Source organism: Gymnodraco acuticeps, unplaced genomic scaffold, assembly GCF_902827175.1.
Source record: "Gymnodraco acuticeps unplaced genomic scaffold, fGymAcu1.1, whole genome shotgun sequence".
In the NCBI taxonomy this organism is placed as follows: domain Eukaryota; kingdom Metazoa; phylum Chordata; class Actinopteri; order Perciformes; family Bathydraconidae; genus Gymnodraco; species Gymnodraco acuticeps.
The window spans coordinates 249,819-321,907 of NW_022991762.1; the positions used below are offsets into that span (position 1 = coordinate 249,819).

General features: G+C 43.2%; 1 long non-coding RNA gene and 3 gene segments (V, D, J or C); 3 read left to right on the forward strand and 1 right to left on the reverse strand.

Annotated features, from left to right (window-relative positions):
- The first annotated feature begins 9,434 nt into the window (after positions 1–9,434).
- LOC117535080 lies at positions 9,435–11,899 on the forward strand. The gene is made up of 3 exons (XR_004567366.1): positions 9,435–9,544; positions 9,673–10,596; positions 11,726–11,899. It is a non-coding gene; the product is annotated as an uncharacterized LOC117535080 (long non-coding RNA).
- A 12,863-nt stretch (positions 11,900–24,762) lies between these two features.
- On the forward strand, positions 24,763–27,221 carry LOC117535052. The segment is given in 3 exon segments: positions 24,763–24,768; positions 25,021–25,192; positions 26,666–27,221. Coding segments are annotated over 3 exon segments (501 nt in total).
- A 33,477-nt stretch (positions 27,222–60,698) lies between these two features.
- LOC117535073 lies at positions 60,699–61,590 on the reverse strand. The segment is given in 2 exon segments: positions 60,699–61,182; positions 61,275–61,590. Coding segments are annotated over 2 exon segments (393 nt in total).
- Positions 61,591–61,627: 37 nt separating this feature from the next.
- Positions 61,628–63,741, forward strand: LOC117535053. The segment is given in 3 exon segments: positions 61,628–61,639; positions 61,856–62,027; positions 63,151–63,741. Coding segments are annotated over 3 exon segments (507 nt in total).
- Positions 63,742–72,089: the final 8,348 nt, after the last annotated feature.

Sequence of the window (72,089 nt, forward strand, 5' to 3'; positions counted from 1 at the left end):
CGGCATCCGTGAAGAACCTCATTGAGTCAGAGGAACGCACGAGGCCATCGTAAAAGAAAGTAACTCCGTTCCAGTGGGCGAGCAGGAGGGACCAGAACCGAAGGTCTGAGCGGCAGCCTTCATCTAAGAAAACGCAGTCATGGAGGTTGTCGACCGCTGATGCTGCGTCCAGGAGGCGGGAGATGAACGAGCGCCCCTGGGGGATGACGTGCATGGCGAAGTTGAGGTGTCCGAGAAGGGAGAGCAACTGTTGTTTTGTGATAACTTGTTGCTCGCAGTATGACTTGGTGATGTCCCGGATGCGCTGCAATTTGTCGGAGGGGAGAGACGCCTTCATGTCTATGGAGTCGAGGATGATGCCTAAGAACTCTAAGCGTGTGACGGGACCTAACGTTTTCTCTTTGGAGAGAGGGACACCTCACTCCTGAAGCAGTGTTTAAGCTTGGCCAGTGAGATCCCTGAGCTGTCCTGTGGCGGGTTTATGGGGAGGAAGTCGTCCGGTAGGTGAAGGACGGAGGGGATTCTGACGATGTTCAGCAGGATCCAATAGAGCGCTTCCGAGAAGGAATTGAAGATGCGGGGGCTGCTTCTGCACCCGAAGGTCAGGCGAACGCGAAGATAGAGTTTGGACTCCCACTTAATACCGAACAAGTTCCACTGAGACGGATGAATGGGGATGATTTGAAGGCATCGGTAATGTCCGCTTTGGAGAGCCGAGCTCCGTGCCCTGTGAACTTGATCATCTTTATTGCATTATCCGCTGAGGCATGGTGAAGGGAGAACTGATCTGGAGGGATGATGCTATTGACGCTGCAGAACGGGCCGGAGCAGGGAGCGGACAGATCGAAAATCAGCCTTTTATTTACGTGTGGCTATTCCGATGGGATTTGAACGGAACACTGAGAAGGGGGAGGAGCTAAAAGGACCGATTATATATCCTTTGAGAAGTTCTTTGTCGATGAGCTGGGAAACTATGTTGGGTTCTTTAGCGGCTGACTGTAAGTTTCTTGCTACGAAAGTCACTGTGGGAGATGGGAGGACTCCTACCCTGAAGCCTTGGGAGAGCCCTGACGGGAGATAGTCAACGAACACGGAATCTGTAGATAGCGCAGCTGCTAGCTGAGGGATGTTAATGGGAGTGGAGGGGTGATATTCCAGAATGTTTTTATTTATTTATTTATTTTTGATGTTTCTGGCGCAGAGCCACTGTGACGGCCCGTCCACACGGTGGCGTGCGTTACAGCTTCCAAACGCTTCTGCCCATTCACTTTGAATGGGGTGACGTCACTTTTAGCAGAACTGTATTTTGGGAAGCGACGTGGAGCGTTTGCTGGCGTTGCTCGCTTCAAAAAGTTGAGCAATGTTCAACTTTTGGCGCCTCGGCAGAAGCGTCAGCCAATGAAATCCCGTTTATGCAAATCTGCCAGTACAAGCGCTAGCCAATCAGACCACGTGTATGCTGGGAGAGACTACGCAGGTAATTCCTCATATTCCAAAAATGTGAGGGAAAATTCATTATAGCGGTAGTGAATCACCCGGTGCTGTATGATCAGTCTCTGTTCATCTACCGGGATACGAACCAGAGGAGCGAGGCATGGAGGGAGGTGGCAGAGACAGTGGGTGAAAACTTTTTTTTTTTCCAGTTTACTTCGTTTTAACATTGCTATTGCTTTGTGTGTCGGGGGCAAGAGATTCATGTGATTGGTTGTTGCTGCTGTGCGGACCAGTAGCGTAGGCAGAAATGTACTTTAGGGTGGGCCTGTAAAAATATAGGGTGGGCCAGATTTTTCTTCTGCACATCAGAAACTAACCACAATCCCGCCGGTACCGGTGGCAGATTACTTTTAGAATACTTCCTTTTCTTTTTTTTCTTTCCTCTTCTTTTTATCTTTTCTTTTTCTTCTTTCTCTTTAGAATACTTTATTTTCCATAACAGATGGGTATGTTTTGGTGAACAGGAGACACATATTTTACTGTTTTAATGGCTTATGAAGAGCACAAACACAACATTTTAGTGTCATAAAAAGAAAAACTCACCCAGACTGCATTCTTTGTACGGTCTTAAAACCTTTCCTTGGAATATGTTATGCATTGTAAGGTGTCCTTGGGTGCTTTGAAAGGCGCCCCTAAATAGAATGCATTATCATTATTATTTATTATCTGAAACGATGTAATCACTTTTAAAAATGTTCCCAGTTACTTGCCCCATGCATTCGGCAGCAGCAGGCCATTCAGTTATATTTGATCCCGTTATAAATGTCATCATTTCGACAATAAATAAATGCTACATAAACGTTATCTTCCACGTTTTATCTAAACGTCTCCGTTTCTACCTTTCAATATGTTTTGAAAGAGAACTCTCTCTCTCTCATCTGCGTGCGGGGCGGGGCCTCACGGACACGCTGCATCTCTCGCTCACAGATACGCTGCAGCGCTGTGCAGTGTGCAGTGCACACGGTTCTGCCGGTAATGAATATTACATATTGTGAGGAAACTTTCCACCAATAATTCCAATAAGTATTCACTTCAGGTTTACGAAAGTAACTGCACTCAGATTACTCGTTTTTCAAATGTAACACCAGCTGAATATACTGATTTTTTTTCTGATTACGTAACACCGTACATGTATTCCGTTACAACCAGGGTCGGCGTCATGGGGGGTCATTCGCGGGCCATGCCCCCCCAAATGAGTCACTGTGCCCCCCCAACGCAGGGTGGGCAAGCCTTGCCACTTTGCCGATTTTTTCTTTTTTTTATCATATAGGCTAAGTGAAAACGTTTCCACTAAAGGTTTTTTGTGTGAAATACATCAGAAATAAATAATACAAATATAAAACACAGCTCACTGCTGCTCTCTGATTGGTGTGTTGCTTGACCAATGACCCCCGACCTTTTTTTTGTTATCATTACGTGGCTGAGTGTTTAGATGAAAGCCCAGTGGCGATCTGTTAATCTGTTACACTGATTATACAGTAAAGCCATCAAAAATAATATGATATACAGTACAGTACAAGTACATGGGTCTCTGTGTTTCATTCAAGCTCTGTGTGTGTGTGGCACGAGCGCATTTTGTGAGTGCGCGAGCGGTAACGTGGAATGTTGTGGTTAGCATCTGGTTAGCTAGCTATGCTAACGGATATAAAGGGCTGTTTCTACACCAAGGTGGAGGAGAGTCCTCTCCTGTCAGACTGAGAGGATCTTATAACGTCAGCTCAGTGAGGTAAGGACTCTCTCAGTGTTTAGATAGTTCACTTTAGTGTAAGTTATCTCAGTGGGTCTCAAACGGTTTGGTCACCATTTATGTAAGTATTTTCGAGGAATACCTTTATATGATCATTATAGTTATTAAAGAGAGAATCAATGAAAAACGGGTATGAAATACTATAGGACAGTAACACAAGAATACAGTTTAAAAGGGGAATGATTAGTGAAATATCCATAAAGAAAAAGTAAATCTGTGTACAGTTCTGTTTCATATGGATGCTGAGAGATGTAGACTATCCATAGATCTCTTCATTTTGCTCTCAAAGTGCACCAGATTGATGCATTTAACTTCAATATTTTAAAAATAATCTTCCCGGGGGAGCATGCCCCCAGACCCTCCTAGAGGAGGTTAGGTCCACCCCCACCTAAAACATGTTCACATGGATAGGATACTAAATACATTTGCACACTTTTTATATGATGGCCTATGTCCATATCAAATCAAATCAAGTTTTATTTATATAGTACATTTTTCAACGATTTTTGGTCGAGCCAAAGTGCTGTATATACAGTATAATACAAAAATAACCTACAGTAAAGACACTTTACAGCAAATACAACAGCACAGTTTGTGCAGAATATCAGTATGAGAAAACCACACCCTCTGTCCTTATATGTTTCTGTTTTGGTGGTCGTGCCACAACCGTGCATGTATGCACAAGTCATAGGTGCACTATACAATAGCACTACACCCCTGCAATCTGTGTGAAAGACAATAGACTTTACAGCATGTTTTTTTAAATTGAAGTTGCGTTGGTGTTTGTGTGTTGGTTGTTGACGGCAGTGTGTGCCCCCCCTTGGTAAATGATTGCCCCCCCATTCGAGTTGTTCTAGAGCCGACCCTGGTTACAACCCAACCCTGTGTAAGGGTGAGTGCAAAATGTTTCTTTAAAACTAGTACCTGAGTGCAACGGAAGTTGAAGCTCCTGTGGCGGAGTCTTCCAGAGCCTGGAGGCGAGCATCGATAGCTATAATGGAGCTAGCCAGGGATTGCAGGGAGCCGGCCGCGCTACTCTCCATAACGGCCCCTACACACGGCGGCGTGCGTTACTGCTTGGCGGTGGGCGTGTCTGAAGCTTGGGGATTTTTTACGAACAACGCGACCAACAACCAATCACATGAATGTCCCGCCCCGGACATACAAAGCAAAGCATTCATGCTACATCCATGCTGGCTAAATATACTGTCTATGCTTGCTAGCTGTCCATTCAAACGAAGTACACTGGATATAAACTCCCCAAACAGGCGAAAACCGACCAGTTTCACCCACTGTCTCTGCCACCTCCCCCCATGCCTGGCTCCTCCGGTTTGTATCCCTGTATGTAAAGAGGGACTGGTCATATAGTACCGCCACGATCATTTTCTCCTCCATTTTTTGACATATGGGAAATAACTGCGGTCTAGCTCTCCCAACATACACGCGGTTTGATTGGCTAGCGCTTGTAATGTCAGATTTGCATACGCAGGATTTGATTGGCTGACGCCTCCGTCGAAGCGGCAAAAGTAGAACATTGCTCTACTTTTGCAGCGAGCACCGCGAGAGAAGCTACGCTTTGCTCCCACAATGCAGTTCGGCGAATCGTGACGTCACCCCATTCAAAGTGAATGGGCAGAAGCGTTGAAGCGGCAACGCACGCTGCCGTGTGTAGGCTCCGTAAGGGGTTGTGACACTCCCTGCCTGGCGAGCCTGAGAAGGGGTGGATTTTTGGAGGGGGACGGGATCCTGGAGGGCTCGACTTCCTGCCCTTTTTTACCTCCGCGGCTGCGGCCTCGTCCTCGCCCTGCTCTCTGGGGAGCTGACTAGAGCTGCTGCCCCGGACTGGGGAGCTACGCTGGAGACCTGGTCCGAGAGCTCTCGCAGCTGAGAGAGAGTGAGGCCTGGGGCTGTGGGAAAGCCCTGCTGCAGGAGCCGGGCGATGAGGAAGTCTGCCTCTGTTGATAAGCCGCTATGGGGTGCCGAACCGGGATCGGAGACTTCCAGAGAAGGTTTGTGTTCCGAATTGTCCGAGTTGGACATCTTGAGCTAGTTGTTTCTTACGGTTTTTCTCACGAGAAGGAGTATTGTAGTACTATCATTGCGTGTGATCATCTGCAATGACAACTGACAGGGAGGAAGAGCAGGCATTTAAGGAATTTAGCATGTGCAGCGATTGGCTGCTGAGGGGTGACGCCCTCGTATTTAATGAGGGAGGAAGGGAGCCATAGAGTGACGTGTAATGGCGCATTTCCACTGCAGCGGGTAGCCCCGTTTAAGCGTCCTTAACTGTCCTCAAGTGGCCAGGCCAGTTTTTGGTGGCCTTTCCATATAGCCTAGTACCGGCTAGTGGGTACTTTTTCCCTCTTTTTCCGGCCCCATAAAATCGTGGTTCTATCAGACCAGGGCCAGGGCTGAACTAGTGACGTCAACACTCTCGACTGCTGATTGGTCAGAGAGAATCGTCACAAGATCGCGCGCGAGATCATCCCTAGCGTCGCATATATATCTAGAAGCAAGCTTGCAGCATTTTTATAAACAGCATTTTTGTAAACGGAGGAGCTACAAAAATGGCAACGTCAAAGAAAAGCACACCGTGGTCGACCGAGGAGGTGACGACGTTCCTACATCTCATTGGGGACGATAAAATCCAGCGGGAGTTCGACGGAACAACGCGAAATGTGAAGCCGATCGCCCCGCCTACACTGCGTTGCTACCCCAGGTCCTAAACTGTAATGGATATGCGCCACGGCCTCGGACGGCCAGCGAGGCAGCCCGAGGCCTGAGCGAGGATGCTTAGGGACGCTTAAATGGGGCTACCCCGTTGCAGTGGAAATGCGCCATAAGTGACTCGTGTTAGGTCTTCCTTATTGAACTTGCGCTAAAGCTTTCATTTTGTATTACTCCATTGAAGTGCAAAGTACATTTCACAGTGTCTTGGACATGTTGTTACGGTCCCAACCTCTACTCCGCGGTAGTGGCTCGTACTGAGACCCGCAACATGAAAGAATACACGCAATAACCGGTACTTGAAAACAAGCATTTATTGATAATCAGCCGTTTGCTCACACAAGCGAAACGGGAAACAAAAAGAGGTCTGGAGGACTGGCCAAAAGGAACAAACAGAAGGAGGGAACCCGAGCCAGCCACACGCCGTAGGACCCAGAGCTTCCCCCCCCTAACCAGAAATCAATTATAAACCCTATGGGGAACAAAATAAAGCCACGAAAACTGGACTACCAGGTCCTCCAGAAACACATCTGCAAAAATATGGCCTCCAGCTCAAAATGGCAAAGAGGTATTCTAAGGAGAGTGTCTCCCGGCGTTAGGATAGGCGAGACATCCTTCTCCTCCAGCTTCTCTTTATATATACACGGCTGAGTGGAATTTGGAACACCTGGGCAGAGGCGGAGCCAGGGGCAGACCAGGTGCACCTGCGCAGCAGGGAGACAGAAAATAAAACAAGGAGGGGAAGAAATGTCTACACAGACATCCACTCGAAGTCAACAATTTTCTGAAGAATGTGCTGACATGGGGGTTTAAATTGCCATGCCTCTTTTTGGCTTTCGAGCCCGTCTTGGGATTAACGCCCAGGAAGCACCTGGAAACAATAAGCCAAGACAACAATTTCAATTTTACATAGATTTATATGTTGCATAGTTTATTTTAAGGCACATGCAGCGCCTGCCCCTTTCAATTTAAGTAAAACCTGCACCAAATAAATACATTAGTATTTAAAGCCAAGCAAGAGCGGTAAAAGCAAGAAAATCACTTAATTTGTTGTGTTATCACAGAGGATGGTCTGAATACAGTATTGTACTGTGAAATAATACAGTAACATGTTGTGAAATCCTGGTAATCATTTATCCTGTACATTCACAGTAATTAACTGTGCCTGTATTGATTTCACTGTGAAATTCAAAATTACAGTATTATATTGTGAACAACACAGGTATAGACTGTAAAGTGGGAAAACAGTAATTTATTGTAAAATATTACAGCTAAATATTGTGAAATCCTGGTAATATTTTAGAGTGTGCAATTAAAAATATTTTGTAGTAAAGGAGGCATATTTTTGAACTTTTAACGTTTAAACTTCTAACGCTGAATTTCTAAATGTAACTTTAACTATCTGCTGTTTTTTTAAGTCCATAAAGTGAATTCAGCAAAAGACAAAAAAAAGCCTTCACTGGATTGCATGTTCTTAATAAATTATTTTTCTATACTGTCTTGTTTTCACATTTACTAAAATTCATATCCTTACATTGGCTCCCAACTCGTTTTAGAATTTATTTTAAGGTTCATTTTTCATTTCATTTAATCGTTTATTTGAACCCGGACAGTGGACCCCTGTGTTAAAGTGCATTTAGCGGTGATTACACGTCTGTTTGTTGCTCAACCATTCTTTGAGTTGACCTTTAAAACTATTGAGAGTGGGACCATCCCGTATCTGAGTTGGGAGGCTATTCCACAACGAGCTGCCTTTAATGGAGCGGACATTTTGTCCAAAAGTTGTCCGTCTACGATGGACTTCACAGTCTCCTCTGGTTATTAAGATAAGATAAGAGAGAACTTCATTGATCCCAGTTTGGGAAATGTTTGTGTTGCAGCAGCATACAAAGACATGGCATTGTACAATACACATTTAAAGAAATAAACAAGAAAGTAGAACATATACATTTTTAATTAACAAATGAACAATAACAAGATATAAAGCAAGGTATTATATATAAGTATGTGACAGATGGAATATTACATATTAAACTGAATATATAAATGTGAAATGTGTGAGGAATATACTGCTTTTGAATGTTAGTAGGCATTTTGTTATGGAAAATGTTGTGCATAATCAGTACTGTTTTAAGCTTTACTAAGTCAACACATTTTAAGATAAGGGGACATTTGAAGTATATATTTCAAGCTTGTTATTCAAATAAGTTATTGGGCTTTTTTTATCAACTAAGATTTGTTAGAAAATGTTTTCAACTTAAATGTATTTGAAAAGTGGGTTTATTACCACATGAATACTACTATGTAATATGTTAACATATATATTTAAGAATTATAATATAAAACAAGTTCAAGTTTCAGGTGTGGGCCATATTCCATTATACTTTTAAATTGGCCAATTAAAAAAGTACAAGACACCCCTGATCTATGCATTTCATTGTATTGCCTGGTTAATAAATGTGCAACACAGTACTAGTCACATAGTGTCACACTGTAGGTCAGGGGTACTCAAACTTTTTTGTTAAAGGTCCATGTGTGAATTTTATACAAGGTCAATGGTCCGGATCAATGCCAGTCAAGGCATGAAGCACACCGAGTGGAGACATGTGGGGAAAAGCTAAAGAGCGTTTGTTGTTTTAATTCGGGGAAGCAGAGATCACAATAAGGTTTGTGTATAATGCTGCTTTTACATATAATGTGTTTTGTGTTTTACATATAATGTGTTTTGGACTGGGTTTAACCTCATTAATCCATTAACATATGTGTTAGGGAAATAATTATCGTAGACGCCAAGATGTGACATACAGGACAAACCTTGACGTCTGTTTACCTCCTTTAAGGACACAGGCTGCTTCAGACAATAATGTTATTGTTCCCATTCTGTGACCGGTCAATACTGGGTCACAGATGGTCTGTATTGTGGGTACACTGGGACACTTCCTTCTCTGTTGTCTGAGGACTCCAGGGCATGACCTATGCAAGGCCATAAGTGGCGGAAGCTGGTAACTTAGTGTGCCCAAACTATCTAAAGCTATCTTATCAAAACATGTTGATGACTCTCTGTGGAACCAGTTAAATGGGCTAGCAAGAGATAGGCTCTCCAGAATTGACGTGGCAACCCACCCGTGCAGTCTCACCGGGACTGCTGTGGACTTGTGATGTGAATCCTCCGGCCGTAACTCCAAATAAACCACCAGTGTTTGACATCAAAGCTACTGCTCCTACCGTGTCTCCTTCCTGAGTCGGTGACTCCCACTGCATAGCTACACAGAAGTTTCCTCTACAATATGTATATTTAAGAATAAGAAGTGAATAGTGCTGGGTGGGTTCCAGTCAGCTCTGAGTTCAGTGGGCTGTGTCAGTCTCTTCCTCTTCAGCAGCTGCAGGTGGTTCCTGCTGTAACAGCTCAGAGTCTCTTTAGTCTGACTGAGGGAGGTTTTTGTACGACTTCAAATCACTGTGTGAACACTGGGCCAGAGTGAATACTTTTACAGTAGTAAACTGCTGCATCTTCAGCCTTCAGTCCAGTGATGGTCATAGAGAAGTCAGAGCCGCTTCCACTGCCACTAAACCGAGGTTCTGTTCCTGATTCAAGTGTGCTCGCATATCTTATCAGGAGCTTTGGAGGCTGTCCAGATTTCTGTTGATACCAGAACATATAATTATTACCACTACAAGTTCCAACATCTCTGCTGGTTTTACAGGTGAGAGTGACGGTGGATCCTGGAGCAGACGTCTCGACTGCAGGCTGAGTCACAGTCACAGTCTGACCGCTGCATCCTGCACACAGAAACAGATCATTGATTTCTCAGCAGAAATAAAGGAGAGGAAAGGCAGCACATGATGTTTGAAATGTTGCTGAGTGAATGAACCTGTGAAACAGCAGCAGGCCAGCGTCCAGATGAGGATGGTGATGAGAGTCATGGTGCTTTCTGCTGACTGACACATGTGAGTCCTGCAGTGTTGAACTCACAGGAATATAAACCTTCTCAGTTCACTGGAGGATCAGCTGACCATGCAAAGCCTCCTCTCTATGGAAATGATGTCTCTGCTCTCAGCACACTGAAGGCAACGTGGGACACGAAACCAGGAGGAACACTGTCTGGATTTACACCGTCTATCATCTGAATGGAAGAACATATTTATATCAGGAGTGGAGATGAGGATTTGAGTTTGTGTCCACTGTGGTTGGTATGATATGTCTGTTTGTCTGACATTAACATACATACAGAGATTCACTGTAGATAAATAACATGTTTCAGTTCTGTTTCAAATACATTTGTTAATAACTATTATTGAAAAGCCTCGTGTTCATTTAACCGTGTAGAAACTAATATAAAACTGACAAAGTTAGTTGTGTAGAAGACTGTAATGGTTTCTCTGCCAGGTGTAGAAAAGTGATGAGAAATGACATAAATCATCTTAATTCTTCCAGAGATGTAATCCATATCTTTAGAAAAGCTTTGTTGATTTAAAAACTGTATATGTGTCTCTGTTATCAGTGAGATCAGGGAGCTTTCTCAGTGATACATGCTTGCTGACAGTGCAGGAGGTTTTTGTACGGCCACTCAATGAGTTTGTATCACTGTGGTACACTTTTGGTGGAGGAACCAAACTCATCGTTGACTGTAAGTACCAGAGATTTGTATTTTATACAACTATTAGCAAATATATAACTTTCATTAATTATTAAATGAGACTCAAGTTAAAAAAAACTTAGATTCCATTTTTATATTTTTGTATTAAGCTCCTCTTGTAATCTGAAAGGAACCTTTGCAGACTTCTATATCAATTGTTCGTTTCGTACAAATACATTTTTTAAAGCAAATAACTTGTTTATTGTCTATATTATATTTTATTATCATAACAACTTTATACTAAATGTTTTTATTTATTAAAATGTGTTAACGCGTGACGTCTCCGCCACATTCAGTTTTACATTTGTAGTTCACAATATTTTATTTATTTACATTATTTATCTATTGTCTTTTAAAATATCAACTATTTAGTTGAATTCAAGTTAAATACGGATTCATTTAAACTTGTGATTGTATCAGTTAATGCAGCTTGTCGTCGTGTTCACGGTTCATTGATTTGACATGCAGTGAAAAGGAAGTGAAAGAGACAGATGATAAATGTTTGAACTGTTTTCACTTGAGACGTTCAGCTCTGTCAGTTTAAAGAACATCATCACACATGTGAAGATATTCAATCATTATTATCAATGAATCTTTAGCTTGCACACTTTACACAAAGTCAGTCATTCACACTTGAATCATGTGGGTCTGATCCTGAGTGATTTATGAGAGTAACAGCAGCACAACTTATTCTGTTATATTTGATGAAATATAAGGATTCAAGGCTTCAAGGCTTTTCTTGTCATGTGTACATAGCTACAGTGCAGATACTTCAATGAGCATCTTAGGTCACAGGCTCCTCCAACAGAGCAGCACAATAGCACAGATACAATAGAGCAAGGAGAGTCTAGATACAAGTAATTGGAATATGATATATTAGATAAATAATGTGTAAGTTGCAAACAGATGAATGTTATGGATGTTCTTTTAAAAGACGTACAACACTCAAATGTAAATAAAAAAAGGCAGTGATACCAATGTTTCCACAGAGGTGACTGGTATCGTAAAGTACTGACACAAGGATTTGACAGCAGCAAAATGACAACATCAAAAAAGGACCTTATAATCAAGTTTTCACTCTAATGTCTCCCTTTTCCTCCCCCCTCCCTCCCTGCTCCAGTGGGTGTGCAGCAGCCCACCCTGAGCGTCCTCCCCCCCTCCAGAGAGGAGCTGCAGCAGGGCAGTGCCACCGTGGTGTGTCTGGCCAGCGGGGGCTTCCCCTCCGCCTGGAAGCTGGGCTGGAAGCTGGGGGGCAGCAGCAGCTCCTCAGGGGGGTCCCACAGCCCGGAGGTCCTGGGGAGCGACGGCCGCTACAGCTGGAGCAGCACCCTGAGCCTCTCTGCAGAGAGCTGGAGGGGGGCGGGCTCAGTGAGCTGTGAGGCCAGTCTGAGTGGACAGAGCCCTGTCACTCAAAGCCTGGACCCTGCCCGCTGCTCGGAGTAGAGCATCACTTCCTGTCTGGAGAGGAAGCCGCTGCTTTGCTAGAGATCTTCATGAAGACACACATCTCCTCTGCTCACATGTTGCTGCTGTCTCTGCTCAGTTGTTAGTGTTGCTCTCTAATCCTCACTTCCTGCATATTCTCCTGTTTGTTCATCAGCTCACAATTCAACTGGATTTCATTTGTTTCACTCCAACAGAAACTCATCATTCATCTCAAATGTGGCGTGAGCTTTAAACCATCATTAAATAAAAATGTTGATTAAAATGAGACTGTGTCTTTGTACTTCTTTAATTCATATGTTCATTGTGAGAAAGATGTATTAATACCTTCAGTATGAAACCTCGTATTATATTAATATCCTTTATGATTGTGGGACAATTTCTTTTATTTCTTTTTATTCTTTTATTCTACTAAATTCATACAAAAAAAGAATTATAATTCATACTCACAAAGATGAACAACATTAGTAGAAGCGGGAGGGCTGAAGCTTATGGGAAGTAGCCCTCCTGTGAATCATCCTAATATAACATTGGCATTATTGCGTCAAAAACGTATAGAAATGAAGGAGTACAAATAAATAAAGAAAACTAAAGAAAACTGGAGAAAAAAATATATAAAAGTTAGGGCAAGAAAATAATAAATGCATATATATATAAGAAAAACGATAGGGTCATTTTCTGCACATGTCAATAGCAGTTTCAACTTCCATTTTTGAAAATGAAAATACTATATATAAATATATACATATGTACACATGTACTTGGCAAATAAATAATGATAATAATAATATATGCATATAAACATTATGAACACTTATTTTCAAGTGACTTTTTTTACATTCATACTGTATGTTCACACTTACACAAAATATACAGATGTTCAAGTGTATAAGTACACAAATACACATGCACTCATATACACCAATACAAATATTGCAAGGTAATTTCCAGGGCTGAAATAATAATTCAACCCCATAACGATGAAAAGAAATAAGGACAAAATAGATGTAAAGTAATGTAGACCATATTAAATAAATACACAAACTGAAGGTATTAGTTCTAAAGAAATAATAATAATAAAAAGGATTCCGGGAATAGAATATTTGTATTTAGTTTTGAATTGTTGATGACAAGTGATACTTGAAAGGTCTGGGTGAAGTCCATTGCACGTTCTAACTCCGTTTATGGATCAGCTGTGATTTGATGGTTGTTCTGCAGGGCTTGCTACACAACCAGTCAGGATGCCTAGCTGGGTATTTCCTGACTGTGGTTTGGAACTGCTTTTGAATGTTAGGAGGCATTTTGTTATGGAAAATGTTGTGCATAATCAGTACTGTTTTAAGCTTTACTATGTCAACACATTTTAATAGATTGAGTCTTTTAAATACTCCATCTATTCAAATACACAGTGGAGTGTAAACAACAACATTGTGTTTACAGTACTTCAAATGATTTAAATTGTGTTGCGTATGTTTGGACTGCGGTAATATCATTAATTGTTTTGTACAGATTCATAAAGTTACTGTTAAATATATGTTGATATCAGTGGCTATAGTTCAACATCAATCTAACTTTCCCAGCTCACTCAAAAAGAGACTGAATTTAATGACAATAATATAGTTTAAACAGGGTGTTGAAGAGTGTCTGTGAGTGTGGTTCAGCTTTATTTGGATTCATGGTGGTTCTGCTTGATGACTCTTGTGTTCACTGGACCAGTTCTCCTCCTCTCAGTCTCTTCACCTCTGCAGCTGCAGCAGGACGCTTTGCTTCAGACTGAAGGAGGTTTTTGTACGGCTCTAAATCACTGTGTGAACGTGCCACCACCATGAGCACCAAGACAATAGTAATCTCCTGCATCAACATCCTTAACGTTACTGATGGTTAAAGTGTACTGAGCACCAGATCTAGTACCACTGAATCTAGGCTCAGTTCCAGAGAACAGAGTTGATGCTTTGTATATAAGAAGTTTAGGAGCCTGTCCAGGTTTCTGAAGATACCAACTGAGATCATCTTCAATATCTGAGCTCCCTGTAGCGCTGATGGTCACAGTCCCTCCAGCACTCACAGACTTGGATGAGTCAGTCTGAGTCAGGAAATTGTTGGCAGAAGACTCTGAAATGAGAAGTGAAATGTTAGATAACCAACAACATGGAGCAGCAGTTTAAATGATAATAGAAAGAGTTAAAGACAAAGCACATTGGATGCAAACATGAAAAGCAAAGACACACATTGAACCACACATACATTACTCCTATAATTTCAGATGATACATTTTCAAAGTCTCTCACCCTGACACAGAAAGCCCAACATGACAAGCAGAGTTACTGACAACATGATCTCCAGTTCTCAGGATGAGTGCAGGAACACGGTTCAGACTCTACGTGACTCAAGACCTTAAAACTGTGAGGAGCAGTGAAGCATTACAATCATGCAAATGACATGTCACACGTCACACAGACACCTGTCCTTGAGGAACCAAAATGCAGTTGAGGTGAGTTTTAGTTACGGTTTAACATCTCTTGAACATCATTTGGTCATTCAGAGTCACTCTGAAATGTGAGGGTAATGCTCTTCTAGGTACGTTCTTTTCTTTGCAAACATCTTTCCTTGTTTCCACTTCTTTCTGAAGTATCTCATGAACAGTTTAACAGTTCCCCCGCTGGCAAATCGATCTACATTGAACTCAATATCCACTGAGTGTTTGATTCTCTAGGATGTCCCTTCTTGTTATCAAATCCACTGAAAAGAGACACAGCATGCCATGCAACAGAGAGACATCTAATATCTAACAGGTCTGTCAAGACTGGATGATGTTACCTCAATGAGGGGCCACATAGAGAAACACATACAAAGGGCTGGGCCACTCACTAGAGGTGAGGTATTTTGCCTCATAAATTAAGTTATAAGTTAAATCAATCAAATGTAAATCATGCTTGTTACCTGAATATGATTTAAGTAAAAAAGCGCACAGCTCTCCATAGGGTTTCATTTATTTTGTTGTAAAAAGTGTTGGCAGCTCATCCCTTAAAACAGGAGCCTCAGATTGCTTAAGATAAGGGGAAATATGAAGTATATATTTCAAGCTTGTTATGCAAATAAGTTATTGGGCTTTTTTTCATCAAGTAAGATTTGTTAGAAAATGTTTTCAACTTAAATGTATTTGAAAAGTGGGTTTATTGCCACATGAATACTACTATGTAATATATGTCAACATATATATTTAAGAAGTATATTATAAGACAAGCTGAAGTTTCAGGTGTGGGCCATATTCCATTATACTTTTAGAATTCGATGAGGGTCAATTAAAAATGTACAAGACACCCCTGATCTATGCATTGTATTGTATTGCCTGGTTAATAAATGTGCAACACAGTACTAGTCACATAGTGTCACACTGTAGATCCTGTTTTACATTAATCTCTCATCAGAGATGGCCTTTTTTTCTTAGTGACTATGTATATAATTGAACATCTGTATTAGGAAAGGGGAACATTTGAGTTTCACTTCCCCTCTGACTGGGGCTCATGTAGTTTCTGTGCGTCTGTGCCGGTGGTGCGTATCAGAACCTCAGGTCAGGTCACAGCTCAGCACTCTGTACGCTGTTTCATACGAGGGAGGTTCTTGTATGACTCTATGAGGCCGACATTAGCTCCCATACAGCAGTCACTTCATGCATCTTCAGCTCTTGGTGGTGGGAGTGACTTTCATTTCAAATCCACTACAGCTCAGAGACAGAGAAATAAAACATAGCTACTGAATGCAAACTATTTTATATGAAGAACAGTTTGAACATTAAACTAAAATAACCCTATCTCTGTAAAGGCTGGTTAATGCACTCTCTGTAGACTCAAATCAGTATCTCACCCTGGATGTAGACTACCAGTACCAGCAGTAAAAACAGCAATAACCTTATTTAAAAAAACTGGATAATTGTGCATCAAGGCCAACAAATCTTCTCTGAGAGTTGTCTGTGTTACATCTGCATGAAAAAACAACAATGCTGCCCTCTTGTGTCGACATAGGAGTATGTAGAGACATTAGAATCTTTCACATCATGCACAGAATCTGAGATACAGTGACATAAAAGTCCCTTCTTTATCGGAGCAAAGTTCTCTTGTGGGTCTTTATCGCTTTGCAGTCGCCCTGTATAACAATCTAGAGTCTGTCTGGGTCTCTTTGTAGTTGTTTTGCCTCTTTATGAAGTAATTTAGCACTTCTTTGTGGCGTCATGCCTCTTTCTCATCATTTTGCATTTCTTTGTGGACTTGTTGCGTCTATTTTCTCCTCTCTCTTTGGTCACTTAGTCTCTAAGTTGCATTGTGCATCTCTTTCCATGGCTTTATAAAAAATGTTTTGATTTATTTAACCAGATGAAAACATTGAGACAAATCTCATTTACAATGCTGACCTGGCCAAGAAGGCAGCAACGTTACACGTTCTTACACATAACACAGACATATAAAATACAGAAAACACAACTCAGTAAACAAAAGACGAAAAGCAGTCACTACATTGTGCGCATTTGGGACAGTAAGAAAGGTGCACTACTTATTACTGCAAGAGCAGCTGGTGGTAAGGACCTCATACAACTTCAATTTAAAACAGGCTATAGGGACAAGAGCCATCAGTTTGAGGCTTGATTGAAGGTCATTCCAAGACCAAGGACCATAATAAAAAAGACTCCTTTTTCCAGCCTCAGTCCACACGGCAGGAACCTGGAACCGTATCCAGGCACTGGTTCTGAGGTTGTAAGAGTCACAAACTGGAGCAAATCTGGCACATATATACAGTGGAAGCTTACCTAAAATAGAATTATACATTAATAAAAACCAATGCTGCATCCTACACTGTAAAATATGACCATGATTTCACAATATTTAGCTGTAATATTTTACAATAAATTACTGTTTTACCACTTTACAGTCTATACCTGTAATGTTCACAATATAATACTGTAATTTTGAATTTCACAGTGAAATCAATACAGGCACAGTTAATTACTGTGAATGTACAGGATAAATGATTACCAGGATTTCACAACATGTTACTGTATTATTTCACAGTACAATACTGTATTCAGACCATCCTCTGTGATAACACAACAAATTAAGTGATTTTCTTGCTTTTATCGCTCTTGCTTGGCTTTAAATACTAATTTATTTTTTGGTGCAGGTTTTACTTAAATTAAAAGGGGCACCGCTGCATGTGCCTTAAAATAAACGATGCAACATATAAATCTATGTAAATTGAAATTGTTGTCTTGGCTTATTGTTTCCAGGTGCTTCCTGGGCATTAACCCTGAGACGGGCTCGAAAGCCAAAAAGAGGCATGGCAATTTAAACCCCCATGTCAGCACATTCTTCAGAAAATAGTTGACTTCGAGTGGATGTCTGTGTAGACACGTGCTCCCCTCCTTGTTTTATTTTCTGTCTCCCTGCTGCCCAGGTGCACCAGGTCTGCCCCTGGCTCCGCCTCTGCCCAGGTGCACCTGGTCTGCCCCTGGCTCCGCCTCTGCCCAGGTGTTCCAAATTCCACTCAGCCGTGTATATATAAAGAGAAGCTGGAGGAGAAGGATGTCTCGCCTATCCTAACGCCGGGAGACACTCTCCAGAATACCTCTTTGCCATTTTGAGCTGTATGCCATATTTTTGCAGATGTGTTTATGTTTAGCCTGGAGGACCTGGTAGTCCAGTTTTCGCGGCGTTATTTTGTTTCCCATAGGGTTTATATTTGATTTCTGGTTAGGGGGGGGAGCTCTGGGTCCTACGGTCCGTGGTGTGGCTGGCCCGGGTTCCCTCCTTCTGTTTGTTCCTTTTGGCCAGTCCTCCAGACCTCTTTTTGTTTCCCGTTTCGCTTGTGTGAGCAAACGGCTGATAATCAATAAATGCTCGTTACCAAGTACCGGTTATTGCGTGTATTCTTTCATGTTGCGGGTCTGAGCACGAGCCACTACCGCGGAGTAGAGGTTGGGGCCGTAACAACATGTCCAAGACACTGTGAAATGTACTTTGCACTTCAAAGGAGTAATAAAAAGTTGAAATGGGCATTTTCTTCGTTTTTCTTTGTTGATTGAGCTCCCAAGGAGCAGCTCCCGAAGGTTGGAGACCTGCTCCTCTCCATTGACGGCTGCTCCATCTCTCCGTCCACTGAAGTCCGCAACCTGGGAGTCATCCTGGACACCATCCTCTCCTTCCAGGCGCACATCAAATCTGTCACCATATCGGCTTTCTACCACCTCAGAAATATTTCCAGACTCCGGCCTTCACTCTCTGACTCTGTGGCAGAAACGTTAATACACACTTTCATCACCTCCCGCCTCGACTACTGCAATGGAGTCCTGTCCGGGGTTCCCAGCAGAGCCCTGGAGAGGCTCCAATACGTCCAGAACTCTGCCGCCAGGCTTCTCACCCGCACCAAGCCCTGGCAACAAATCACCCTCATCCACCTTCAACATCACCCCCACCCTCATCCACCTTCAACATCACCCCCACCCTCATCCATCTTCAACATCACCCCCACCCTAATCCATCTTCAACATCACCCCCACCCTAATCCATCTTCAAAATCACCCCCACCCTAATCCATCTTCAACATCACCTCCACCCTAATCCACCTTCAACATCACCCCCACCCTAATCCATCTTCAACATCACCCCACCCTAATCCACCTTCAACATCACCCTCACCCTCATCCACCTTCAACATCACCATCACCCTCATCCATCTTCAACATCACCCCCACCCTCATCCATCTTCAACATCACCCCCACCCTCATCCATCTTCAACATCACCCCCACCCTCATCCTCAACATCACCCCCACCCTCATCCACCTTCAACATCACCCCCACCCTAATCTACCTTCAACATCACCCCCACCCTCATCCACCTTCAACATCACCCCCACCCTAATCCACCTTCAACATCACCCCCACCCTCATCCATCTTCAACATCACCCCCACCGTCATCCATCTTCAACATCACCCCCACCCTCATCCTCAACATCACCCCACCCTCATCCACCTTCAACATCACCACCCCACCCTCATCCACCTTCAACATCACCCCCACCCTCATCCACCTTCAACATCACCCCCACCCTCATCCACCTTCAACTTCACCCCCACCCTAATCCACCTTCAGCATCACCCCCACCCTAATCCACCTTCAACATCACCCCCACCCTCATCCACCTTCAACTTCACCGCCACCCTCATCCACCTTCAACTTCACCCCCACCCTAATCCACCTTCAGCATCACCCCCACCCTCATCCACCTTCAACATCCACCCCCACCCTCATCCACCTTCAACTTCACCCCCACCCTAATCCACCTTCAGCAATCACCACCCCCCACCCTCATCCAACCTTCAACATGCACCCCCACCCTCATCCACCTTCAACATCAACCCCACCCCTCATCCACCTTCAACATCACCCCCACCCTCATCCACCTTCAACATCACCCCCCCCCCCCTCATCCACCTTCAACTTCACAAGGACTTCACCCCCACCCTAATCCACCTTCAACATCACCCCCACCCTAATCCACCTTCAACATCACCCCCACCTCATCCACCTTCAACTTCACCCCCACCCTCATCCACCTTCAACTTCACCCCCACCCTAATCCACCTTCAACATCACCCCCACCCTCATCCACCTTCAACATCACCCCCACCCTCATCCACCTTCAACTTCACCCCCACCCTCATCCACCTTCAACTTCACCCCCACCCTAATCCACCTTCAACATCACCCCCACCCTAATCCACCTTCAACATCACCCACCCCACCCTCATCCACCTTCAACTTCACCCCCACCCTCATCCACCTTCAACTTCACCCCCACCCTCATCCACCTTCAACATCAACCCCCACCCCTCATCCACCTTCAACATCACCCCACCCTCATCCACCTTCAACATCACCCCCACCCTCATCCACCTTCAACTCACCCCCACCCTCATCCACCTTCAACATCACCCCCACCCTCATCCACCTTCAACATCACCCCCACCCTAATCCACCAAGTCCCGGATTCAATACAAAACACTCCTCCTGACTTACAAGTCTCTCATGCAGTGTGTTTATGTTTTAATCCTACAGAACACATGGTGAAAGGATAAGATGTGTTTTGTCAGTATAGTACTATTTTATAAACATTCTCTGTTGTTTAAGTGTCTGATACTTGATAACCACGAATACAAAATACGTAAAAATTACAAGTAATGATATCACATATATGATATAGTCAGACACTGTGTTATTTCAAATCAGGCCTAATGAATAATTAGTTCAAACTGGCTTTACTCACTTGAATTGCTCCTTAGAATGTAATTTTCTCTGTGGTTTTTTCTATGCAACACATTTTTGTATTGTAATGCCACTCGTATTTTATTTATTTGTGTATTGTAAGTCATGTTTTGAAAGGTGCCCTCAAATAAAATATATTATTGTTATTGTATCTGTGACTCTCTCACATTTTTTTTATTTTTTTTTTTTAGACAAGGTTAATCCTGGTGTCAATAGGGAAGATCTGCACGGTTCTCTACAGCCCATGTTCAGCAGAACAGGTGGTGCAGCTGCCTGGTTTGGCACCCCCACTATAACTTTGACCAGGGTGGTCGTACTCCCACCAAAAATCACACTGGTGTTTGCTGTCCCCCTCTAGTGTGTGCACACAAAAGCATTTTACTCTGGGCTCAGCAGGTGAGAAACTAAAGAGGGGCTTCCACATGTGGCAGACCAGGTGTTGGTGCTGCCGGATTTGGCACCCCCACTATAACTTTGTCCAAGATAGTTGCACTGTCACCAAAATCACACCGGTGTTGGTTCTTTCAATCTTATCTGAGAAGGTTTTCCATCTCCGGCAGAGCAGGTTTTCTAAGTAGTTCTGAGTAAAGGTGAAATAACGACTTTACATTTAGTTATTTTCGTGTTGTGTAAATAATGATGCCTTTCCATGATGCTTTGGAAAGGCAAAGCATAATAAATAAATATATATGTACATTTCAACTTTATTTTTTATTTTTACGATTGCAGGGAACAATGATCAGTTCATGCATAATTAATGATTATTCAAAAATGCCAATGCCAGCAATGTTGAACACTAATATTAAGAACAATACAAATGTATTATTGGTGTTAGTATTGTAAGTAGCTTTTACAAACCTATTGTAATCAATGGAGAAGATACCACAATGTGGACAATTTGGGTTAGGGTCTTCAGGGTCTTTATTTTGTGTTCATCTATTCTAGGGGAATAAACAATATCTGCGATGTTGAAAGACTTTAAATCACTTGAACTTATAAAAGCAGGGATTTCTCATTGCAAGGAAAAAAGGGTAATTGTATTCAGATAGTACAACAGAAACAGAGAGAGGACTTGCAAATACAAGGTGTTATTATCCTCAGGATAGAAAATCTGCTCTGCCGGAGATCAAAAACCTTCTCAGATAAGATGGAAAGAACAAACACCGGTGTGATTTTGGTGACAGTACAACTATCTTGGACAAAGTTATAGTGGGGGGGCCAAACCAGGCAGCTGCACCACCCTCTAAACCAACCGTTTCCAGACGCTCAGAGCCTTTATCGTTATGATTATTTCATGCTTGCCATTTTCCAGAGTAAGGGATCGACAGGACTTTTTCAAGCTATTGAATGAGCGCCTAATCGGAGAGCAGATCGTCCTTCATGCAATTCAAAATATTTTGTAGTAAAGGAGGCATATCTTTGGACTTTTAACATTTAAACTTCTAACGCTGAATTTTTAAATGTAACTTTAACTATCTGCTGGTACACATAGAGTTTTTTGTTTTTTTAAGTCCATAAAGTGAATTCAGCAAAAGACAAAAAAAAGACTTCAGTGGATTGCATGTTCTTAATAAATTATTTTTCTATATTGTGTTGTTTTCACATTTACTAAAATTCATATCCTTACATTGGCTCCCAACTCGTTTTAGAATTTATTTTAAGGTTCATTTTTCATTTCATTTCATCGTTTATTTGAACCGGGACAGTGCACATTGATGAACACTTTAAAACAAAAATAATGCTTACAAGTGTAAATGAGCCGGATTTTAGCTTTGAGCTCATTTCCATCCGTAGTCCCGTCACATACAACATATAAGAACATGACATTTATATACATAGCAAAAATAAATACATGATATGCAGGAAGAGCATGAGCAGAATACAAGCATTTACAGTACAATTGGCAGTACAATGTAGCAGCTATGATATATTAAGTGCAAGATAAGATAAAAGAGCTACCTAAAGTGCAAGAGGAGGTACCCCTGTGTTAAAGTGCATTTAGCGGTGATTACACGTCTGTTTGTTGCTCAACCATTCTTTGAGTTGACCTTTAAAACTATTGAGAGTGGGACCATCCCGTATCTGAGTTGGGAGGCTATTCCACAACGAGCTGCCTTTAATGGAGAGGACATTTTGTCCAAAAGTTGTCCGTCTACGATGGACTTCACAGTCTCCTCTGGTTATTAAGATAAGATAAGAGAGAACTTCATTGATCCCAGTTTGGGAAATGTTTGTGTTGCAGCAGCATACAAAGACATGGCATTGTACAATACACATTTAAAGAAATAAACAAGAAAGTAGAACATATACATTTAGAATTAACAAATTAACAATAACAAGATATAAAGCAAGGTATTATATATAAGTATGTGACAGATGGAATATTAGATATTAAACTGAATATATAAATGTGAAATGTGTGAGGAATGAAAACTGATTGCTGATTTTCAGAGTTCAAATTGTGTCAGACGTCTCTTGGATGCTCCCATTGCAGAATAACATGATTGAGTTCATTTTCACAATAAAAACAGCTACTATGAAACAGTCAGCTGTGGGTTGACTGAAGGGAAACACACAGTCCAGGTGGGATTTGAACCCGGTCTTAAGTCAATCTGTTTTAGGACGAAATAAATGCTTAATTTCTCTGCAGGTTAAAGAAGATACACTTTCTGCATCTTCAGTGTCACCTTTTTAGTCTCTGGTTCATTTGGTCTGGCGGGGAAGGACAAAGATTGAGTATGAAGAAACAGGGTTTGAACCCCGCCTGAGGGAACAACAAAGGAGTTTGTGTGGCTTCATTTGTCGCCTCATAAAAAACATTACAATTTCAAAAATGATTCGATATGATGTCACGTTGATTTCCTCTTGGGTATTTAATGATAGCTACAAACTAACAGAGGGAGGTCATTTGTGTTCAGTGTGTTATATTCATGAGAGGAGAATAAGGACAGAGAGGTCAGAGATGGTCCTGCTTTAAAGTCCTCCTCCTGGCGACATGTGGACAAATGTTTCTGGGTTATTTTTGGCTGCCATAAAAGAGAAATTGTCTTGAAATGTACAAAAAACATTTGGGATCGGTCAATTGGTAGCAAGGATGCTAGAACAGTCAGTAGCTCGTCTGAACACTATCGCTTGAGAGTTAAAAGCTCATTTGTTTTCGGCTCAGTAATGAGAGCAACACTGTGATTGGTTTTGGGGTAGGAGGTTTCAAAATAAAGAAATAAGATAAAAAAAACATGATTTTCTGAAATAGGAATTGCAACACTGATGGAGACAGAGATCATATCAGTCTGATCTGAGGTCAGGGAGATAATGGAGCCCCAACAGCTGAGAAAAACTAAAGCTGCCTTGCTCCTAAATGTAAATAGTTACAATAATACTTTGGAGTGAGAAGCAGAGATCATAATATGGTTTGTGTGAAATGCTGTTTTTACATCAAATGTGTTTTTTTGAACTGGGTTTAATCTCAATGAGTAGTAAGATTATGTATATTTAAGAATAAGAAGTGAATAGTGCGGGGTGGGTTCCTGTCAGCTCTGAGTTCAGTGGGCTGTGTCAGTCTCTTCCTCTTCAGCAGCTGCAGGTGGTTCCTGCTGTAACAGCTCAGAGTCTCTGCAGTCTGACTGAGGGAGGTTTTTGTACGACGACAAATCACTGTGTGAACACGTTACCACTGTGGTAACTCTGACAGTAATAAACTGCTGCATCTTCAGCCTTCAGTCCAGTGATGGTCATAGAGAAGTCAGAGCCGCTTCCACTGCCACTAAACCGAGGTTCTGTTCCTGATAATAGTGTGCTCACATATCTTATCAGGAGCTTTGGAGGCTGTCCAGATTTCTGTTGATACCAGGACATAGCCTGATCACCATCGCTATCTAAGTAAACATCTCTGTTGGTTTTACAGGTGAGAGTGACGGTGGATCCTGGAGCAGACGTCTCGACTGCAGGCTGAGTCACAGTCACAGTCTGACCGCTGCATCCTGCACACAGAAACAGATCATTGATTTCTCAGCAGAAAGAAAGGAGAGGAAAGGCAGCACATGATGTTTGAAATGTTGCTGAGTGAATGAACCTGTGAAACAGCAGCAGGCCAGCGTCCAGATGAGGATGGTGATGAGAGTCATGGTGCTTTCTGCTGACTGACACATGTGAGTCCTGCAGTGTTGAACTCACAGGACTATAAACCTTCTCAGTTCACTGGAGGATCAGCTGACCATGCAAAGCCTCCTCTCTATGGAAATGATGTCTCTGCTCTCAGCACACTGAAGGCAACGTGGGACACGAAACCAGGAGGAACACTGTCTGGATTTACACCGTCTATCATCTGAATGGAAGAACATATTTATATCAGGAGTGGAGATGAGGATTTGAGTTTGTGTCCACTGTGGTTGGTATGATATGTCTGTTTGTCTGACATTAACATACATACAGAGATTCACTGTAGATAAATAACATGTTTCAGTTCTGATTCAAATAAATTTGTTAATAACTATTATTGAAAAGCCTCGTGTTCATTTAACCGTGTAGAAACTAATATAAAACTGACAAAGTTAGTTGTGTAGAAGACTGTAATGGTTTCTCTGCCAGGTGTAGAAAAGTGATGAGAAATGACATAAATCATCTTAATTCTTCCAGAGATGTAATCCATATCTTTAGAAAAGCTTTGTTGATTTAAAAACTGTATATGTGTCTCTGTTATCAGTGAGATCAGGGAGCTTTCTCAGTGATACATGCTTGCTGACAGTGCAGGAGGTTTTTGTACGGCCACTCAATGAGTTTGTATCACTGTGGTGGACTTTTGGTGGAGGAACCAAACTCATCGTTCACTGTAAGTACCAGAGATTTGTATTTTATAACACAGAAAACATTACATTTACTTTTACATCAGAATTTGATAAATCAAGACATTATTTTGGATAATTTACATTATGTTGATATTTTTTAAATCTATAAAGCTTGTCTGAAGAATTGAATAACATTAAGGAAAGTTAGTTTTATTGTAATATTAAAGAAGATGTTACGGTGAATTATATGTACGTTTTACTTTTCTTTTCTAATAAGATATAAAAACATTTTTAGCTCACAATTGACCAAAGAACAGCTGCTCTGTCATAACATCTAATTGTGATTTACTTTTTAATTGTTATACATTTTAACATTCAACAAGTGTTTCATATAAAATCTGCTGAGGATCCGTTAAAACACATTAAAGTGTGTTTTTGTACGTTCAGAGTCGCTGCAGGGTGCGTTCACAGTCCGTTAGTTTAAAAGAGTTCAAAGGAAGTGAAACAAACAGATGACAAAGTCTTCAACTGTATGAGATGTTACTTTTTGTTTTTCTGAACAGTAAATGATTTCAGAGATTAGTTATTCATTCTGAAACATTGTAAAGCAGAGATAAAGCTTTTCATATAATGATTATTACATGAACACCTTCATTACGTTGCTTACTTTCATGTAACTCTTCAGGAGTTTTGATGAGTGCCAAAGAAGAAGATTCATTATTTTAAATGCCAGAATGATATAAAGTATCACCGTTTGATTTTATGAATGAACCCCTCGTGTTCTCCCATGCCTCAGCTCCTCTTGTGATCACAGCTCATGCTCACAGCTGACCCCCACTTTCTCTGTCCTGTACCTTCAATGTATAATTCTTGTTCTGATGAGAGCTACAGAATAACACTCTGACTCCAAACGTCAAGTTTAACATTTTATTTTATTTATTAAACCCTCATTTCCTTCCTCATTCTGTTTGTTCTGGCACTATTTGAATGTTTTTAAAATATGTTTTATTGTTTTATGTCCTACATATTTGTACGTTGCATTGTTGGAGGAGCCTTGGGCTTTTCATTGCCTTATCTACATCGCCTATGTGCAATATGTGCAATATGTACAATATGTGCAATATGTGCAATATATATATATATATGCCGTTAATACCTGTGCAATATATACCTGGCTGCTAAATCCTCAGAACTGTTACAGGAGGTATATTTTGTAAATTGTGTAACTTTTTATTTCATTTTTTATTATATTATAACTTTTTTTTACTTGAATACTTCTGTATGCATGCTTCTACGTAACATGAAGCTGTCTCTGGCTCTTTTCTGCTGTAACAGCGTGAATGTCCCCTCTGAGGGACTACTAAAGGTATTCTGACTCTGGTTCTGATTCACTGCAGCTACTGTGCATATGACAGTAAAGCCTCTGAATGTTTGAATGTGTCCTGTATGGACTCTGTCTCACAGCGTCTGTCCCTCAGTGGAAGTTCATCTGCTCCTTGTGTCTCTCTCCCCTGCAGCGGGCTCCATGCTCAGGCCCTCCGTCTCTCTGCTGGCCCCCTCCTCCTCTGAGCAGCTCTCTGGGGGCTCGCTCACGCTGGCCTGCCTGCTGACCGGCTACTCTCCTCAGGGAGCCGTGGTGAGCTGGGAGGTGGACGGCACACAGGTGACAGAGGGGGTCCTGAGCAGCTCGGAGGAGGAGAAGAGCGGACGCTACAGCAGCAGCAGCAGCCTGAGCCTGAGCCAGGAGAGCTGGATGTCAGGAGAGCTGTACTCCTGCAAGGTCCTCCATCATGCCCACAGCCAGACCCAGTCCCTCCACAGGAGCCAGTGTGGGGGCTAGAGGGGCCGCTGGAGCCCAGGAGAACACATGCTGCTCTGATCATCAGGAGCTTTAATGTTTGTAGAGGAAAGTGAAGCTTTGTGTGGCCGAGAACAACACTGCTGTAAAGTGTTGGACAGCAGCAACTTAGAGAGTGATGTGTGAAGCTCAGCAGAGATGAGAGTGTGCTTAGTAACTGTCTTGTTGATGATTCAGGATGTTCCTAATAAAGCTTTCTCTGATAAATAACATGATGAAGTGTTTGGTGTTTTATTTAAAGTAGTAAGACATTAAAAGGTTTTATAACATTCTGCACTTCTATCAGCAGAACAAGATAAAGCTTTGGATATTTATTTTTTAATTGGCAATGAAATTGACCTGGTGGTGAAGGAAAGTTACTACACTGTTTTATCGTGATTAAGAATTTGATCCTAATGTGAACTTGATTTTTAGTGAGGCAGAAAGTTTATGGCTCATAAATAAGATCAGCCTTTAATCTGAGCTGAGAGTAGATTTTTAAGAATTGATATTTCAACATAGTGTGAATATGGAGTTAGTGTTTGGTGAAGTTCCTGTCAGCTCAATGTTCAGGGTGACAATAATATAGTTTAAACAGGGTGTTGAAGAGTGTCTGAGAGTGTGTTTCAGCTTTATTTGGATTCATGGTGGTTCTGCTTGATGACTCTTGTGTTCACTGGACCAGTTCTCCTCCTCTCAGTCTCTTCACCTCTGCAGCTGCAGCAGGACGCTTTACTTGAGACTGAAGGAGGTTTTTGTACGGCTCTAAATCACTGTGTGAATGCTCCACCATGATCACCCAGACAATAGTAATCTCCTGCATCAACATCCTTAACGTTGCTGATGGTTAAAGTGTACTGAGCACCAGATCTAGTACCACTGAATCTAGGCTCAGTTCCAGAGAACAGAGTTGATGCTTTGTATATAAGAAGTTTAGGAGCCTGTCCAGGTTTCTGAAGATACCAACTGAGATCAGCACCAATATTAGAGCTCCCTGTAGCGCTGATGGTCACAGTCCCTCCAGCACTAACAGACTTGGATGAGTCAGTCTGAGTCAGGAAATTGTTGGCAGAAGACTCTAAAATGAGAAGTGAAATGTTAGATAACCAACAACATGGAGCAGCAGTTTAAATGATAATAGAAAGAGTTAAAGACAAAGCACATTGGATGCAAACATGAAAAGAAAAGACACACATTGAACCACACATACATTACTCCTATCATTTCAGATGATACATTTTCAAAGTCTCTCACCCTGACACAGAAAGCCTAACATGACAAGCAGAGTTACTGACAACATGATCTCCAGTTCTCAGGATGAGTGCAGGAACACGGTTCAGACTCTACGTGACTCAAGACCTTAAAACTGTGAGGAGCAGTGAAGCATTACAATCATGCAAATGACATGTCACACGTCACACAGACACCTGTCCGTGAGGAACAGAGAGAGAGAGGAGGTGGAGTAAGTAGAGGCTACATCTCCCTGTGGACTCATGGGGAACATGTAGAAACTTTCTGTTCCTCAACTCTCTGCTGTTTCTGTCTGTTCAGTTTACCAAAGGCCTCTGTGCTTAATAACATAAATATAAGAGATATACTTTATTGTCCCAGCAGGCTGCCCTCTGCTGGCTGTCCAGGTTCAGAACAACTTCATATTGATGTGAAATTGAATCTGTTCTCCACCTTTAGCTCTTTTCATGATCCCTTACTTGGTGCAGGGACCTGGAGCTAAACGCTCTCAATCAGCCCCACCGGCCCCCATCACTCTGAGGGACTCCCCAGTCTCTGCTGTGGAGTCTTTCTGCTTCCTGGGCACCATCATCACCCAGGACCTCAAGTGGGAGCAGAACATCATGGTCTCAGCTTTAATTCATACACTGATGACACACAGCTCTATCTCTGCACCAAACCGTCCACTCAGCTCCGCCCTCAATCCCTTGTCAACTGCCTGCAGGACATAAACAACGGGATGTCATCAAACCTGCTCAAACTAAACAGCAATAAAACAGAGCTTGTGATTGTGGCTCCCAAGGAGCAGCTCCCGAAGATTGGAGACCTGCTCCTCTCCATTGACGGCTGCTCCATCTCTCCGTCCACTGAAGTCCGCAACCTGGGAGTCATCCTAGACACCACCCTCTCCTTCCAGGCGCACATCAAATCTGTTACCAAATCGGCTTTCTACCACCTCAGAAACATTTCCAGTCTCCGGCCTTCACTCTCTGACTCTGTGGCAGAAACGTTAATACACGCTTTCATCACCTCCCGCCTCGACTACTGCAATGGAGTCCTGTCCGGGGTTCCCAGCAGAGCCCTGGAGAGGCTCCAATACGTCCAGAACTCTGCCGCCAGGCTTCTCACCCGCACCAAGCCCTGGCAACAAATCACCCTCATCCACCTTCAACATCACCCCCCACCCTCATCCACCTTCAACATCACCCCCAACCTCATCCATCTTCAACATCACCCCACCCTAATCCACATTCAACATCACCCCCACCCACCTTCAACATCACCCCCACCCTAATCCATCTTCAACATCACCTCCACCCAAAACCACCTTCAACATCACCCCCACCCTCATCCACCTTCAACATCACCCCCATCTTCATCCACCTTCAACATCACCCCCACCCTAATCCACCTTCAACATCACCCCCATCTTCATCCACCTTCAACATCACCCCCACCCTCATCCACCTTCAACATCACCCCCACCCTCATCCACCTTCAACATCACCCCCACCCTCATCCACCTTCAACATCACCCCCACCCTCATCCACCTTCAACATCACCCCCACCGTCATCCATCTTCAACATCACCCCCACCCTCATCCTCAACATCACCCCCACCCAGGGGCGGATCTACCGGGGTGGCATGGGGTGGCAACTGCCACCCTAAACAATAGCCTTGCCACCCCAGCTGCCACCCCAGCTGCCACCCCAGTTGGCATCTTTGTTTTGAAAGAAAAGTTGTGGGTCATCGGACATTTATGAGAGAAAGTCTCTAATGTCCCAGTGCAAGTGAATGCAGCACAAGATGCACGTCATGTAACCCCTCCCCCGGTCCTGGCGCGAGAGTGGAAATATGATTGGTGGCGAATTCACTTTCGGACCCAAGCACTGAAGGAATGAGGTATTTGCGGTCTACAATGACAGAGAAGAGAATGTCAAGTTTGGCTGTACTCAGCATTGAATCAAAACGCACTACAGCTGTTGATCTTAATAAGTTTGTGAGGCGTTTTGCTGAACAAAATAGTAATCACCGCATTAGACAATAGACAATAGACATGCCAACTTGATGCTCTGCTCACGGATGACTCGATGAGAATAACAAACTGTTAAGATGATGACCTTGTATGCGTGTATATATATTTTTCTTTGAGGGGGTCTGCCCCCAAAAACAGTTTTAAGTCCTGAGAAAGTAAAATAAGACGGTGTGTAAAACTACACTGCCCAGCCAACAGAAAGTAACCACTTTGATTTAACTAGGCCAGTAGGTAAGGACCTTCCACTGGATAATAACTGCAGCGATGTTTATGTTTTAGCTGAATACACGTTTTTTAACCCTAACTGATGCAGTTAGGGTTAGTCACTTCTTTAATGTTTGTTCTTTCTGATGTAAAGTCAAGGTTGTAACTGTATATCAATAATGATATAATTACTTGTTTTTCAAATTTGAAGGAGGGTGAGCAAGCATCTTGATGAACATTCATCATTAACTCCTCCAAAAAATATAGTTTATTCAATAATAAATGAATATGTGAATCATAACAGTTCTTCACTATATCTGTAAAGCGTCTTTGAGCACCTGTAAAAACGCTAACAAATTAAATCTATTATTATTATTATTTATTAACAGTGATTGACAGCTGATAGGAATAATATGATTGTTAATAGTATCATATTCATTCAGACAAACATCGATGAGACAGTTAATTAATGTACTTATTGCAGCAGTCTGCATAGATTTGGAACCCCTGCTGGTCTAAGAGTGAAACAAACTCATTCAGTTATTGTTCAGTTAAAATTCATTAAATTACGTCTGCCACCTTGTAAGGCTTTACTGATGTGCCACAATAATATCACCTATGTGATTGAGTTAAAATATTAATATTGTGGCTTTCCAAGTTAACATTGATTGTAGGAGTGTAACGGTTCACAAACATTTCGGTTCGGTACGTACCTCGGTTTTTAGGTCACGGTTCGGTTCGGTACGTTTTCGGTACAGCAGAAAAAATTATCACAAAACATTAAATATATATTTTTAATTATTATTAAACTGTGACTAATGTATTCAAATAAATACAAAATATAGTAAAATAAACATTAAGGTGCAGCATTTCGATGAACTGAAATAATCTGTATTTGAACTGTACTAGTACCTAAGCAGCCAGCTTGACATTAGGACTTGCTTGTCATTGTATTTTCATGTTGTTTAAAGAAAGATGAACTTGTCCATATTGCTTGCTGAAAGGGCAGATCTGCTGGCACTAACAATGTCTCCTGCTGTGGAGAACACCCTCTCTAGGGACAGTGGCAGCAGATACAGCCAGGTAGCGCTTTGCTAACATGGCAACATAAGGATATTTGGCGTTTGTAATAGCTTTGGCTCGGTCTGAACTCTTTGCGAGTGGTGGAGGCTTACATGCTAGTGGGAGTTGGGTTTGCACTTCAGTCTTTTTTCTTTTGGTACCGGTAATATTCACATTCGGGTGATGCCTTTTCAAATGAGTGTGATGTATTGCCAGCCGCGTAACCAATGTTAGTTGAACAATGCCGACAAACAGCTTTGGTTCGGTCCACCTGTCTTTGTCCGTCATCCTTGTACGTAACTGCGAAACCAAAATGTTCCCAAACCGGAGACCTCAATGATGCCGGAGGATTTTCGAGCTCAACTTTATCTGCGTTCGCCATTTCGCCAGTTCCTCAAATTACTGACTACATTTGAACGCATTCCTGTGACCAGCTCTCATAGTATGCCTCTCGTCCAATGAAATGACTTGGTCGCTCTATGATATAGATTACTTCCAGAAAGTTGTTCATGTTCTCAATTTTTTACGTTTAACGCTATATTCGTTCGGTACACACGTGTACTGAACCGAAGGGCCCGTACCGAATAATTTCAGTACGGGTACGTGTACCGTTACACCCCTAATTGATTGATATGATTGCGATTTAAATCAGCATATACTTCTGTCAGGGGATGCCACCCCTCAAAATCTCCTGCCACCCTCTTGCCACCCCATGAATATTTGTCTAGATCCGCCCCTGCCCCCACCCTCATCCACCTTCAACATCACCCCCACCCTCATCCACCTTCAACATCACCCCCACCCTCATCCACCTTCAACTTCACCCCCACCCTAATCCACCTTCAGCTTCACCCCCACCCTAATCCACCTTCAGCTTCACCCCCACCCTCATCCACCTTCAGCTTCACCCCCACCCTAATCCACCTTCAGCTTCACCCCCACCCTAATCCACCTTCAGCTTCACCCCCACCCCCATCCATCTTCACTGGCTGCCGGTCAAGTCCCGGATTCAATACAAAACACTCCTCCTGATTTACAAGTCTCTCCATGCAGTGTGTTTATGTTTTAATCCTACAGAACACATGGTGAAAGGATAAGATGTGTTTTGTCAGTATAGTACTATTTTATAAACATTCTCTGTTGTTTAAGTGTCTGATACTTGATAACCACGAATACAAAATACGTAAAAATTACAAGTAATGATATCACATATTGTGGTGACACGTTATTGGACATAATTCACCTTGCTTATTGTGTTGCCACACGGACCCTTTAGTGGGGAACACCTGTAGCTTTAGCTGCCATTCCTGCTAGCTCATCAGGCAGAGCAGTGCATGTGTTAACCTCTCTGAAAGTAATGGATAATAAAGATTGGAACTCCATTCTTAATACACCGCCTCCGACTCTCTTTTCACGGCACTACACTGGTGACCCTGACTTTTCCGAGAAAGTTTCCGGAAAATTAACGAACATGGCTGAGCGCGATGTTTTCATAAAGCTGCCGGAATTCTGGGAGCACACCGCGGAGGCATGGTTCGCACACGTGGAGGCACATTTCGCCTGCCGACAGGTCCGTGACGGGGACCTAAAATACTACCATGTGGTAGCAGCGCTGGGGAGCTCCACGTCGTCCAGGTTGGTGGGATTAATCGCAGCCCCCCCACATCATGGCAAATATGAGGCGATTAAGGCCCTTCTCCTTAAGACATTTAGCTTATCTGCTAAGGAGAGGGCCCGCCAGATACTTGACATTCAAGGCCTAGGAGACAGCAAGCCATCCCAGCTAATGGAGAAAATGCTAAATCTGCTAGGGGGGGAAGATCCCCGTATTTTATTCACGGAGATTTTCCTGCGTCACTTGCCTCCCCGGGTACAGACGGCGCTGGCCAACACGCCTGTCACGGAGCCCCGTGCTTTGGCTGAGGAAGCGGATCGTTTTTTCCTGGCTACTCAACAGCCCGGGGCAGAGACGTTAGCCGCGACGCTCAGCGGCCCACCGGCAGTCAAGAAAGCGTGGCGGAGGCCGGACACGGCTGTGGCTAGCCGGCGTGGAGACGCCGGAGAGTGCGTTTACCACGCACGTTTCGGGACAAGGGCGAAGAGATGCATCGCTCCGTGCAGCTACAAACCCCCGGGAAACGGAGGGGCCGGCGCTCAGTAGTGGCTCTGAGCGTCGGCGGCACGTGCAGGCTCCTCTTCGTCAGCGACAGCGTTTCGGGGAGCCTGTTTCTGTGTGACACGGGCGCTCAACGGAGCGTAGTTCCAGCGTCGAGTGAAGACGTCGCCCGTGGGGGGCACGGACCGCGATTGACGACGGCTAACGACAGTCCCATTCGCACGTACGGCGTGAGGCCTATGTGTTTGTGCATCGGAGGACAGCGTTTCAGCTGGGATTTTGTGACAGCGGACATTTCTTTTCCCCTCCTCGGAGCGGATTTTTTGTGTGCTCATGGACTCTTAGTGGACGTTAAGAATAGGCGTTTGGTTGATGCCTTAACGTTTTCTTCCCTCGTGTGCACACTTGGCAGCGCAGCGTACGACGGGCTGTCAGGCTCGCTGTCAGGTGCAGACACGTTTCTCAGACTGTTGGCCGAGTTTCCAGACCTGTCGCTACCCACCTTCTCTGCGCTTACCACTAAGCATGGCGTGGAACACCACGTCACTACCGGAGGGCCTCCTGTCTACGCCAGGGCCCGGCGGTTGAACCCTTCTAAGCTGGCTGTAGTGAGGGCGGAGTTCGCAACCATGGAGCGCCTGGGCATTGTCCGCCGCTCCGACAGTCCTTGGGCTTCCCCCCTGCACGTCGTTCCCAAATCGAACGGCGGGTTCCGCCCGTGCGGGGATTACCGCCGACTCAACGACGCCACTACGCCTGACCGCTATCCGGTGCCCCACATTCAGGACTTTTCGGCGCATCTGGCCGGTACGGGGGTGTTTTCCAAGGTGGACCTGGTGCGTGGATACCACCAGGTGCCCATGCACCCCCTGGACATTCCCAAGACAGCAGTGATAACGCCTTTTGGACTTTTTGAGTTCCTGCGGATGCCTTGTGGGACTAAAGAATGCCGCTCAGACGTTCCAGCGCCTGATGGATTCGGTGCTGCGGGACCTGCCGTTTGTGTTTGTTTACCTCGACGACATACTCGTCGCCAGCGCTTCAGTGCAGGAGCACCTGTCCCACCTCCGAGCCCTTTTCACACGGCTCAACGAACACGGATTAATCATCAATCCTGCAAAGTGCCAGTTCGGGGTGTCGGACATCGATTTCCTGGGGCACCGCGTCACCAAGGGCGGTGCGACACCTCTGCCAGCGAAGGTGGAGGCTGTTGCGGCGTTTCCTCGCCCGCTCACAGCCCGGTCGCTCCGTGAGTTTCTGGGGATGGTGACTTTCTACCACCGTTTCATCGCCCGGGCCGCACACATCATGCGGCCGCTGTATGAAGCGTTGAAAGGCAAGACCCCCGTCCAGGAGATCGACTGGACAGCAGAGGCGGACGGCGCTTTTGCTGAGGTCAAGACCGCGTTGGCTCAGGCGGCTTTGCTGGCACACCCATCATCTACGGCTCCCATCTCCATCACCACGGACGCGTCAGACTACGCGGTCGGCGCAGTGCACGAGCAGTGGGTGGAGGGCGCTTGGCAGCCGCTCGCCTTTTTCAGCCGCCAGCTGACGCCTAGAGAACGCAAATACAGCGCCTTTGACCGGGAGCTCCTCGGACTTTATTTGGCCGTGCGGCACTTCCGTTTCATGCTGGAAGGCCGTGAATTTACGGCGTTTGTCGACCACAAGCCGCTCACCTTCGCCATGTCAAAAGTGGCGGAGCCTTGGTCGGCACGTCAGCAGCGGCAGCTGTCCTACATATCGGAGTTCACTACGGACATTAAGCACGTGGCTGGCAAGTCGAACCTGGTTGCTGATTGCCTCTCCAGGGTCGTCATCGGTGCCGTCCAGTTGGGCCTGGACTATACTCGCATGGCGGCAGACCAGGTCACAGATCCCGGCGTCCAGGCCCTGAAGGTGGAGAGCGCGGGGCTGCGCTTGGAGGACGTGGTGTTCGGCGACGCGGGCATTACTCTCCTGTGTGACGTCTCTACGGGCCTGGCGCGGCCTGTCGTCCCTGCCAGCTGGAGGCGTCCTGTGTTCGAGGCTGTGCACGGCCTGTCACACCCCGGCGTTAAACCTTCGGTCCGTTTGGTAGCGGCGAAGTTCGTTTGGCAAGGACTGAAAAGGGACGTGAGGACTTGGGCCAGGGAGTGCGTGGCTTGTCAACGCGCTAAGGTGCACCGCCACACGAAGGCCCCGTTGGAGCGTTTCCTGGTGCCTGAGAGGAGGTTTGATCACGTCAACATTGACCTGGTTGGTCCGTTGCCTTCCTCTCAGGGGTTTTCCTACCTCCTCACCATGGTGGACAGGACGACCCGTTGGCCGGAGGCGGTTCCGCTCGTTTCGACATCAGCCGCAGACGTTGCCCGGGCCTTCATTGCAACGTGGGTGTGTCGTTTTGGCACCCCCGTCAGACATTTCCTCAGACAGGGGCTCTCAGTTCACGTCCGAGCTCTGGAACGCTGTGGCAGGCGGTTTGGGGGTTAAGCTGCACAGGACTACCGCTTACCACCCTCAGGCTAACGGTCCTCTGCGAGCGCTTTCATCGCTCCATGAAGGCGGCCCTCAAGGCCCGCCTTACGGACGGTAACTGGGTCGACAAGCTGCCCTGGGTGATGCTGGGCCTGAGGACCGCACCTAAGGAAGATCTGCAGTGTTCTACAGCGGAGATGGTCTACGGTCAGCCGCTGAGAGTTCCGGGGGATTTCCTCCCAAATGCATGGGCTCCCTGGTCGGCGTCGGCCCAGCGGGCTTTCCTGCGTGACGCCGCTGAGGCCTTTGTTCCGATCCCTACTACTCAGCACGGTACTCAGGTGTCCCAGGTTCCCGCAGAGCTCCGCTCGGCGGAGCACGTGTTCATCCGGCACGATGCGCACAGAGGCCCCCTGCAGCCCCCTTATGATGGGCCTTTCCGGGTCTTGGAGCACGGGGACAAGCACCTGGTGGTCGACCTGGGTGGCAAGGCCGAGCACGTCTCGGTGGACCGGGTGAAGGCTGCTCACCTGGACTTGGACCAGCCTTTGGTGCTGGCTCGACCTCCGCGACGGGGCCGCCCCCCGGCCTCGTCCCCTGTCACGGATTTAAGACCTGTTGTTCCGGTCCCTCCCCTTCCGGGGGCCGCACAGGCGGGAGTCACTTTTCCGACTCCCGTGCTCAGGAGTCGTGGGGGTCGGCGTGTCGTTCCTCCCCGCCATGCTGATTTGTTTATGTGTGAATTCTGGGGGGGCTTGTGTGGTGACACGTTATTGGACATAATTCACCTTGCTTATTGTGTTGCCACACGGACCCTTTAGTGGGGAACACCTGTAGCTTTAGCTGCCATTCCTGCTAGCTCATCAGGCAGAGCAGTGCATGTGTTAACCTCTCTGAAAGTAATGGATAATAAAGATTGGAACTCCATTCTTAATACAACCGCCTCCGACTCTCTTTTCACGGCACTACAATATATGATATAGTCAGACACTGTGTTATTTCAAATCAGGCCTAATGAATAATTAGTTCAAATCAGGCCCGGACTGGCCATCGGGAGGACCGGGAGGTTTCCCGATGGCCTGGCCTGCTAAGTGGCCTGCTGGCCTGAGGATTCTTTTTTTTATGTATGGATTGTGAACGCAACGCTGCGCAAATGTGGGTCTGACTCTGCCTCACAGAGTGTGACTGGCTGTCTCCATGATGTGGCCTGCCGACATGGCCACTTTCATACAGATCATACTAATGCCCTCGATTGGTCTCTGTGTGTCATTCAAGCTCGGGAGGGTATGTATGTGTGGCGCGAGAGCGAGAGAGAAAGCGCGTGCACCGGTTACGTGTATTGTTGTTGTTAGCATCTGGTGCTAGCTAGCTGCGCTAACGCATATCATGAGCTGTCAACAAGGTGGAGTAGAGTCTTCTCCAGTCAGACTGAGAGACTGATAACTACAGCTCAGGTGAGGTAAAGGACTCTGAGTGTTTAGATAGTTAACTTAGTCTAAGTTCTCTGTGGGTCTCAAACGGTTTGGTCACCATTTATGTAAACACATATTTCCATTTGAAGGGGGAGTGATTAGTCAAATATGGATGAATAATTAAAAAAATGTTTTAACTAGGTGAAAAAAGGGTAAGATAAACTTGTTAGCTAAAACTATTATTTGCTGCTGCCTCAAAGAGGAGCAGGGGGAGAGGAGGGAGACAGGAGAGGCTGGTTCAGGAGCACAGACACACTCACAACTATAAATGTACCAAAAACAAATAAATAAACAAGTTTCAATGTTTTTTCATATTGGATATGGTATGTTATTGGTTATGGCCATGTTCTTATGATGTTATGATTATTTAAATGCATACAGTTCCGTTGCATATGGGTGTAGTCTCTTTATTTCCCCCTCAAAGTGCACCAAATTGATGCATTTAAGTCCAACATTTAAAAAAAAAAATCTTACCGGGGGAGCATGCCCCCGGACCCCCCTATAAGATTTGAGGTCCACCTGCACTTAAAATATGTTCACATAGGTTCCTAAATAGATTTGCACATTATTTTAAACAGTAACCCATGTCCATATGTTTATTCTGGGGTAGTAGATTTAAAGTTTAGGGCTATCACTACGTGCAGCAACGCTGTAAATATTGACAAATAAATCCAGAAAAATGGCACAAAAGAAAACTGGTAGTGGCCTGGCTGGGTGTATAATTCCCGGCCTGACTTATTTTCCCAGTCCGGCCCTGGTTCAAACTGGCTTTACTCACTTGAATTGCTCCTTAGAATGTAATTTTCTCTGTGGTTTTTTCTATGCAACACATTTTTGTATTGTAATGCCACTCGTATTTTATTTATTTGTGTATTGTAAGTCATGTTTTGAAAGGTGCCCTCAAATAAAATATATTATTGCTATTGTATCTGTGACTCTCTCACATTTTGAATTTTCTTTTTTTTTTAGACAAGGTTAATCCTGGTGTCAATAGGGAAGATCTGCACGGTTCTCTACAGCCCATGTTCAGCAGAACAGGTGGTGCAGCTGCCTGGTTTGGCACCCCCACTATAACTTTGACCAGGGTGGTCGTACTCCCACCAAAATCACACTGGATGTTGCTGTCCTCCTCCTCTAGTGTGTGCACACAAAAGCATTTTACTCTGGGCTCAGCAGGTGAGAAACTAAAGAGGGGCTTCCACATGTGGCAGACCAGGTGTTGGTGCTGCCGGATTTGGCACCCCCACTATAACTTTGTCCAAGATAGTTGCACTGTCACCAAAATCCCACCGGTGTTGGTTCTTTCAATCTTATCTGAGAAGGTTTTCCATCTCCGGCAGAGCAGGTTTTCTAAGTAGTTCTGAGTAAAGGTGAAATAACGACTTTACATTTAGTGATTTTCGTGTTGTGTAAATAATGATGCCTTTCCATGATGCTTTGGAAAGGCAAAGCATAATAAATAAATATATATGTACATTTCAACTTTATTTTTTATTTTTACGATTGCAGGGAACAATGATCAGTTCATGCATAATAAATGATTATTCAAAAATGCCAATGCCAGCAATGTTGAACACTAATATTAAGAACAATACAAATGTATTATTGGTGTTAGTATTGTAAGTAGCTTTTACAAACCTATTGTAATCAATGGAGAAGATACCACAATGTGGACAATTTGGGTTAGGGTCTTCAGGGTCTTTATTTTGTGTTCATCTATTCTAGGGGAATAAACAATATCTGCGATGTTGAAAGACTTTAAATCACTTGAACTTATAAAAGCAGGGATTTCTCATTGCAAGGAAAAAAGGGTAATTGTATTCAGATAGTACAACAGAAACAGAGAGAGGACTTGCAAATACAAGGTCTTATTATCCTCGGGATAGAAAATCTGCTCTGCCGGAGATCAAAAACCTTCTCAGATAAGATGGAAAGAACAAACACCGGTGTGATTTTGGTGACAGTACAACTATCTTGGACAAAGTTATAGTGGGGGGGCCAAACCAGGCAGCTGCACCACCCTCTAAACCAACCGTTTCCAGACGCTCAGAGCCTTTATCGTTATGATTATTTCATGCTTGCCATTTTCCAGAGTAAGGGATCGACAGGACTTTTTCAAGCTATTGAATGAGCGCCTAATCGGAGAGCAGATCGTCCTTCATGCAATTCAAAATATTTTGTAGTAAAGGAGGTATCTTTGAACTTTTAACATTTAAACTTCTAACGCTGAATTTTTAAATGTAACTATAACTATCTGCTGGTACACATAGAGTTTTTTGTTTTTTTAAGTCCATAAAGTGAATTCAGCAAAAGACAAAAAAAAGCCTTCACTGGATTGCATGTTCTTAATAAATTATTTTTCTATATTGTGTTGTTTTCACATTTACTAAAATTCATATCCTTACATTGGCTCCCAACTCGTTTTAGAATGTATTTTAAGGTTCATTTTTCATTTCATTTAATCGTTTATTTGAACCGGGACAGTGCACATTGATGAACACTTTAAAACAAAAATAATGCTTACAAGTGTAAATGAGCCGGATTTTAGCTTTGAGCTCATTTCCATCCGTAGTCCCGTCACATACAACATATAAGAACATGACATTTATATACATAGCAAAAATAAATACATGATATGCAGGAAGAGCATGAGCGGAATACAAGCATTTACAGTACAATTGGCAATACAATGTAGCAGCTATGATATATTAAGTGCAAGATAAGATAAAAGAGCTACCTAAAGTGCAAGAGGAGGTACCCCTGTGTTAAAGTGCATTTAGCGGTGATTACACGTCTGTTTGTTGCTCAACCATTCTTTGAGTTGACCTTTAAAACTATTGAGAGTGGGACCATCCCGTATCTGAGTTGGGAGGCTATTCCACAACGAGCTGCCTTTAATGGAGAGGACATTTTGTCCAAAAGTTGTCCGTCTACGATGGACTTCACAGTCTCCTCTGGTTATTAAGATAAGATAAGAGAGAACTTCATTGATCCCAGTTTGGGAAATGTTTGTGTTGCAGCAGCATACAAAGACATGGCATTGTACAATACACATTTAAAGAAATAAACAAGAAAGTAGAACATATACATTTTGAATTAACAAATGAACAATAACAAGATATAAAGCAAGGTATTATATATAAGTATGTGACAGATGGAATATTAAATATTAAACTGAATATATAAATGTGAAATGTGTGAGGAATGAAAACTGATTGCTGATTTTCAGAGTTCAAATTGTGTCAGACGTCTCTTGGATGCTCCCATTGCAGAAAAACATGATTGAGTTCACTTTCACAATAAAAACAGCTACTATGAAACAGTCTGCTGTGGGTTGACTGAAGGGAAACACACAGTCCAGGTGGGATTTGAACCCGGTCTTAAGTAAATCTGTTTTAGGACGAAATAAATGCTTAATTTCTCTGCAGGTTAAAGAAGATACACTTTCTGCATCTTCAGTGTCACCTTTTTAGTCTCTGGTTCATTTGGTCCGGCGGGGAAGGACAAAGATTGAGTATGAAGAAACAGGGTTTGAACCCCGCCTGAGGGAACAACAAAGGAGTTTGTGTGGCTTCATTTGTCGCCTCATAAAAAACATTACAATTTCAAAAATGATTCGATATGATGTCACGTTGATTTCCTCTTGGGTATTTAATGATAGCTACAAACTAACGGAGGGAGGTCATTTGTGTTCAGTGTGTTATATTCATGAGAGGAGAATAAGGACAGAGAGGTCAGAGATGGTCCTGCTTTAAAGTCCTCCTCCTGGCGACATGTGGACAAATGTTTCTGGGTTATTTTTGGCTGCCATAAAAGAGAAATTGTCTTGAAATGTACAAAAAACATTTGGGATCGGTCAATTGGTAGCAAGGATGCTAGAACAGTCAGTAGCTCGTCTGAACACTATCGCTTGAGAGTTAAAAGCTCATTTGTTTTCGGCTCAGTAATGAGAGCAACACTGTGATTGGTTTTGGGGTAGGAGGTTTCAAAATAAAGAAATAAGATAAAAAAAACATGATTTTCTGAAATAGGAATTGCAACACTGATGGAGACAGAGATCATATCAGTCTGATCTGAGGTCAGGGAGATAATGGAGCCCCAACAGCTGAGAAAAACTAAAGCTGCCTTGCTCCTAAATGTAAATAGTTACAATAATACTTTGGAGTGAGAAGCAGAGATCATAATATGGTTTGTGTGTAATGCTGTTTTTACATCAAATGTGTTTTTTAACTGGGTTTAATCTCAATGAGTAGTAAGATTATGTATATTTAAGAATAAGAAGTGAATAGTGCTGGGTGGGTTCCTGTCAGCTCTGAGTTCAGTGGGCTGTGTCAGTCTCTTCCTCTTCAGCAGCTGCAGGTGGTTCCTGCTGTAACAGCTCAGAGTCTCTGCAGTCTGACTGAGGGAGGTTTTTGTACGACGACAAATCACTGTGTGAACACTGGGTCACTGTGGTAACTCTGACAGTAATAAACTGCTGCATCTTCAGCCTTCAGTCCAGTGATGGTCATAGAGAAGTCAGAGCCGCTTCCACTGCCACTAAACCGAGGTTCTGTTCCTGATTCAAGTGTGCTCGTATATTTTATCAGGAGCTTTGGAGGCTGTCCAGATTTCTGTTGATACCAGGACATACAATTACCATTAGGAATATCTCTGCTGGTTCTACAGGCGAGAGTGACGGTGGATCCTGGAGCAGACGTCTCGACTGCAGGCTGAGTCACAGTCACAGTCTGACCGCTGCATCCTGCACACAGAAACAGATCATTGATTTCTCAGCAGAAAGAAAGGAGAGGAAAGGCAGCACATGATGTTTGAAATGTTGCTGAGTGAATGAACCTGTGAAACAGCAGCAGGCCAGCGTCCAGATGAGGATGGTGATGAGAGTCATGGTGCTTTCTGCTGACTGACACATGTGAGTCCTGCAGTGTTGAACTCACAGGACTATAAACCTTCTCAGTTCACTGGAGGATCAGCTGACCATGCAAAGCCTCCTCTCTATGGAAATGATGTCTCTGCTCTCAGCACACTGAAGGCAACGTGGGACACGAAACCAGGAGGAACACTGTCTGGATTTACACCGTCTATCATCTGAATGGAAGAACATATTTATATCAGGAGTGGAGATGAGGATTTGAGTTTGTGTCCACTGTGGTTGGTATGATATGTCTGTTTGTCTGACATTAACATACATACAGAGATTCACTGTAGATCAATAACATGTTTCAGTTTTGTTTCAAATACATTTGTTAATAACTATTATTGAAAAGCCTCGTGTTCATTTAACCGTGTAGAAACTAATATAAAACTGACAAAGTTAGTTGTGTAGAAGACTGTAATGGTTTCTCTGCCAGGTGTAGAAAAGTGATGAGAAATGACATAAATCATCTTAATTCTTCCAGATATGTAATCCATATCTTTAGAAAAGCTTTGTTGATTTAAAAACTGTATATGTGTCTCTGTTATCAGTGAGATCAGGGAGCTTTCTCAGTGATACATGCTTGTTGACAGTGTAGGAGGTTTTTGTACGGCCACTCAATGAGTTTGTATCACTGTGGTTGACTTTTGGTGGAGGAACCAAACTCATCGTTGACTGTAAGTATCAGAGATTTGTATTTTCTAACACAGAAAACATTACATTTACTTTTACATCAGAATTTGATAAATCAAGACATTATTTTGGATAATTTACATTATGTTGATATTTTTTAAATCTCTAAAGCTTGGCTGAAGAATTGAAAAACATTAAGCGAAGTTAGTTTTAATTAATTTTGAAGAAGATGTTACGGTGAATTATATGTACGTTTTACTTTTCTTTTCTAATAAGATATAAAAACATTTTTAGCTCACAATTGACCAAAGAACAGCTGCTCTGTCATAACATCTAATTGTGATTTGCATTTTAATTGTTATACATTTTAACATTCAACAAGTGTTTCATATAAAATCTGCTGAGGATCCGTTAAAACACATTAAAGTGTGTTTTTGTACATTCAGAGTCGCTGCAGGGTGCGTTCACAGTCCGTTAGTTTAAAAGAGTTCAAAGGAAGTGAAACAAACAGATGACAAAGTCTTCAACTGTATGAGATGTTACTTTTTGTTTTTCTGAACAGTAAATGATTTCAGAGATGAGTTATTCATTCTGAAACATTGTAAAGCAGAGATAAAGCTTTTCATATAATGATCATTACATGAACACCTTCATTACGTTGCTTACTTTCATGTAACTCTTCAGGAGTTTTGATGAGTGCCAAAGAAGAAGATTCATTATTTTAAATGCCAGAATGATATAAAGTATCACCGTTTGATTTTATGAATGAAACCCTCGTGTTCTCCCATGCCTCAGCTCCTCTTGTGATCACAGCTCATGCTCACAGCTGACCCCCACTTTCTCTGTCCTGTACCTTCAATGTATAATTCTTGTTCTGATGAGAGCTACAGAATAACACTCTGACTCCAAACATCAAGTTTAACATTTTATTTGATTTATTAAAACCTCATTTCCTTCCTCATTCTGTTTGTTCTGGAACTATTTGAATGTTTTTAAAATATGTTTTATTGTTTTATGTCCTACATATTTGTATGTTGCATTGTTGGAGGAGCCTTGGGCTTTTCATTGCCTTATCTACATCGCCTATGTGCTATATGTGCAATATGTATATATGCCGTTAATACCTGTGCAATATATACCTGGCTGCTAAATCCTCAGAACTGTTACAGGATGTGTATTTTGTAAATTGTGTAACTTTTTATTTCACTTTTTATTATATTATAACTTTTTTTTACTTGAATACTTTTGTATGCATGCTTCTACGTAACATGAAGCTGTCTCTGGCTCTTTTCTGCTGTAACAGCGTGAATGTCCCCTCTGAGGGACTACTAAAGGTATTCTGACTCTGGTTCTGATTCACTGCAGCTACTGTGCATATGACAGTAAAGCCTCTGAATGTTTGAATGTGTCCTGTATGGACTCTGTCTCACAGCGTCTGTCCCTCAGTGGAAGTTCATCTGCTCCTTGTGTCTCTCTCCCCTGCAGCGGGCTCCATGCTCAGGCCCTCCGTCTCTCTGCTGGCCCCCTCCTCCTCTGAGCAGCTCTCTGGGGGTTTGCTCACACTGGCCTGCCTGCTGACCGGCTACTCTCCTCAGGGAGCCGTGGTGAGCTGGGAGGTGGACGGCACACAGGTGACAGAGGGGGTCCTGAGCAGCTCGGAGGAGGAGAAGAGCGGACGCTACAGCAGCAGCAGCAGCCTGAGCCTGAGCCAGGAGAGCTGGATGTCAGGAGAGCTGTACTCCTGCAAGGTCCTCCATCATGCCCACAGCCAGACCCAGTCCCTCCACAGGAGCCAGTGTGGGGGCTAGAGGGGCCGCTGGAGCCCAGGAGAACACATGCTGCTCTGATCATCAGGAGCTTTAATGTTTGTAGAGGAAAGTGAAGCTTTGTGTGGCCGAGAACAACACTGCTGTAAAGTGTTGGACAGCAGCAACTTAGAGAGTGATGTGTGAAGCTCAGCAGAGATGAGAGTGTGCTTAGTAACTGTCTTGTTGATGATTCAGGATGTTCCTAATAAAGCTTTCTCTGATAAATAACATGATGAAGTGTTTGGTGTTTTATTTAAAGTAGTAAGACATTAAAAGGTTTTATAACATTCTGCACTTCTATCAGCAGAACAAGATAAAGCTTTGGATATTTATTTTTTAATTGGCAATGAAATTGACCTGGTGGTGAAGGAAAGTTACTACACTGTTTTATCGTAATTAAGAATTTGATCCAAATGTGAACTTGATTTTTAGTGAGGCAGAAAGTTTATGGCTCATAAATAAGATCAGCCTTTAATCTGAGCTGAGAGTAGATATTTAGATTTTTAAGAATTGATTTTTCAACATAATGTGAATATGGAGTTAGTGTTTGGTGAAGTTCCTGTCAGCTCAATGTTCAGGGTACCAACTGAGATCAGGACCAATATCTGAGCTCCCTGTAGCGCTGATGGTCACAGTCCCTCCAGGACCAACAGACTTGGATGAGTCAGTCTGAGTCAGGAACTTGTTGGCAGAAGACTCTGAAATGAGAAGTGAAATGTTAGATAACCAACAACATGGAGCAGCAGTTTAAATGATAATAGAAAGAGTTAAAGACAAAGCACATTGGATGCAAACATGAAAAGAAAAGACACACATTGAACCACACATACATTACTCCTATCATTTCAGATGATACATTTTCAAAGTCTCTCACTCTGACACAGAAAGCCCAACATGACAAGCAGATTAACTGACAACATGATCTCCAGTTCTCAGGATGAGTGCAGGAACACGGTTCAGACTCTACGTGACACAAGACCTTAAAGCTGTGAGGAGCAGTGAAGCATTACAATCATGCAAATGGCATGTCACACGTCACACAGACACCTGTCCTTGAGAAACCAAAATGCAGTTGAGGTGAGTTTTAGTTACGGTTTAACATCTCTTGAACATCATTTGGTCATTCAGAGTCACTCTGAAATGTGAGGGTAATGCTCTTCTAGGTACGTTCTTTTCTTTGCAAACATATTTCCTTGTTTCCACTTCTTTCTGAAGTATCTCATGAACAGTTTAACAGTTCCCCCGCTGGCAAATCGATCTACATTGAACTCAATATCCACTGAGTGTTTGATTCACTAGGATGTCCCTTCTTGTTATCAAATCCACTGAATAGAGACACAGCATGCCATGCAACAGAGAGACATCTAATATCTAACAGGTCTGTCAAGACTGGATGATTTTACCTCAATGAGGGGCCACATAGAGAAACACATACAAAGGGCTGGGCCACTCACTAGAGGTGAGGTATTTTGCCTCATAAATTAAGTTATAAGTTAAATCAATCAAATGTAGGTAAATCATGCTTGTTACCTGAATATGATTTAAGAAAAAAAGCTCACAGCTCTCCATAGGGTTTCATTTATTTTGTTATAACAAGTGTTGGCAGCTCATTCCTTAAAACAGGAGCCTCAGATTGCTTAAGATAAGGGGAAATATGAAGTATATATTTCAAGCTTGTTATGCAAATAAGTTATTGGGCTTTTTTTATCAACTAAGATTTGTTAGAAAATGTTTTCAACTTAAATGTATTTGAAAAGTGGGTTTATTGCCACATGAATACTACTATGTAATATAAGTCAACATATATATTTAAGAAGTATATTATAAGACAAGATGAAGTTTCAGGTGTGGGCCATATTCCATTATACTTTTGAATCGGCAAATAAAAAATGTACAAGACACCCCTGATCTATGCATTTAATGTATTGCCTGGTTAATAAATGTGCAACACAGTACTAGTCACATAGTGTCACACTGTAGATCCTGTTTTACATTAATCTCTCATTAGAGATGGCCTTTTTTTCTTAGTGACTATGTATATAATTGAACATCTGTATTAGGAAAGGGGAACATTTGAGTTTCACTACCCCTCTGACTGGGGCTCATGTAGTTTCTGTGCGTCTGTGCCGGTGGTGCGTATCAGAACCTCAGGTCAGGTCACAGCTCAGCACTCTGTACGCTGTTTCATACGAGGGAGTTTCTTGTTTGACTATGAGGCCGACATTAGCTCCCATACAGCAGTCACTTCATGCATCTTCACCTCTTGGTGGTGGGAGTGACTTTCATTTCAAATCAACTACAGCTCAGAGACAGAGAAATAAAACATAGCTACTGAATGCAAACTATTTGATATGAAGAACAGTTTGAACATTAAACTAAAATAACCCTATTTCTGTAAAGGCTGGTTAATGCACTCCCTGTAGACTCAAATCAGTATCTCACCCTGGATGTAGACTACCAGTACCAGCAGTAAAACCAGCAATAACCTTATTTAAAAACTGGATAATTGTGCATTAAGGCCAACAAATCTTCTCTGAGAGTTGTCTGTGTTACATCTGCATGAAAAAACAACAATGCTGCCCTCTTGAGTCAAAATAGGAGTATGTAGAGACATTTGAATCTTTCACATCATGCACAGAATCTGAGATACAGTGACATAAAAGTCGCTTCTTCATCGGAGCAAAGTTCTCTTGTGAGTCTTTATCGCTTTGTAGTCGCCCTGTATAACAATCTAGAGTCTGTCTGGGTCTCTTTGTAGTTGTTTTGCCTCTTTATGAAGTAATTTAGCACTTCTTTGTGGCGTCATGCCTCTTTCTCATCATTATGCAGTTCTTTGTGGACTTGTTGCGTCTATTTTCTCCTCTCTCTTTGTTCACTTAGTCTCTAAGTTGCATTGTGCATCTCTTTCCATGGCTTTATAAAAAATGTTTTACATTTATTTAACCTTTATTTAACCAGATGAAAACATTGAGACAAATTCTCATTTACAATGCTGACCTGGCCAAGAAGGCAGCAACGTTACACATTCTTACACATAACACAGACATATAAAATACAGAGAACACAACTCAGTAAACAAAAGACGAAAAGCAGTCACTACATTGTGCGCATTTGGGACAGTAAGAAAGGTACACTACTTATTACTGCAAGAGCAGCTGGTGGTAAGGACCTCAGGCAACTTCAATTTAAAACAGGCTATAGGGACAAGAGCCATCAGTTTGAGGCTTGATTGAAGGTCATTCCAAGACCAAGGACCATAATAAAAAAGACTCCTTTTTCCAGCCTCAGTCCACACGGCAGGAACCTGGAACCGTATCCAGGCACTGGATCTGAGGTTGTAAGAGTCACAAACTGGAGCAAATCTGGCACATATATACAGTGGAAGCTTTCCTAAAATGGCTTTATACAATAATAAAAACCAATGCTGCATCCTACACTGTAAAATATGACCATGATTTCACAATATTTAGCTGTAATATTTTACAATAAATTACTGTTTTACCACTTTACAGTCTATACCTGTAATGTTCACAATATAATACTGTAATTGTGAATTTCACAGTGAAATCAATACAGGCACAGTTAATTACTGTGAATGTACAGGATAAATGATTACCAGGATTTCACAACATGTTACTGTATTATTTCACAGTACAATACTGTATTCAGACCATCCTCTGTGATAACACAACAAATTAAGTGATTTTCTTGCTTTTATCGCTCTTGCTTGGCTTTAAATACTAATTTCTTTTTTGGTGCAGGTTTTACTTAAATTAAAAGGGGCACCGCTGCATGTGCCTTAAAATAAACGATGCAACATATAAATCTATGTCAAATTGAAATTGTTGTCTTGGCTTATTGTTTTCAGGTGCTTCCTGGGCATTAACCCTGAGACGGGCTCGAAAGCCAAAAAGAGGCATGGGTTCCGGTCTGAGCGGAGCCATGTGAGGTCGCATTTCTCGAGCTCCTCGCCAGAATCAGAATATTTATATTAGACAACTACCCTCTACACTATATTCAAGCAACTTTAATCTAAACTGTTCTTCCTTGCCTCCGCCCAACAGTTTCATTCGAAATATGTCGTCTTCCTCTCGCAAAAAGACGTCTGCTGCGCCAGATCCGAAAGCTAATAATGCTAGCCCGGCTAAAGGTGCTGGGGCAGGGCCCCTAGCTGCTAGCGCAGCACGAGGTGATGAGACCGCGATTCTACGGGCCATTCAATCTCTCAGAGAGGACATGCTGAAGAAAATTGATGACAACGCCGAGATGCAGTCTAAAGAACTACGACGTGAAATAAGCCAACTGAGGGACGAGCTGAGATCCGCCGTTGACCGCGTCAGCAGCCGCACCAAGTGTTTGGAGGACCGGGTCGAGAGCCTGGATACTGCCGCTAATGATCACTCGGACCTCATTACCACTCTCGAACGAGACGTGCAGCAGCTAAAAAAGGACACGAAAATCTTCTCTGACAGGAGTGAGGACCTGGAGGCGCGGTCTAGGAGGTGCAACCTCCGCATCACCGGGATACAAGAAAAACGGGAGGCAGGGAAGAACCCAACTGACTTTGTAGCTAAACTACTCCAGGAAACGCTGGGCTTAGAAAAAGAGCCACTACTAGACATATGCCATCGCACCCTACGGGAACGGCCCCAGGAGGACCAGCCACCCCGCGCCTTTGTGGTGAGATTTCACTATTACCGGGAGAAGGAAGCGACCCTCCGCAAGGCAGCCACGGCCACAGATCCGACAACGTCACACGGAGACAGGATCAGAGTATTCCCCGACTATACCCAAGCAGTCGCGAAGCAGAGAGCCGCCTTCAGGGATGTGAAAGGCATGCTAAGAGGCTGTGATGGTGTCAAGTACGGACTGTGGTATCCCTCGGTTTTGCGGATCACAACGGCCGATGGAAAGCGACACAGTTTCACAGACCCGGGGGAGGCGAAGGACTTTGTTTTGAGGAACGTGGCTAAACAGAGCGGCTAAGATGCTAGGTAAGCTGACTGACGGACTAATGCAGCGCCGGATAGCGGCGTTGCATTTCCCACATGTACGTATATGGGGCTGTGGGCTAGGGCTTGCTACGAACGTTTGTGGTTTTTCTTATTATTGTGTAATTTAAGCCAGCACGCGCTGCTCATACTAGCCCACATTTTACAACAGCCAGTTGGCTTACAGCCCGCTAGTTCAAGCAACTGCTCTCCTATACTCCTGGGGAGGTTCACGTTTTTCTGGCTCTACTTTTCATTCAACAATCAATACTGGATGTCTGCATATGTTGTCATAACTGGTTAACAAGTATGTTACTTTTACTGAGACCATGTTATGAATGTTCAACTTAGAGGTGTGTCTATATCTATTAGCACAAGGTTTATCTAAAGCTATTGATGGTTCTGGCGGGGCTCGATCTCGCCAGGTAAGCTGTCCACGTTGAGGTGCGAGTATTATCGGGGGCGGGTAGCAGTCCCTCAGTTGGGGAGGGACCAGCTCTTTATTGTGAATGTTGTTTCAATCACTTCAATTACATATGGACCTTCTATTTTAGGTTCTCAATGGTGTTTATGTTCTTATTGCTGTGTGTTTTATTTCAGTTTTTTCAGTTTTTTTAAGGTGACCCATCCCCCCTTTCCCTCCCTTCCTCTCCCTCACCCTTCTGACAGGGGGCTAGATTACTGTCCAAGGTCCCACAATGACCCAGGCAAACAGGGCAACGAGTGTAGGTAAGGCGGCAACTACTTTGGTTAGCTGGAATGTTAGAGGTCTCAATCATCCAGTAAAGCGCAGCAAAGTGTTTTCCCACCTCCAGAAGCTAAAAGCAGACATAGTATATCTCCAGGAAACTCATTTACGTACTTCTGATCACTCTAGACTCAAGCGGGGTGGTTTCTCTCACATTTTCCACTCCAAATTCAACACCAAATATAGGGGTGCAGCGATCCTGATACGTAGGCATGTGCAGTTTGTGGAATCTAAAGTAATTGCAGATACAAATGGCCGCTATATCATAGTGCAAGGTCAATTGTACAACACACCTGTTGTGCTTGCATGTCTCTATGCTCCCAACTCAGATGATGCCGATTTCTTTAGCAATTTCTTCTCTCTGCTCCCGGATTTGAACTCCCATCACCTAATTTTGGGGGCAGACTTAAACTGTGCCCTCAATCACACTCTGGACCGCTCCACTGTCTCCTCTAGACCACTGTCAAACTCAGCTCGAGTGGTGAACTCCTTTGTGGAAGAATACGGCATGGTGGACCCATGGCGATTTAAGAACCCAACATCTAAACAATTTTCATTTTTTTCTACAGCGCAGCAGTCATTCTCCAGAATAGATTACTTCATTTTAGACAAAAAGTTACTCTCTGTGCTTGAGTCCAGTGACTATGAGAGCATTGTTATTTCTGACCACAGCCCAGTGACCATGAAACTTTGTTTTCCAAACCATGTACCACCACAAAGGATCTGGCGTCTAAACCCACGCTTATTATTAGATGAAGATTTTATTAAGTATATTTCCACGCACATCGATACCTTTCTTGAAATAAACCGTCAACCAGAGATGAGTATAGGCACTGTATGGGAGGCCATGAAGGCTTATCTTCGTGGGCAAATAATATCATATTCAATCAGTATTAGCAGGAAAAAGACAAAGCGAATGACAGAACTTGTTAATCGGATCAGAGACATTGATAGAATACACTCAACAAAGCCCTCTGCTGAACTGTATAAGGAACGCATTACAGTGCAGGTGGAATATGACTCTCTGGCATCCACCTACGTAGAGGACCTTCATCTGAGATCTAGGCAGACCCATTATGAACACGGGGAGCGGGCCAGTAAACTACTCTCCCATCAACTAAGGCAGTCGGCTGCAGACAGTTTAATTGCGGAAATTGGAACGGTAAATGGGGACACCATTTCAGATCAGAGGGGCATTAATGATCAATTTAAGAGTTTCTATGAAGATCTTTATTCATCAGAAGTCTCGGATGACTCTCTGACAACTAACTTTCTAAAGGACCTTAAGCTTCCAACACTGGATCCTGACGGTGTCTCGGCTTTAGAGGGGGACATTTCTAATGAGGAGATAAACCGCGCTATTAAAAGTATGAAAAGTGGAAAAGCCCCCGGACCGGACGGCTTCCCTACTGAATTCTATAAAAAATTTGCTGGCAAACTGACACCTGTGCTGCGCGAAGTATATGCAGAGGCACTCCAGCAGGGTTCACTGCCCCCCACATTAGCTCAGGCGGTAATAACAGTCATCCTTAAAAAGGGCAAAGATCCAGCGAAATGCGACTCCTACAGACCAGTAAGTCTAGTCTGTTGTGATAACAAAATTCTCTCCAAAGCTTTAGCTCTGCGCCTTGAGACTGTTCTGCATAGAATCATCCACCCGGACCAAACAGGGTTTGTAAAAGGCCGACAGTCTTTTGGGAATCTTCGGCGTCTATATAATATAATTTACTCAAATCCAGGACTCTCTCCAGAGGCCCTCATCTCTCTAGACGCACACAAAGCCTTTGATCGCATTGAATTTGACTACCTATTTGCAACTCTTGCTAAATTTGGCTTCGGCCCATGCTTTATCTCCTGGATAAAGGTCCTCTACTCTGCACCTCAGGCAGCAGTTCGCACTAATAATATAATTTCGTAATACTTCCGGCTTCAATGGGGCACAAGGCAGGGATGCCCCCTGTCCCCCCTCTTGTTTGATATAGCCATAGAACCGTTAGCAGCTGCTCTCAGGAATCGGTCAAATTTTACAGGAATTCAGCGGGGAGGCTATACGCATAAGCTGTCTTTGTATGCAGACGATGTTTTACTGTACTGCTCCGATCCGCTTAGGTCCATTCCGGCTGCACTCGATGTAATCACCTCTTTCGGCAAGGCTTCTGGGTATAAGATCAACATGACCAAGAGTATACTCTTCCCCATCAATGAGACTGCGGCCAAGCTTTCATTTAGCAAACTCCCCTTTAAAGTGGCCATTGACTCTTTCACCTACCTGGGAGTGTGTGTGACACAGGACTTTAAAACCCTGTTTAAAAAGAACCTGCAACCAGCTCTGGACAAGGTTAATGAGGACCTGAAGCGCTGGGCGTCGCTCCCTATTTCGTTGGCGGGCAGGGTGAACACCATTAAAATGGTTATTATGCCACGTATGCTGTATTATTTTCAGTCAATTCCTGTTTTTATCCCTAAAAAGTTTTTTAAAGACCTGGACAAATATATTTCCACTTTTATCTGGAATAAGAAAATTCCCCGTCTGCGTAAGGCATTTCTTGAGAAGAGAAAGTCAGAGGGGGGTCTTGCATTACCCAATTTTTTACACTACTACTGGGCTGCCAATATCCATAAAATGGCATTCTGGATGAGTCATTTCCGGGAAGGGGGCGGTCCTATTTGGTCTAGCATGGAACAACACTCATGTGAACCACTGGCCCCTGCCTCCCTGATGTGTGCTCCTTTACCACTTAGTAGAAAATATCACTCGAACAACCCTGTGGTCAATAGCTCTCTTAGGATATGGTCACAGTTTAGGAGGCATTTTGGATATAGACAAACTATCTCCTCCATCCCCATAGTTCGCAATCCGGCTTTCAAACCAGCCCTGATAGACTCCGCTTTCCACCTGTGGTCCCGGAAGGAACTTAAGTGTGTTGCTGATCTGTTCTATGAAGGGGTATGCACATCCTTTGAACATTTAGTCAAAGAATATGACATCCCAAGGAATCATTATTTTAGATATTTACAAATTCGTGATTATACAAGAAAACAATTTCCCTCCTTCCCAGCCGCCCCACCTGGTGGATGGATGGAAGACTGCCTTGGCCTCAAACCTTGTCAGGGAGGCTATATCTCAAAGCTATATAATATTATTCAAGAAATCTCTAGCCCCTCCCTTAACCACCTTAAGGGTGCCTGGGAAGAAGAAATGGGCATAGAACTAACCGATGAGACCTGGCGGTCTGCAACTGAGAACATACATAAATCCTCTGTGCAAATCTGACTGCATGAAACCCCCCCCCACCCCCCCCCAACCTTCCCTTTTAATGTACTGTTTATTTTAGTGGATTGTATTATTTGTTTATTTTATTATTTTATTTCTTTAAGTGCAGCTGTGGGTGTTTATGAATATGTGTATGTGCGTATATACATATATATTATGTGCTTGCAAATTTAAACCCCCATGTCAGCACATTCTTCAGAAAATAGTTGACTTCGAGTGGATGTCTGTGTAGACACGTGCTCCCCTCCTTGTTTTATTTTCTGTCTCCCTGCTGCGCAGGTGCACCTGGCTCCGCCTCTGCCCAGGTGCACCAGGTCTGCCCCTGGCTCCGCCTCTGCCCAGGTGCACCTGGTCTGCCCCTGGCTCCGCCTCTGCCCAGGTGCACCTGGTCTTCCCCTGGCTCCGCCTCTGCCCAGGTGCACCTGGTCTGCCCCTGGCTCCGCCTCTGCCCAGGTGTTCCAAATTCCACTCAGCCGTGTATATATAAAGAGAAGCTGGAGGAGAAGGATGTCTCGCCTATCCTAACGCCGGGAGACACTCTCCAGAATACCTCTTTGCCATTTTGAGCTGTAGGCCATATTTTTGCAGATGTGTTTATGTTTAGCCTGGAGGACCTGGTAGTCCAGTTTTCGCGGCGTTATTTTGTTTCCCATAGGGTTTATATTTGATTTCTGGTTCGGGGGGAGCTCTGGGTCCTACGGTCCGTGGTGTGGTTGGCTCGGGTTCCCTCCTTCTGTTTGTTCCTTTTGGCCAGTCCTCCAGACCTCTTTTTGTTTCCCGTTTCGCTTGTGTGAGCAAACGGCTGATAATCAATAAATGCTCGTTACCAAGTACCGGTTATTGCGTGTATTCTTTCATGTTGCGGGTCTGAGCACGAGCCACTACCGCGGAGTAGAGGTTGGGGCCGTAACAACATGTCCAAGACACTGTGAAATGTACTTTGCACTTCAAAGGAGTAATAAAAAGTTTAAATGGGCATTTTCTTTGTTTTTCTTTGTTGATTGAGCTCCCAAGGAGCAGCTCCCGAAGGTTGGAGACCTGCTCCTCTCCATTGACGGCTGCTCCATCTCTCCGTCCACTGAAGTCCGCAACCTGGGAGTCATCCTGGACACCACCCTCTCCTTCCAGGCGCACATCAAATCTGTCACCAAATCGGCTTTCTACCACCTCAGAAATATTTCCAGACTCCGGCCTCCACTCTCTGACTCTGTGGCAGAGACGTTAATACACGCTTTCATCACCTCCCGCCTCGACTACTGCAATGGAGTCCTGTCCGGGGTTCCCAGCAGAGCCCTGGAGAGGCTCCAATACGTCCAGAACTCTGCCACCAGGCTTCTCACCCGCACCAAGCCCTGGCAACAAATCACCCTCATCCACCTTCAACATCACCCCCACCCTCATCCACCTTCAACATCACCCCCACCCTCATCCATCTTCAACATCACCCCCACCCACCTTCAACATCACCCCACCCTAATCCACATTCAACATCACCCCCACCCTCATCCACCTTCAACATCACCCCACCCTAATCCACATTCAACATCACCCCCACCCTCATCCACCTTCAACATCACCCCACCCTCATCCACCTTCAAAATCACCCCCACCCTAATCCATCTTCAACATCACCTCCACCCTAATCCACCTTCAACATCACCCCCACCCTAATCCATCTTCAACATCACCCCCACCCTAATCCACCTTCAACATCACCCCACCCTAATCCACCTTCAACATCACCATCACCCTCATCCATCTTCAACATCACCCCCACCCTCATCCATCTTCAACATCACCCCCACCCTCATCCATCTTCAACATCACCCCCACCCTCATCCTCAACATCACCCCCACCCTCATCCACCTTCAACATCACCCCCACCCTAATCCACCTTCAACATCACCCCCACCCTAATCCCACCTTCAACATCACCCCCACCCTCATCCACCTTCAACTTCACCCCCACCCTCATCCACCTTCAACTTCACCCCCACCCTAATCCACCTTCAACATCACCCCCACCCTCATCCACCTTCAACATCACCCCCACCCTCATCCATTTTCAACATCACCCCCACCCTCATCCACCTTCAACATCACCATCACCCTCATCCATCATCAACATCACCCCCACCCTCATCCATCTTCAACATCACCCCCACCCTCATCCATCTTCAACATCACCCCCACCCCGCCTTCAACATCACCCCCACCCTAATCCACATTCAACATCACCCCCACCCACCTTCAACATCACCCCCACCCTAATCCACCTTCAACATCACCCCCATCTTCATCCACCTTCAACATCACCCCCACCCTCATCCACCTTCAACATCACCCCCACCCACCTTCAATATCACCCCCACCCCCACCCACCTTCAACATCACCCCCACCCGCATCCACCTTCAACATCACCCCCACCCTAATCCACCTTCAACATCACCCTAATCCAGCTTCAACATCACCCCCACCCTCATCCAACTTCAACATCACCCCCACCCTCATCCACCTTCAACATCACCTCCACCCTCATCCTCAACATCACCCCATCTTCATCCACCTTCAACATCACCCCCATCTTCATCCACCTTCAACATCACCCCCACCCGCATCCACCTTCAACATCACCCCCACCCTAATCCACCTTCAACATCACCCTCACCCTAATCCACCTTCAACATCACCCCACCCTCATCCAACTTCAACATCACCCCCCACCCTCATCCACCTTCAACATCACCCCCACCCTCATCCACCTTCAACATCACCCCCACCCTCATCCACCTTCAACATCACCCCCACCCTCATCCACCTTCAACATCACCCCCACCCTCATCCACCTTCAGCTTCACCCCCCACCCTCATCCACCTTCAACTTCACCCCCACCCTCATCCACCTTCAACATCACCCCCACCCTAATCCACCTTCAGCTTCACCCCCACCCTAATCCACCTTCAGCTTCACCCCCACCCCCATCCATCTTCACTGGCTGCCGGTCAAATCCCGGATTCAATACAAAACAGTCCTCCTGACTTACAAGTCTCTCCTGCAGTGTGTTTATGTTTTAATCCTACAGAACACATGGTGAAAGGATAAGATGTGTTTTGTCAGTATAGTACTATTTTATAAACATTCTCTGTTGTTTAAGTGTCTGATACTTGATAACCACGAATACAAAATACGTAAAAATTACAAGTAATGATATCACATATATGATATAGTCAGACACTGTGTTATTTCAAATCAGGCCTAACGAATAATTAGTTCAAACTGGCTTTACTCACTTGAATTGCTCCTTAGAATGTAATTTTCTCTGTGGTTTTTTCTATGCAACACATTTTTGTATTGTAATGCCACTCGTATTGTATTTATTTGTGTATTGTAAGTCATGTTTTGAAAGGTGCCCTCAAATAAAATATATTGTTATTGTATCTGTGACTCTCTCACATTTATTTTTTATTTTTTTTTAGACAAGGTTAATCCTGGTGTCAATAGGGAAGATCTGCACGGTTCTCTACAGCCCATGTTCAGCAGAACAGGTGGTGCAGCTGCCTGGTTTGGCACCCCCACTATAACTTTGACCAGGGTGGTCGTACTCCCACCAAAATCACACTGGTGGTTGCTGTCCCCCTCTAGTGTGTGCACACAAAAGCATTTTACTCTGGGCTCAGCAGGTGAGAAACTAAAGAGGGGCTTCCACATGTGGCAGACCAGGTGTTGGTGCTGCCGGATTTGGCACCCCCACTATAACTTTGTCCAAGATAGTTGCACTGTCACCAAAATCACACCGGTGTTGGTTCTTTCAATCTTATCTGAGAAGGTTTTCCATCTCCGGCAGAGCAGGTTTTCTAAGTAGTTCTGAGTAAAGGTGAAATAACGACTTTACATTTAGTTATTTTCGTGTTGTGTAAATAATGATGCCTTTCCATGATGCTTTGGAAAGGCAAAGCATAATAAATAAATATATATGTACATTTCAACTTTATTTTTTATTTTTACGATTGCAGGGAACAATGATCAGTTCATGCATAATTAATGATTATTCAAAAATGCCAATGCCAACAATGTTGAACACTAATATTAAGAACAATACAAATGTATTATTGGTGTTAGTATTGTAATTAGCTTTTACAAACCTATTGTAATCAATGGAGAAGATACCACAATGTGGACAATTTGGGTTAGGGTCTTCAGGGTCTTTATTTTGTGTTCATCTATTCTAGGGGAATAAACAATATCTGCGATGTTGAAAGACTTTAAATCACTTGAACTTATAAAAGCAGGGATTTCTCATTGCAAGGAAAAAAGGGTAATTGTATTCAGATAGTACAACAGAAACAGAGAGAGGACTTGCAAATACAAGGTCTTATTATCCTCAGGATAGAAAATCTGCTCTGCCGGAGATCAAAAACCTTCTCAGATAAGATGGAAAGAACAAACACCGGTGTGATTTTGGTGACAGTACAACTATCTTGGACAAAGTTATAGTGGGGGGGCCAAACCAGGCAGCTGCACCACCCTCTAAACCAACCGTTTCCAGACGCTCAGAGCCTTTATCGTTATGATTATTTCATGCTTGCCATTTTCCAGAGTAAGGGATCGACAGGACTTTTTCAAGCTATTGAATGAGCGCCTAATCGGAGAGCAGATCGTCCTTCATGCAATTCAAAATATTTTGTAGTAAAGGAGGTATCTTTGAACTTTTAACATTTAAACTTCTAACGCTGAATTTTTAAATGTAACTTTAACTATCTGCTGGTACACATAGAGTTTTTTTAAGTCCATAAAGTGAATTCAGCAAAAGACAAAAAAAAGACTTCAGTGGATTGCATGTTCTTAATAAATTATTTTTCTATATTGTGTTGTTTTCACATTTACTAAAATTCATATCCTTACATTGGCTCCCAACTCGTTTTAGAATGTATTTTAAGGTTCATTTTTCATTTCATTTAATCGTTTATTTGAACCGGGACAGTGCACATTGATGAACACTTTAAAACAAAAATAATGCTTACAAGTGTAAATGAGCCGGATTTTAGCTTTGAGCTCATTTCCATCCGTAGTCCCGTCACATACAACATATAAGAACATGACATTTATATACATAGCAAAAATAAATACATGATATGCAGGAAGAGCATGAGCAGAATACAAGCATTTACAGTACAATTGGCAGTACAATGTAGCAGCTATGATATATTAAGTGCAAGATAAAATAAAAGAGCTACCTAAAGTGCAAGAGGAGGTACCCCTGTGTTAAAGTGCATTTAGCGGTGATTACACGTCTGTTTGTTGCTCAACCATTCTTTGAGTTGACCTTTAAAACTATTGAGAGTGGGACCATCCCGTATCTGAGTTGGGAGGCTATTCCACAACGAGCTGCCTTTAATGGAGAGGACATTTTGTCCAAAAGTTGTCCGTCTACGATGGACTTCACAGTCTCCTCTGGTTATTAAGATAAGATAAGAGAGAACTTCATTGATCCCAGTTTGGGAAATGTTTGTGTTGCAGCAGCATACAAAGACATGGCATTGTACAATACACATTTAAAGAAATAAACAAGAAAGTAGAACATATACATTTTGAATTAACAAATGAACAATAACAAGATATAAAGCAAGGTATTATATATAAGTATGTGACAGATGGAATATTAAATATTAAACTGAATATATAAATGTGAAATGTGTGAGGAATGAAAACTGATTGCTGATTTTCAGAGTTCAAATTGTGTCAGACGTCTCTTGGATGCTCCCATTGCAGAAAAACATGATTGAGTTCATTTTCACAATAAAAACAGCTACTATGAAACAGTCTGCTGTGGGTTGACTGAAGGGAAACACACAGTCCAGGTGGGATTTGAACCCGGTCTTAAGTAAATCTGTTTTAGGATGAAATAAATGCTTAATTTCTCTGCAGGTTAAAGAAGATACACTTTCTGCATCTTCAGTGTCACCTTTTTAGTCTCTGGTTCATTTGGTCCGGCGGGGAAGGACAAAGATTGAGTATGAAGAAACAGGGTTTGAACCCCGCCTGAGGGAACAACAAAGGAGTTTGTGTGGCTTCATTTGTCGCCTCATAAAAAACATTCCAATTTCAAAAATGATTCGATATGATGTCACGTTGATTTCCTCTTGGGTATTTAATGATAGCTACAAACTAACGGAGGGAGGTCATTTGTGTTCAGTGTGTTATATTCATGAGAGGAGAATAAGGACAGAGAGGTCAGAGATGGTCCTGCTTTAAAGTCCTCCTCCTGGCGACATGTGGACAAATGTTTCTGGGTTATTTTTGGCTGCCATAAAAGAGAAATTGTCTTGAAATGTACAAAAAACATTTGGGATCGGTCAATTGGTAGCAAGGATGCTAGAACAGTCAGTAGCTCGTCTGAACACTATCGCTTGAGAGTTAAAAGCTCATTTGTTTTCGGCTCAGTAATGAGAGCAACACTGTGATTGGTTTTGGGGTAGGAGGTTTCAAAATAAAGAAATAAGTTTAAAAAAAACATGATTTTCTGAAATAGGAATTGCAACACTGATGGAGACAGAGATCATATCAGTCTGATCTGAGGTCAGGGAGATAATGGAGCCCCAACAGCTGAGAAAAACTAAAGCTGCCTTGCTCCTAAATGTAAATAGTTACAATAATACTTTGGAGTGAGAAGCAGAGATCATAATATGGTTTGTGTGAAATGCTGTTTTTACATCAAATGTGTTTTTTTGAACTGGGTTTAATCTCAATGAGTAGTAAGATTATGTATATTTAAGAATAAGAAGTGAATAGTGCTGGGTGGGTTCCTGTCAGCTCTGAGTTCAGTGGGCTGTGTCAGTCTCTTCCTCTTCAGCAGCTGCAGGTGGTTCCTGCTGTAACAGCTCAGAGTCTCTGCAGTCTGACTGAGGGAGGTTTTTGTACGACGACAAATCACTGTGTGAACACGTAACCACTGTGGTAACTCTGACAGTAATAAACTGCTGCATCTTCAGCCTTCAGTCCAGTGATGGTCATAGAGAAGTCAGAGCCGCTTCCACTGCCACTAAACCGAGGTTCTGTTCCTGATTCAAGTGTGCTCGCATATTTTATCAGGAGCTTTGGAGGCTGTCCAGATTTCTGTTGATACCAGAACATATAATTATTACCGGCAACATCTCTGCTGGCTTTACAGGTGAGAGTGACGGTGGATCCTGGAGCAGACGTCTCGACTGCAGGCTGAGTCACAGTCACAGTCTGACCGCTGCATCCTGCACACAGAAACAGATCATTGATTTCTCAGCAGAAAGAAAGGAGAGGAAAGGCAGCACATGATGTTTGAAATGTTGCTGAGTGAATGAACCTGTGAAACAGCAGCAGGCCAGCGTCCAGATGAGGATGGTGATGAGAGTCATGGTGCTTTCTGCTGACTGACACATGTGAGTCCTGCAGTGTTGAACTCACAGGACTATAAACCTTCTCAGTTCACTGGAGGATCAGCTGACCATGCAAAGCCTCCTCTCTATGGAAATGATGTCTCTGCTCTCAGCACACTGAAGGCAACGTGGGACACGAAACCAGGAGGAACACTGTCTGGATTTACACCGTCTATCATCTGAATGGAAGAACATATTTATATCAGGAGTGGAGATGAGGATTTGAGTTTGTGTCCACTGTGGTTGGTATGATATGTCTGTTTGTCTGACATTAACATACATGAGATTCACTGTAGATCAATAACATGTTTCAGTTCTGTTTCAAATACATTTGTTAATAACTGTTATTGAAAAGCCTCGTGTTCATTTAACCGTGTAGAAACTAATATAAAACTGACAAAGTTAGTTGTGTAGAAGACTGTAATGGTTTCTCTGCCAGGTGTAGAAAAGTGATGAGAAATGACATAAATCATCTTAATTCTTCCAGAGATGTAATCCATATCTTTAGAAAAGCTTTGTTGATTTAAAAACTGTATATGTGTCTCTGTTATCAGTGAGATCAGGGAGCTTTCTCAGTGATACATGCTTGCTGACAGTGCAGGAGGTTTTTGTACGGCCACTCAATGAGTTTGTATCACTGTGGTGGACTTTTGGTGGAGGAACCAAACTCATCGTTGACTGTAAGTACCAGAGATTTGTATTTTATACAACTATTAGCAAATATATAACTTTCATTAATTATTAAATGAGACTCAAGTTAAAAAAAACTTAGATTCCATTTTTATATTTTTGTATTAAGCTCCTCTTGTAATCTGAAAGGAACCTTTGCAGACTTCTATATTAATTGTTCTTTTCGTACAAATAATTTTTTTAAAGCAAATAACTTGTTTATTGTCTATATTATATTTTATTATCATAACAATTTTATACTCAATGTTTTTATTTATTAAAATGTGTTAACGCGTGACGTCTCCGCCACATTCAGTTTTACATTTGTAGATCACAATATTGTATTTATTTACATTATTTATCTATTGTCTTTTAAAATATCAACTATTTAGTTGAATTCAAGTTAAATACGGATTCATTTAAACTTGTGATTGTATCAGTTAATGCAGCTTGTCGTCGTGTTCACGGTTCATTGATTTGACATGCAGTGAAAAGGAAGTGAAAGAGACAGATGATAAATGTTTGAACTGTTTTCACTTGAGACGTTCAGCTCTGTCAGTTTAAAGAACATCATCACACATGTGAAGATATTCAATCATTATTATCAATGAATCTTTAGCTTGCACACTTTACACAAAGTCAGTCATTCACACTTGAATCATGTGGGTCTGATCCTGAGTGATTTATGAGAGTAACAGCAGCACAACTTATTCTGTTATATTTGATGAAATATAAGGATTCAAGGATTCAAGGCTTTTCTTGTCATGTGTACATAGCTACAGTGCAGATACTTCAATGAGCATCTTAGGTCACAGGCTCCTCCAACAGAGCAGCACAATAACACAGATACAATAGAGCAAGGAGAGTCTAGATACAAGTAATTGGAATATGATATATTAGATAAATAATGTGTAAGTTGCAAACAGATGAATGTTATTCTTTTAAAAGACGTACAACACTCAAATGTAAATTATAAAAGGCAGTGATACCAATGTTTCCACAGAGGTGACTGGTATCGTAAAGAACTGACACAAGGATTTGACAGCAGCAAAATGACAACATCAAAAAAGGACCTTATAATCAAGTGTTCACTCTAATGTCTCCCTTTTCCTCCCCCCTCCCTCCCTGCTCCAGTGGGTGTGCAGCAGCCCACCCTGAGCGTCCTCCCCCCCTCCAGAGAGGAGCTGCAGCAGGGCAGTGCCACTGTGGTGTGTCTGGCCAGCGGGGGCTTCCCCTCCGCCTGGAAGCTGGGCTGGAAGCTGGGGGGCAGCAGCAGCTCCTCAGGGGGGTCCCACAGCCCGGAGGTCCTGGGGAGCGACGGCCGCTACAGCTGGAGCAGCACCCTGAGCCTCTCTGCAGAGAGCTGGAGGGGGGCGGGCTCAGTGAGCTGTGAGGCCAGTCTGAGTGGACAGAGCCCTGTCACTCAAAGCCTGGACCCTGCCCGCTGCTCGGAGTAGAGCATCACTTCCTGTCTGGAGAGGAAGCCGCTGCTTTGCTAGAGATCTTCATGAAGACACACATCTCCTCTGCTCACATGTTGCTGCTGTCTCTGCTCAGTTGTTAGTGTTGCTCTCTAATCCTCACTTCCTGCATATTCTCCTGTTTGTTCATCAGCTCACAATTCAACTGGATTTCATTTGTTTCACTCCAACAGAAACTCATCATTCATCTCAAATGTGGCGTGAGCTTTAAACCATCATTAAATAAAAATGTTGATTAAAATGAGACTGTGTCTTTGTACTTCTTTAATTCATATGTTCATTGTGAGAAAGATGTATTAATACCTTCAGCATGAAACCTCGTATTATATTAATATAATTTATGACTGTGGGACAATTTCTTTTATTTCTTTTTATTCTTTTATTCTACTAAATTCATACAAAAAAGAATTATAATTCATACTCACAAAGATGAACAACATTAGTAGAAGCGGGAGGGCTGAAGCTTATGGGAAGTAGCCCTCCTGTGAATCATCCTAATATAACATTGGCATTATTGCGTCAAAAACATATAGAAATGAAGGAGTACAAAGAAATAAAGAAAACTAAAGAAAACTGGAGAAAAAAAAAGTTAGGGTAAGAAAATAATAAATGCATATGTATAATAAAAAAGGGTCATTTTCTGCACATGTCAGTAGCAGTTTCAACTTCAATTTTTGAAAATACTATATATAAATATATACATATGTACACATGTACTTGGCAAATGAATAATGATAATAATAATATATGCATATAAACATTATGAACACTTATTTTCAAGTGACTTTTTTTACATTCATTTGTTCACACATACACAAAATATACAGATGTTCAAGTGTATAAGTACACAAATGCACTCATATATACCAATACAAATATTGCAAGGCAATTTCCAGGGCTGAAATAATAATTGAACCCCATAACGATGAAAATAAATAAGAAGGAACAACAAAATGTAAAGTAATGTAGACCATATTAAATAAATACACAAACTGAAGGTATTAGTTCTAAAGAAATAATAATAATAAAAAGATAAAAAGGATTCCGGGAATAGAATATTTGAATTTAGTTTTGAATTGTTGATGACAAGTGATACTTGAAAGGTCTGGGTGAAGTCCATTGCACGTTCTAACTCCGTTTATGGATCAGCTGTGATTTGATGGTTGTTCTGCAGGGCTTGCTACACAACCAGTCAGGATGCCTAGCTGGGTATTTCCTGACTGTGGTTTGGAACTGCTTTTGAATGTTAGGAGGCATTTTGTTATGGAACATGTTGTGCATAATCAGTACTGTTTTAAGCTTTACTAAGTCAACACATTTTAATAGATTGAGTCTTTTAAATACTCAATCTATTAAAATACACAGTGGAGTGTAAACAACAACATTGTGTGTTTACAGTACTTCAAATGATTTAAATTGTGTTGCGTATGTTTGGACTGCGGTAATATCATTAATTGTTTTGTAGAGCCATTCATAAAGTTACTGTTAAATATATGTTGATATCAGTGGCTATAGTTCAACATGAATCTAACTTTCCCAGCTCACTCATAAAGAGACTGAATTTAATGACAATAATACAGTTTAAACAGGGTGTTGAAGAGTGTCTGTGAGTGTGTTTCAGCTTTATTTGGATTCATGGTGGTTCTGCTTGATGACTCTTGTGTTCACTGGACCAGTTCTCCTCCTCTCAGTCTCTTCACCTGCAGCTGCAGCAGGACGTTTTGCTTCAGACTGAAGGAGGTTTTTGTACGGCTCTAAATCACTGTGTGAACGTGCCATCACCATGAAGACCAAGACAATAGTAATCTCCTGCATCAACATCCTTAACGTTACTGATGGTTAAAGTGTACTGAGCACCAGATCTAGTACCACTGAATCTAGGCTCAGTTCCAGAGAACAGAGATGATGATAAGTATATAAGAGGTTTAGGAGCCTGTCCAGGTTTCTGAAGATACCAACTGAGATCAGGACCAATATCTGAGATCCCTGTAGCGCTGATGGTCACAGTCCCTCCAGGACTAACAGACTTGGATGAGTCAGTCTGAGTCAGGAACTTGTTGGCAGAAGACTCTGAAATGAGAAGTGAAATGTTAGATAACCAACAACATGGAGCAGCAGTTTAAATGATAATAGAAAGAGTTAAAGACAAAGCACATTGGATGCAAACATGAAAAGAAAAGACACACATTGAACCACACACACATTACTCCTATCATTTCAGATGATACATTTTCAAAGTCTCTCACCCTGACACAGAAAGCCCAACATGACAAGCAGAGTTACTGACAACATGATCTCCAGTTCTCAGGATGAGTGCAGGAACACGGTTCAGACTCTACGTGACTCAAGACCTTAAAACTGTGAGGAGCAGTGAAGCATTACAATCATGCAAATGACATGTCACACGTCAAGCAGACACCTGTCCTTGAGGAACCAAAATGCAGTTGAGGTGAGTTTTAGTTACGGTTTAACATCTCTTGAACATCATTTGGTCATTCAGAGTCACTCTGAAATGTGAGGGTAATGCTCTTCTAGGTACGTTCTTTTCTTTGCAAACATCTTTCCTTGTTTCCACTTCTTTCTGAAGTATCTCATGAACAGTTTAACAGTTCCCCCGCTGGCAAATCGATCTACATTGAACTCAATATCCACTGAGTGTTTGATTCTCTAGGATGTCCCTTCTTGTTATCAAATCCACTGAATAGAGACACAGCATGCCATGCAACAGAGAGACATCTAATATCTAACAGGTCTGTCAAGACTGGATGATTTTACCTCAATGAGGGGCCACATAGAGAAACACATACAAAGGGCTGGGCCACTCACTAGAGGTGAGGTATTCTGCCTCATAAATTAAGTTATAAGTTAAATCAATCAAATGTAAATCATGCTTGTTACCTGAATATGATTTAAGTAAAAAAGCTCACAGCTCTCCATAGGGTTTCATTTATTTTGTTGTAAAAAGTGTTGGCAGCTCATCCCTTAAAACAGGAGCCTCAGATTGCTTAAGATAAGGGGAAATATGAAGTATATATTTCAAGCTTGTTATGCAAATAACTTATTGGGCTTTTTTTTATCAACTAAGATTTGTTAGAAAATGTTTTCAACTTAAATGTATTTGAAAAGTGGGTTTATTGCCACATGAATACTACTATGTAATATAAGTCAACATATATATTTAAGAAGTATATTATAAGACAAGATGAAGTTTCAGGTGTGGGCCATATTCCATTATACTTTTGAATCGGCAAATAAAAAATGTACAAGACACCCCTGATCTATGCATTTAATGTATTGCCTGGTTAATAAATGTGCAACACAGTACTAGTCACATAGTGTCACACTGTAGACCCTGTTTTACATTAATCTCTCATTAGAGATGGCCTTTTTTTCTTAGTGACTATGTATATAATTGAACATCTGTATTAGGAAAGGGGAACATTTGAGTTTCACTTCCCCTCTGACTGGGGCTCATGTAGTTTCTGTACGTCTGTGCCGGTGGTGCGTATCAGAACCTCAGGTCAGGTCACAGCTCAGCACTCTGTACGCTGTTTCATACGAGGGAGGTTCTTGTATGACTCTATGAGCAGTGGCGACTGGTCATTAGGGGCACAGCCCCACCTAGTGTCCGCAGAAAGTATTAAAATAATGATTACAACAAAATGCAAAAAATAAATTAAAAAATATATAAAATATATTTTAAGATCATATTTAATCATCTGATTCGTCTGTACATTGTTGTTTTAGTATGTGTTCTTCTAATTAGTGTCTACAGTGTGTGCCTATTGAGCTGTTTAGAGCCGTGTGGGACAAAACCCGATCCTGCCCCTCCCTCTCACTGCCTAAGTGAACGGTGACTGTAAAAACTACACTGCGCATGCTCAGAGTATTTTCCTATGTAATGTGGGTGGCAAAAATGACCGTAGGGGCATAGAGCTGCCATCCCCACCATACGTCATCTCACATAATTCAGAGCTGATTGGCTGTAAGTACGTGTGCCGCGAAAAGTGTGGTGTGTGAAGAGGAGGAGAGAGACGCGTCCTAAAACCAGGAAGTAAGCTGCGCATGGGTTCCCTCCACAAAAAAGCAATGAGATTTCTCCATAGGATTTTAGAAAATAGCTCAAAATAAGATCTGTGGGAAACTTAGCTGTTAGATAAATGTACGTGTTGTTCAGCCGGATAATATCCACATGTCTACCCTACTTTTATCATTTTCTAATCATAAATCCATCATTTAGATTTATGATAGACTTTTGAAACTACAAGAAGATAAGGAGGACTTTTACAAAAAAGTAATAGAGATTTTTGTCCAGAAGGATAGGCAAATGGACTTCATCTTCAAGTCAAGGTAAAACCACCATTTTATTGAAAATGGGATCTTACTAAGAGAGAACAATTCAATATTTAAATGATAAAATTACATTTTTTGGGTATCCTTCTGTTGAACTGTCTGTTTAAAATTAATTGAAGCATCAGACTAAAAAAGCTTTTGAAAATAATATTTTGACCTAAATCAAAATATAATATTTGTAAACCTGAAGAGTCAGTGCTAGTGCCTCACCAGCCATGAACCTCACTGCAGAAGCTTATATATAGACATCTGAGTTTTTTGTGCCCCACCACTTTTGTACATATAGAAACGCCACTGTCTATAAGGCCGACATTAGCTCCCATACAGCAGTCACTTCATGCATCTTCACCTCTTGGTGGTGGGAGTGACTTTCATTTCAAATCCACTACAGCTCAGAGACAGAGAAATAAAACATAGCTACTGAATGCAAACTATTTTATATGAAGAACAGTTTGAACATTAAACTAAACCAACCCTATTTATGTAAAGGCTGGTTAATGCACTCTCTGTAGACTCAAATCGGTATCTCACCCTGGATGTAGACTACCAGTACCAGCAGTAAAACCAGCAATAACCTTATTTAAAAACTGGATAATTGTGCATCAAGGCCAACAAATCTTCTCTGAGAGTTGTCTGTGTTACATCTGCATGAAAAAACAACAATGCTGCCATCTTGAGTCAAAATAGGAGTATGTAGAGACATTTGAATCTTTCACATCATGCACAGAATCTGAGATACAGTGACATAAAAGTCCCTTCTTTATCGGAGCAAAGTTCTCTTGTGAGTCTTTATCGCTTTGTAGTCGCCCTGTATAACAATCTAGAGTCTGTCTGGGTCTCTTTGTAGTTGTTTTGCCTCTTTATAAAGTAATTTAGCACTTCTTTGTGGCGTCATGCCTCTTTCTCATCATTATGCAGTTCAAACCGGAGAGACGTGATGTAAGAATTACATATTTATTGTTTACGCGTCATATGAATGAAATGATTGCCATGATAATACAACAGGAGAATGTAATGGTGTTTGGCGATTAGGCCCCGGTTTGCAGGATAATCATTCAGGAGGGAAAGAACCGCTCCGATGAAATCCCCAAAACCAGTGAAGTATGAAATACTGAGATGAACTGACTTGCTTACCTTGTGGGGTGACTGGTGATCTGGGAATGAAAGATAATAGATTAACATATGTAAGCGGCATTGGGCCGGAATCACTGCCGGAGCTTACGGGTCATGCTGAGACTCTGACTGCCGAAATCAGTGCCGGTCTTATCTGAAAACGACCTGCGGGTCGCCTGCCTGGCTAGCAGGGCTTGACTACGCCGCCCGAAGGTCGAACGGTTTTGTTTTGTAACTGACACCGAAGTGTACGGTGGCCCAACGTCCACGACACCGAAGTGTACGGTAGCCCGAAGCTACGACACCGAAGTGTACGGTGGCCTTCCGCCACGCCTGACTTCGCAGGATATATATATTTTTTTTTTCTTCTTTACTCTTTCTTTATTTTTATTTAAATTTTTCTTTGTTTTGTAACTGACACTAACTGTGTACGGTGGCCTTCAGCCACGCCTGACTTCGCAGGATATATCTTTATCTTTTCCTTCTTTACTCTTTTCCTCTATCTTTATTTCCTTTGTTTTGTAACTGACACCGAAGTGTACGGTGGCCTTCAGCCACGCCTGACTTCGCAGGATATATCTTTATCTTTTCCTTCTTTACTCATTTCCTCTTTCTTTATTTCCTTTGTTTTGTAACTGACACCGAAGTGTACGGTGGCCCGAAGCCACGACACCGAAGTGTACGGTGGCCCGAGTCCACGCCTGACTTCGCAGGATATATCTTTTTCTTCTTTACTTTTTCCTCTTTCTTTATTTTCTTTGTTTTGTAACTGACACCGAAGTGTGCGGTGGCCCGAGTCCGTACCTGACTTTGCAGGATATACATTTTACACTAACACATTTGAGCAAGGGCCTGGGATTTGGATACCTGTGTCCAGGAGATGAAGCCCGTTACGTGTAGGTGCGCGTGAGACGAGACGTTATTCCCTGTGGGCGGGGCCCGCGGACTAGGACGGGAATGCAGTTTGAATATCAGGTACCTTAGTGAGACATATATACTTATGAATGTGTTTATGAGCCACCACCAGTTATATGCATAGATACCATAGTTAGGGTCTGAGAGATCTTTGGGAAGCCCGTACGGCGCTGATGTCCGGACGAATGAAGGTTGTGAAGGCGGAGGAGGACCACCGTCCTAGTTGTTGTAGGGATGAGGTAGAGAGACCTTGATTAGCAGCAGAGGTGGCTGCACCTATCCTGAAGGAATGCCCCGGGTATGATATGGGTGATAGGCTGGATTTAGTGAGAACTTGCTTGAGGTAGAAATTGACGGGGCCATGACCCTGCGAACCACTCTCCCTGGAAGAAACCCCCAAAACCCATGGATGGGCGGCATCCGTGAAGAACCTCATTGAGTCAGAGGAACGCACGAGGCCATCGTAAAAGAAAGTAACTCCGTTCCAGTGGGCGAGCAGGAGGGACCAGAACCGAAGGTCTGAGCGGCAGCCTTCATCTAAGAAAACGCAGTCATGGAGGTTGTCGACCGCTGATGCTGCGTCCAGGAGGCGGGAGATGAACGAGCGCCCCTGGGGGATGACGTGCATGGCGAAGTTGAGGTGTCCGAGAAGGGAGAGCAACTGTTGTTTTGTGATAACTTGTTGCTCGCAGTATGACTTGGTGATGTCCCGGATGCGCTGCAATTTGTCGGAGGGGAGAGACGCCTTCATGTCTATGGAGTCGAGGATGATGCCTAAGAACTCTAAGCGTGTGTCGGGACCTAACGTTTTCTCTTTGGAGAGAGGGACACCTCACTCCTGAAGCAGTGTTTAAGCTTGGCCAGTGAGATCCCTGAGCTGTCCTGTGGCGGGTTTATGGGGAGGAAGTCGTCCGGTAGGTGAAGGACGGAGGGGATTCTGACGATGTTCAGCAGGATCCAATAGAGCGCTTCCGAGAAGGAATTGAAGATGCGGGGGCTGCTTCTGCACCCGAAGGTCAGGCGAACGGCGAAGATAGAGTTTGGACTCCCACTTAATACCGAACAAGTTCCACTGAGACGGATGAATGGGGATGATTTGAAGGCATCGGTAATGTCCGCTTTGGAGAGCCGAGCTCCGTGCCCTGTGAACTTGATCATCTTTATTGCATTATCCGCTGAGGCATGGTGAAGGGAGAACTGATCTGGAGGGATGATGCTATTGACGCTGCAGAACGGGCCGGAGCAGGGAGCGGACAGATCGAAAATCAGCCTTTTATTTACGTGTGGCTATTCCGATGGGATTTGAACGGAACACTGAGAAGGGGGAGGAGCTAAAAGGACCGATTATATATCCTTTGAGAAGTTCTTTGTCGATGAGCTGGGAAACTATGTTGGGTTCTTTAGCGGCTGACTGTAAGTTTCTTGCTACGAAAGTCACTGTGGGAGATGGGAGGACCCCTACCCTGAAGCCTTGGGAGAGCCCTGACGGGAGATAGTCAACGAACACGGAATCTGTAGATAGCGCAGCTGCTAGCTGAGGGATGTTAATGGGAGTGGAGGGGTGATATTCCAGAATGTTTTTATTTATTTATTTATTTTTGATGTTTCTGGCGCAGAGCCACTGTGACGGCCCGTCCACACGGTGGCGTGCGTTACAGCTTCCAAACGCTTCTGCCCATTCACTTTGAATGGGGTGACGTCACTTTTAGCAGAACTGTATTTTGGGAAGCGACGTGGAGCGTTTGCTGGCGTTGCTCGCTTCAAAAAGTTGAGCAATGTTCAACTTTTGGCGCCTCGGCAGAAGCGTCAGCCAATGAAATCCCGTTTATGCAAATCTGCCAGTACAAGCGCTAGCCAATCAGACCACGTGTATGCTGGGAGAGACTACGCAGGTAATTCCTCATATTCCAAAAATGTGAGGGAAAATTCATTATAGCGGTAGTGAATCACCCGGTGCTGTATGATCAGTCTCTGTTCATCTACCGGGATACGAACCAGAGGAGCGAGGCATGGAGGGAGGTGGCAGAGACAGTGGGTGAAAACTTTTTTTTTTTCCAGTTTACTTCGTTTTAACATTGCTATTGCTTTGTGTGTCGGGGGCAAGAGATTCATGTGATTGGTTGTTGCTGCTGTGCGGACCAGTAGCGTAGGCAGAAATGTACTTTAGGGTGGGCCTGTAAAAATATAGGGTGGGCCAGATTTTTCTTCTGC